This window comes from Cynocephalus volans, chromosome 3, assembly GCF_027409185.1.
Source record: "Cynocephalus volans isolate mCynVol1 chromosome 3, mCynVol1.pri, whole genome shotgun sequence".
Lineage (NCBI taxonomy): Eukaryota > Metazoa > Chordata > Mammalia > Dermoptera > Cynocephalidae > Cynocephalus > Cynocephalus volans.
The window spans coordinates 95,788,247-95,844,783 of record NC_084462.1 but is presented as its reverse complement, the minus strand read 5'-3'; the positions used below and the strand labels follow the sequence as shown (position 1 = coordinate 95,844,783).

Below are 56,537 nucleotides of genomic sequence, written 5' to 3'. Positions count from 1 at the left end.
AAAATTGGAGTTCCTTTGGAGCCTAAGGATAATCAGGGTATGGAATCCAAGCAGGAAAAGAAGTGATTTTAGAAAAGGTTACCTCACAGGGGGTTGGGGTTGTGCTGGTGGCACCACAGATTCAAGATTAGTTATCTACTTTGTTGGTTTGCTTTTTTTATTGTGATAAAAAATATATAACATAAAATATACTATTTTAACCATTTTTAAGTATATAGCTCAGTGGCATTAAACACATTCACATCATGTACAGCAATCACCAGCATTTATCTCCAAAACTTTTTCTTCTTCCCAAACTGAAACACTGTGCCCATTAAACAGTAACTCCCTATTCCTCTATCTCCCCTCCCCCAGCAACTACAATTCTACTTTTTGTCTCTATGAAGTTGGCTACCCTAGGCACCTCATATATATGGAATCACGCAATATTTGTTCTTTTGTGTCTGGTTTGTTTCATTTAGCATAATATCTTTAAAGTTCATCCACGCTGTAGCATGTGGCAGAATTTTCTTCCTTTTTGTGGCTGAATAATATTCCATTGTTTGAAGGTATACATTTTGTTTATCCATTCACCTCTCGATTGACATTTGGGTTGTTTCCATCTTTGGCTATTGTGGATAATACTACTATAAATATGTTTCAAGTCTCTTTTTTTCTTTTTTACCTCACATATTTATTTGTGGTGAGAACACTTAAAATCTACTCTCTTAGCAATTTGCAAGTATATAATACATTGTTATTAACTATAGTCATCATGTTGTACAATAGATTTCTTTAATTTATTCCTTCTAATCAAAATTTTGTATCCTTTGGCCAACATCTCCCCAATTCCCTCCCCCAGCCCCTGGTAACCACCATTTTACTCTCTGTTTCTGTAAGTTTGGCCTTTTAGATTTCACATATAAGTGAGATCACGAGGTATTTGTCTTTCTGTGCCTGGCTTATTTCACTTAGAATAATGTCCTCCACATTCATCCATGCCACCACAAATAGGTTTCCTTCTTTTTAAGGATGAATAGCATTCCATTGTGTATATATACATTTTCTTTGTGCATTCATCTGCTGATGGACACTTAGGTTGATACCATATCTTGGCTATTGTGAATAGCGCTACAATGAACATTTGGGTGTAGGTGTCTCTTTGACATGCTAATTTCATTTCCTTTAGATATATACCAAGTAGTGAGATTGCTGGTTAAATGGTAGTTCTATTTTTAATTTGTTGAGAAACCTCCATACTATTTTCCATAATGGCTGTACTAATTTACATTTCCACCAACGATGTACAAAGGTTCCCTTTCCTCCACATCCTCACTAACACTTGTCTTTTGTCTTTTTGATGGTAGCTATTCTAGAAGGTATGAGGTGATATTTCATCGGTTTTAATTTGCATTTCCTTAATGATTAACGATGTTGAGCATTTTTTCATATACCTGTTGGCCATTTGTATGTCTTCTTTCAAGAATGTGTAATCAAGTCTTTTTTTTTTTTTTTTTTTAAAGATGACTGGTAAGGGGATCTTAACCCTTGACTTGGTATTGTCAGCACCACGCTCTCCCAAGTGAGCTAACCGGCCATCCCTATATGGGATCCGAACCCGTGGCCTTGGTGATATCAGCACCACACTCTCCCGAGTGAGCCACGGGCTGGCCAATGTAATCAAGTCTCCCACTTTTCAATCAGGTTGTTTGTTTCTTCCTGTTGAGTTGTTTGAGTTCGTTATGTATTTGGTATTAATCACATGCGTGGTTTGCAAATATTTTCTCCCATTCCATAGGCTGTCTCTTCACTCTATTATTTCCTTTCCTGTGCGGAAGCTTTTCAGTTTGATGCAATCAGTGTCATTTGTCTACTTCTGCTTTTGTTGCTTGTGCTTTTGGGGTCACATCCAAGAAATTATTGCCCAGACCAATGTCATGGAGCTTCCCACTATGTTTTCATTTAGTAATTTTAGTGTCAGGTCTCTAAGTCTTTAATCCACTTTGAGTTGATTTTTGTAGATGGTGTGATAGAAGGGTCTAATTTAATTCCTCTTTATGTGGATATTCAGCTTTCCCAGTATTCAGTTTTCTTTTGTTAAAGAAACTGTCCTTTCCCATTGCGTGCTCTTGGCATCTTTGTTGAAAATCAATTGACCATAAATGCTTGGACTTATTTCTGGGCTCTCTACCCTGTTTCATTGGTCTACATGTCTGCTTTTATGCCAGTACCATGCTGTTTTGATTAGTATAGATTTGTAGTATATTTTGAAATCAGGTAGAGTGATGCCTCCGCTTTGTTCTGTGTGCTAAACATTGCTTTGGCTATTTGGGGGGTCTTTATGGTCCCACATGAATTTTAGAATTGTTTTCTATTCCTGTGAAAAATGTTGTTGGAATTTTGGTAAGGATTGCGTTGACTCTATACATTGTTTTGCATAGTATGGACATTTTAACAATAATAATTCTTCCAATGCATGAATATGGGATATTTGTGTCTTCCTCTATTTATTTATTTATTTATTTATTTATTATTATTTTTTAAGATGACCGGTAAGGGGATCTTAACCCTTGACTTGGTGTTGTCAGCACCATGCTCACCCAATGAGCAAACCGGCCATCCCTATATGGGATCCGAACCCGGGGCCTTGGTGTTATCAGCACCACACTCTCCCGAGTGAGCCACAGGCCAGCCCTTCCTCTATTTATTTAATCAATTTTTAAGTTTCCAGTAGTATACAGATATTTTACTTCTTTGGTTAAATTTATTCCTATGTACTTTACTTATATTTTGTTTGAGTCTCTGCATTTACTTTCAGGTATATACCCATAAGTGGAATGGCTGGGTCATAAGGTAATTCCATGTTTAATTTTTTCAGAATTGCTGTACCATTTTCCACCGTGGCTGTGCCATTTTACATGCAATGCATGAGTTCCAATTTATCCACATCCTTGCTAACACTTATTTTTTGTTTCTTTCCTTTTTAAGTTTTTTAGTTTTTGTTTTTAGTAGTTGTTTTCATATTTTATTTATTTATTTTTTAATTTTTATTTTTGGCAGCTGCCCGGTATCTGAACCCTTGACCTTGGTGTCACAACACCATGCTCTAACCAACTGAGCTAACCAGCCAGCCCAGTTTTTTTTTTTTTTAATAGCAGCCATCCTAATGGGTGTGAAATAATATCTCACCGTAGTTTTTATTTGCACTTCCCTCATCATTATTTGCTTTTTAATTTTTTTTTTTAAGTATAGGAAACCCTGTGTGTATTTATCAGCAGTGGGGAAAGAGGCTGGAAGGGAAGAATATTGTTCAAATCAGGAAGGAAGTTCTCCTTGAGCTCATAGAAAAAAAGAGAATTTAAAAAAAAAGGAGAAAGAACATGAGAATGTCAGGCAGAAGAAAGGGTGGAGGCATTAGTGGAGAGAAATAAAGACAAAGGGCTAGGGAATGAGTACGTAGGTGAACCTAGCCAAATCTGTGGCATCTTCTCCCTTGGCCTCCCAGGCAGTGGCCGTGGCTCTACCAGAGCTTAACAACAGCTTTATTCATAACAAAACTGAAACCCACCCAAATTGGAAGTAAAAACAACATGGGACAGTCTATTTGTGAACACAGGCAGCTAAATGCCCTGAAATGATAATATGGCAAAGGGAATAAAATGAGGCAGATCAAGAGATGGCCACTGCAAAGAGAAGCCCCTGGCCCAAAATGAAATGAACATTAAGAGCATCATTAGGAAGCCTAGGAACAGAGGATATTGAGGATGCTGAGAATCAGGATATGAATGAGTAAAGCCCTGCAGCTCCCTATGTTGCAGTCAGTGAGGGAAGAAACAGAGGTCTTGTCAAGCACTGGCCAACCTTAGAAGGTAGCAGAACTTTAATGTGGTTTCCAATCATTATTAAATGGGACAACATATGGGCCGGCCCGTGGCTCACTCGGGAGAGTGTGGTGCTGATAACACCAAGGCCCCGGGTTCGGATCCCATATACGGATGGCCGGTTCGCTCACTGGCTGAGCATGGTGCTCACAACACCAAGTCAAGGGTTAAGATCCCCTTACCGGTCATCTTTAAAAAAATAAATAAATAAATAAATAAATGGGACAACATATATAAAATGTTTAGCATGATTCCTGCAATTTTTCTGTATGTGTTCAAAAGAACTAGTGTTATTGCTCAACTCTGGGACAGTGCTCAATGAGTACACAGTCTAGTATAGGGCATGCCATCAAACAAATAATTACAATAGTGTGAAAGAAACTATAGTAGAGAAAGATACTAGGTATTGGAGTGTCTCAAAGAAGGATGTAACAAGCACTTATTGGCCAGGCATTAAGCTTCACACTTTCAAGCATTTTCTCCTTTAATCCTCACAATAATCTTATGAAGTAGGTGCTAATATTACATCTATTTCCCAGGTAAGGAAACAGAATCTTAGAGATGTTAAGTAAATTGCTAGTTACAAGCTTGTCACAGTTGGTGAAGTGGAGCTGGGATTCAAACCACATCTGCTGGCTATCTCCAGGATACATGCTCATTACTCTGTATAATATCTGCCCATCTGAGTTGAGGAGCAGTTCCTAGAAGACATGAGCTGAGCATTGAAAGATAAAGCATTTAACAGGAAGATGAGAGGGCGAAAGGCAATTCAGGTGAAGGAGAACACATGCAAAAATGGAAGAGTTCTGCTTGGCAGAATGGTAATGATTTCTACAGACTAAACTCACACAGAGACAAGCCCAGGGCCAGGCACTTACCATACCATGTCTCTTATGCTTCACCATACTTTTGTAAGACAGATGTTATTTCCCTCTTTTACTCCTGAGGAGAATGAAGCTCAGAGAAGTTAGGTGACTCAACCAAGTTCATAGAGCCAGGGAGGTGATAGAACTGGCCTCTGAATGCAGGTCTAGTAAGCTCTACACACTCCTTTGGACGGCAGAACGTGATGACGGCAGAGGAAGGAGGAAGCAGCATAGCAGTCTCAAAGATTTTTCGCTGTGACCCACGATAAGAAATGTATTTACTATGACCCAGTATGTATATGCGTATGTATACGGTAGAATTTTCTACCGCTCACCAACATCTATGTCTATCTCTCTGGACATATTGGAGGATTATACTTCTCTGTCTCCTTGCATTTAGGCAGTCACATGATTAGCTCTGGCCAATAGATTATGAAAAGTGATATTTATCAATTTCTGGCCAAAGCATTTCACTTCAAGACCATCCAGTGTTCTCTTCCCTTGCAGCAGTGATTGTGAAAGCATATATTGACATTGAGGTGCCACAAAATTGAAGACCCCTGCATTGCTAAGCCAACAAAAAGAAAACAGTTGCCCTAGAGCATCTCTGAGATCCACAGTAGACTTTGCATGAATGAAACATAAGCTTAGCTCTGTTAAGCCAGTAAGATCTTGGTTTTGTTTGTTACTGCCACAAAACTTTTTTTTTGGTGGGTGGCCAGTTCAGGGATCCGAACCCTTGACCTTGGTATTACAACTGCACTCTAACCAACTGAGCTACTGGCCAGCCCACTGCCACAAAAGTTAGCCTATCTTCATTTACGTAATATATAAATGAAACAAACATCACTTCCATTACTATATGCAATATACTCCAATGATTTCAATTCTATTCTATTGCAATTTAAAAATAGTTACTTGTGGGGCTGGCTGGTTAGCTCAATCAGTTGAGCACGTTGCTGATAACACCAGGGTGAAGGGTTTGGATCCCCTTACTGATCGGCCACACATACACAATATATATATATATATAATATTTTTTAAATAGATAAATAAAATAATAAAAATGGTTACTTGTGACCCACTGAATTGACTTCATGACCTGCAAATAGGTCACTACTCACAATTTGAAAAACACTGCTGTAGAGGTGGTCTGAACCAGACCATACCACAAAGCACATTGTATACCAGACCCAAGAGTTTGGACTTTATTCTGTAGACAACGGGTGTTCATGGAAAGGAGAAAAACAAATTGGATATGACTTTTGTTGGTGGTGTTGAGATATGACTTTTTAAACTATTCTGTAAGAACTTCTCATGTGCTGTTCTTTAAAAGAAGGCCTAAAAACGACACCTGTGACAACCATTAAACCATTAACTTAATCACCTCTTCAAGGCCCCACTTTTCAATTACTGTAATAGGATCTCCCACCCTTTTAACACCATGTCACAGTGAGGGAGCAAGCCTCCAACACAAGAAACTTTGACGGGACACAATCCAATTCACTGTGCCAGTCAAGGGTTGCTGACTATCTATGGCTTTCTTTTTAGCAATTCTGTTTAACACATTTAAAGATGGTCCTCACAGAAGGGCATCAAGCTTCAGGGTGGTTAGAAATGGAGGAGCTGACCTAGTCATTTTGGGTCATCTTGGCCATGGGTTTAGTGTCAAGGATATATTGGGGGAGAAAAGTCTACAGGTTATACCTTAGGAAAATTCTTCTGGAATGAAGAGGTAGCTGGGCTTTATTTACGTTGTTTTCTTCACCTTAATCCTGAACACCTTTTCAAGCTAATCAGCAGCAAAGTGGACACTGAGATATGTTTAGTTCCAGGGATTTCTCTATGTATGACATGATATTTTCTTTTATTACTATTTTAAGGCATGTACTTTTTTTTTTTTTTTTTTTTGCATTTATAATAGTCTCGTAAGAGTTTATTATAAATCAGTTTAATAGGCCACAGGAAATAAAAGGACTACAGACAGACTTAAGGGAAACAGGCAGGGAGCTGAGGTGGGCCAAGATGATTACTGTTTTGTTTTGTTTTTTGGCGGCTGGCTGGTATGGGGATCTGAACCCCTGACCTTGGTGTTATAACATCACACTCTAACCAACTGGACTAACTGGCAAGCCTAAGAAGGGCCAGGATGAGTCTAGGGACTGGGTGGGTGCATTTCTGGGGGGCGGGGGGCCCTGTAAGGTAAGCGGCACAAACCGGTGAGGCTCCCTGAACAACAGCATAACAACCAACAGGTCTGCAGCAACACACCCTGGGAAATTGTGCCCACGCCTCTGTGGAGCTACTTCCATAACTCTGTGGCCAAGGTCAAAGAAGGCCTTGCAAACCCAAGGGAGGGGGCCACATCCTTGGAGGGAGCATCAGGCATGCACATTTGTAATATGTATTGTAACTTGATGGAGAAAATAAAATTTATACAGCAAAGTGGGAAAAGAGAACCAGTGAGAAAAACTCAGCAGCCTGCCTGTGCTCAGCATTGCCCAGGAAAGACAGGGGTTTAACTCCCAAATTCATTTCTAGAATAAACAAATTAACAGACTCCAAAAGAGTTTCAAGAACAGTTTCACATTATTGCTTATGCTCCTTACCTTATATTCCAAATCCCACAATCATTTCTGGAGCTGACCTTTTTATCAACTAACTTCAAACCCACCAGGTATAAAACTGAACTTATTTCCTACACACACCAGTTCCCCAAACCTTCTTCTCTCTTCTTGTATTTGTTTTTAGGAAGGGCTCACTTGCCACCATCTTCCTAAGCCAAAATCTGAACATCATCGGTGTCTGGGACCTCCCTTTCCCTTACTTCTCCCACAACTAATCTCCAAATCCTGGTGATTCTACCTTCCAAATTATCCAGAATCCAACTACTTCTCTCCATTCCCACTACTTCTTCCTTAGTTCAGGACACTATCATCTCTTGCCAAGAAGACACCAACAGCCCAAGCTGTCTCCCTTAGTCTCACTCCCTATCCATTCGCCACACTGCGGCCAGAGTAATCATTTTAAAACACAAATCCAATCATGTCGTTATTCAGTTTCAACTCTTTCAATACCAAAGTTCAAACTCCCTAATATAGCTTTTTAGGCTCTCAATGTGGCCACTGCATCCCTCTCCAGCCTCATGGCCTTATCCCCACGCACCACGTTCTGTTCCGGCCATAATGGACATTCAGTTCCTGAACCCAACTTTCTCTATTATCAGTAGGCCTTTGCCCACTTTGTTCTCTGCTTGCAACATCCTTCTCTCCACTCTTCTTTTGGGTAACTCAGATGCGTTCTCCGGGTTCCAGCTTAGCTTGTACAGTCCAAGTAGGCAGGCTCCGTCCCCTAACCGGTGCCCTAGGCGTGGTTCCTGCGATTTATTTCTTCCAGGAGGGCGGCCCGAAGCGTCGCCCTCCACACTTCATCAGTGTCGGACATTTGAAAGGCTGGAAACACGCGAGCCTCCTCAGTGTGGATCCAGATCCTTGCGGCTCCAGCCCCCGACAGGTAGGGAGCCTACTGAGCTTCAGTCCCACAGCAGACACAGCCTAGAAGTCCGAGGCCGGCGCCGGGCCAACCACTGTTGTCACCCTCCCGGAACTCTTGCAGGCCCACGGCCCCGCCTCCCGCGCTGCGTCGGGGACGGGGAGGGGCGGGGCGCCGGTGAGCGGCGTGCGCTGGTCAGGGGCGGGGCCAGGGGCGGAGCGGAGCGCGCATGCGCGGTCGCCTTTGTGTGGGTCGATCGGCAGTGGCGGCGGTGGCAGTGGCGGTCCCACTGGCAGGCGGGCAAGAGGGGAGTCCGGGCGGTGTCCGGCGTGGGAGCCGGGGAGCCACCATGGTAAAGAAGCGGAAAGGCCGAGTCGTGATCGACTCGGACACGGAGGACAGCGGCAGCGACGAGAACCTGGATCAGGTGAGGGCAGGCCGCGGAGGCGCGGGCCAGCGGAGCGGGAGGGCTCAGTCCGGGCCACCGGAGCCGGGAGCCGGCCGGGCCCAGAGTCTCCCGGCCCTAGCGCCCGGCCTGCCGTCTACCCTCACCGCCGCTGCAGCTCCCTTCCTGTCCTCTCCGCAGCGTCCGGAGCCCTCTGAGTCCGTCCGGGGCCTGGAGACGGAGCCCGGAGGACTTGGCGCCTTGAGCGGGGAGGCGGGGCAGGGACCAGGCTGATGGGCCTTGTACCCCCGGGGGTACAGAAGGGGGCCGCGATCTGCCGGGGCTGGATTGGGTCGGCGGGTTGCAGGCTAGGCGATCCGGACCCGGAGAGATAGGAAGTATCGCCCGCCAACCCGGGAGACTGGGAGGTTTGGGAGGAGGTGCAAGGGTGAGCGTAGGGCGCTGTAGGAGGGGGGAGGGCGAGAAGGTGCGGACTCTGGAAGATTTAAGTTTTTCAGAAAAGGGGTGTGGACAGACAGGAGGGACGCTTTGTAAATGTTCCGAGGAGCCTCTGCCGTGCAAGGAAGACTTAGCTGTGAGCTTAAGTCTGTTTGGTGACTAGGGTCGTTTGTGGTTGAAAAGGGTCCCTGTTGGGATGTCAGACCTAAGAAAACGCTCTTGGGAGGAGGAAGGAGGGCAGATATTGAAAGTAGTGGAGAACTATGTAGGGCGGCATAGAGGGACGGTGGCCCAGGCCTTTTGGCCCTTTTTCATGCAGCGTCCCGGAATTCTTTCTTATTTGAAAATTGTGCAGGAAGCATTGAAAGTAACTTTTGGCCTCAGGGTCTTGGGGTTGCTTGGGTATTCTAGAAAATACCGATGGGAGGAAGCTGTCCTTTGTAGTAGTGCTCTAGTTATACCAGTATATACAAAGATCGTTTCTGCTGTATTTAATGAACAAATGATATAAAGAAAGAACATGCAAGAGATAGTAGCTTTATAAGTTGGGTAGAGGGTCGGCTTGTGGCTTACTCGGGAGAGTGTGGTGCTGATAACACCAAGGCCACGGGTTCGGATCCCGTATAGGGATGGCCGGTTTGCTCACTGGGTGAGCTTGGTGCTGACAACACCAAGTCAAGGGTTAAGATCCCCTTACCGGTCATCTTTTAAAAAAAAATAAAATAAAATAAGTTGAGTAGAAAGAGGACTGAACTTGGAATCCGAAAATTTGAGTTCTAGGCTGAGCTTATGCTGCTTTCTACTATGTATCTTTGGTCTTAACTGTAAAATCGAGATACAACATCAGTCTTGGGTATCTAATTGAGCTATTGTAGGGATCATGTGTTTGTTAGAATGACTGTTGGTACAAGCATTTGCAAACTTGGGGGTCCTTTGTATTAGGTCAGAGGTATCAGTACTATAGTATTAGGGCATGAACGGGAGAATTTTTAAGAAGGAAGGATTGGAGAGGTTTTGAAGAGGGCTGTTTTGAAAATGGCGATGCAGAAGGTGGGGAAATAATGGGGCCTGTGAAGTACTGCTAAAGGGATAGAACCCTTGTTTTGGGATAGGAATTGAAAGGGTAAGCTGAAAGTTTTTGAAATTTACAATAATGTCAAAAATATATACTTGACTATAAAAGCTTGGTTGATAGATAATTTTAGACTGGCAATTGGGAGGATTAAAAATTTTTTTTACTGCTTTCTGATCTACAAATGTAGATATTTCAGATAATAACAGCATCTGCTACCATTTACATAGTGCCTAGGGTGAACTAGACCCCTTAATTAAGTGGTTTATTTACACTGTCAAGTTTTCAAATTATGGTGAAGTTGGAATCATTTTCCCCACTGTACATATGAGGAAAATGGAGGTTGAAGAAATAATTCACACAGCTAGGAAGTGGTAGAGTTCAAATTTGAACCCCAAACTGTACAAGTCCAAAGCCTATACTCTTTCTACTATACCAATGTTAGTATTTTAATTTTTCATATTGCAAAATGAAAATATTTCATAGTCATTTTCCGCATTGCTTAGAATTCATGTTTGTAAAGTACACTGAATAGAGGAGATTGGTACATAGATTAAAGAGATTATTTGGGGGGCTTCCTTGATAAGGCACTCTCAAGACACTTGTTCTGATGATGAACAAACTAAGGTGCCAATTATTCTGTCTTTAGTGTTTTTTTTTTACATAATTCTGATGAATGAAATAACTTGAGTGCTTCCTTTTTTTGGTTGCCTGTAGAACCCAGGCAGTCTCCCATCCACGTTCTAACCAGGCCTGATCCTGCTTAGCTTCTGAGATCAGACCGGATTGGGCACGTTCCGGGTGGTATGGGTGGTATGGCTGTAGACCGAGTGTTTTCTTCTGTGGTAGAGCAATTTACCTGATCCATAAAGAGCTTTTGCAGAGTGGGAAGTGGAGGGGATTACAACTTTAAACCCAGTTCTAAATTAAATATCTATTTGTAAAAAGAAATTAAAGTGAAATTCATAAGAAATACCTAATTATTTTAACAGCAGTTTCAACTTCCTCCCCTACAACTACTCATTGGCATTCTTGTTATCAGATGGGAACTAGATCAAAATTCACTTTCCCTGCACATCCTACAGGGACACCAATATCTTCTATCTATTTGTTCCGCATTGTGCCAGGCTCTCAGAGGAATGAAAGAGAAAGATCTCTGCCCTCTGGACGTTTTCACCAGAGACCTTGAAGCAGAAGTTTACAGTCAGTGCAGTTTTGGGGTCTTTACGGATCCTCAGACACAATTAATGCATTCTGGGCTTTCCTGACCAAGATTCCTTGGTCTGTTCCATCTAGCTCTGAGTTTTCATTGGGGGTGTAACATTGGACGTGCTGTCTAGTTTATGGTCTTTGTGGAAAGAGCAAATCATGACAAATCTCTGAGTGTCTAGTGTGGAGTGGAGCATAGTTAGTAAGGAGGCTCTTTGTCTCTTGGTTTTCCAGCTGGGAATCTAAGCCATTATGTCAGAAATATTACCTCCAACTTAGTCCTTATTGAAGGTGAGATAAGTGAGTCTTCTAGTCTGGTTTTTTCTGAAGGTGGGAGGAGGACCCCTGTGTCAGAAGCCACCTGAGTTGCTTATTTAAAAGGTAGTTTGGGGTGTGTGGGGCACAGAGCCTGCCATCCCAAACCTACTGAATCAGACCTTCAGGGGACTCTGCATTTCTAACAGGTGCAGCCCAGGTAATTAAGATTTATGTTAATGATTGAGACCACTGTCTGTATACAAGTTAATCTTTTTAGTAAGACATTGTAAGTTGTTTGGGAAATAGCTTCCTATCTCTGCCATAGGCATCCACTAGTGTATCCACATTAGGAGCACACGTACAACCAAAGGAACTTGACAGGGATGTTTGAGGTGGCAAAGCTGCTGATTCTAAATCTCTGAAGAATTGTTAGGATGCTTTTTATTGATGCCTATTTCTTTTTTCTTCTTTCATCTTGTTGGGAAAAGGTATATAGTAACTAAAGTGGAGTAGTTTAAATTTTGTTTTAATTTACAAAGGGTTTTTTTTTTTTTTTTTTGTCAGCTTACTGGTTTGGGGATCTGAACCCTTGACCTTGGTGTTATATCACTGCCCTCTAACCAACTGAGCTAACTGGCCAGCCTTCTTAACAAAGGTTTTTTAAAACACAGACCTTACTTTGAGAGTTTGAAGGATTTTCTTTTCGCATGTGATCTAATAGTGACCTTGTTTTTATGTTGGCACCACCCTTTCTTCAACATTTTTTTTCCTAAAAGATGACCGGGAAGGGGATCTCAACCCTTGACTTGGTATTGTCAGGACCACGCTCTCCCAAGTGAGCTAACCAGCCATCTCTATATAGGGATCCGAACCCATGGCCTTGGTGTTATCAGCACCATGCTCTTCCAAGTGAGCCACAGGCCTCCTTTCTTCAACATTTTAAAATTGCAAGATACTTGCCATTGGTGCCTCTTGGAAAAAAAATAACAGAATTTGAGGCAAACCTCTGGGCTTTTTTGCCTCATCATATACCTGTGTGATAATGTGTCACTCTTTATGGAATACTTATGCAGTGGATCCTATAATATGAAAAGCATCCAAGATAATAAAGGGAACAGTTCTCTGTTCAGATCAGTACAGCTCAGTATTTCTAAAAATTTTACTCTGCCTTTCTCAAAAAAAAAAAAAAGAAAAGAAAGAAAGAAAGAGAAAGCACTATATGCACACTGGAATGCTTTATTTCATAATTTCCTTTCTTATTTAAAATGATGATTATGTTGTCATGTCCTGTTTTTCTCTGCTCATCCAACTTGAAGTAGCAGTAGTTAAATTTGTCTTTGAGAGAATAAGAACTGTATTTCCTAGAAACTATTTTTAGACATTAACATGTAAAAAGACATTCTTGTTATAAAGTATCCTTCCATAAACCTTCCCCATAAAACTTGGGAAATTAAAAAGTTGTGCTTCTCACTAATATAGTCTTCACATTAGCAGGAACAGATTTTGAAGTCTAGGATAAATTTGTGAGAAGTGTCATTGTTAACTTGTGAAGTTTTTAATTTATGTCATAATGTTGCATCTAAGCTTGATGTAACTCATTTGCTAATTTTACTTGACTTTTCTTTAGAAATAGTACAGGAGGAGTGAGTCCCATGGGAGCTTTGTCAGTGAGCCTTTTCAGAAAAATATAAAACCTGTCTTCAGACACAGGTTCTGTTGGTGTACAGGAGTACTTCAAAAAGTTTGTGGAAAATAGAGTTGAAACATAATATAAATCTTTCTATGAACCTTTTGAAGTACTCTTGTATTTATTGCTCCCTTCCTAGAATTTTAAGTTTCCCCAAGGGTGGAGATTGTTTGTTCATCTTTCAACAAATGGGTTAGATAGTGCTAACCCTATCACGATGGCTAGTGGGTGAACAAAATGGAAGTAGTATCAACCTCCAAGGAGCTATAGAGTGGGGGGGGTGGCATTGATCAAAGGGTGCTTTCCTTACAATTGTGCTGCAGGCTGTGAAGGAAGAGCAAAGATACTGTGAGGGGATGACCAGGGACCTATACTAGCTTGATGAGAATGCCATGTAAACTGTGACCTGGAATATGTGTTAAGGAAAAGGAGATTACGAGACTGAAGCATAAAGGGAAAGGTGTTGAGTGTTCATGGTTAAGGGACCAGCAGGTAGAAAAGAAATGAGGCAGGAAGGACCTTGCATCCTCATGAAACTGAAAGAAGCACAAAGTGATGGAACATAACAAGTTGGAGAAAGGGTGGTACAAATGAAGCTGCAGGGAGAGATTCTGTTTTGACCCTTTGGGGATTAAACCGAGAAGTCAGTTTAATGGATTACAACCAGCATTAAAAATGAATTGAATAGAAAACATCAAGTGTGTCATACATGATAAAGTATTGTTTCATGAAGCTTGTGTTTCATGCATGTACAGATAGTGGGTCATGAGGTGTAATTTATCTTACTGTGGGCTGGGGTTAAAAAGTTTTAAAGCCACTGGCAGGACCATCTGGGCAATGTTAATGACTTTGGATTTTATTTTGAGGGCAGTAAGAGTCACTGAAAGATTGTAAGTTGAAAGAGTTATTCAGATTTGCTTCTTTTAAGAGCTTACCCAGACTGCTATGTGGAGTGTAATATGGAGGGGGAGGGAACACTAGTTAGGTAGCAGAAAGAGGAGTCCAGCTGAGAGATGGTGGAAAGCCTAAGTTCTAGAATGGAAGCTCCAGGAGAGCAAAGGTGTTGTTCACTGTAGTATCGCTGGTACCTACAACAGTGCCTACATGCAGCAGGCACCCTGTCGATATTTGTTGAATGAAGGACTGACTTGGATTGGTAGGGAAGTTATAAAGATGACAGTAGAATCAACTGATCATAATGTTCAGGATTTAAAACTGACAGGACTTGACTGATTGGATGTTGGGATGAGAAGAGGAGGTATAAGAGATGGATGTCAGCACCCTGGAAGAAGATCAGGTTTAGAAGTGAAGATTATGAGTTGAGTCTGGGATATGTGGAGTTTAAAGTGTCTATGAATATCCAGTGGAGACATTAAGTGGGTAGTTGAAAATAATGCCTACCTGACACAGAGTAAGGCACTTAAATCTTTGTTGAATAAGCAAATGCTACTGGTATATCCACAGTGGAAATTTTTTAACCTGGTTACAGTGGGATTTCTTAGAGACATAAGGGACACTGTCAGTTTGGGGGTTCTTGCTCCAGCCCCACTACTGTAATACTGATATCCCTCCTTTAAGGAGTAGAAATGTGTTTTAGTTAGGAAGTGTATTAGGAGAAGGGAGCTAAGTAAAAACAAGTAACAATGGTAAAATCCTTTTTTAAAAAAATATATCTTTTATTCTGAATGAGTTGAAAGCTGATTATTTTGCCAATTCTACAACATTATGGGCATTTATATAACTCAATATTTTTATCTACAATTATAATTACTTTGCTGGAAGTTTGAGGGAAAAGTTGCCACATTTACTGCCAATCATATGAAATTTAAAGGTTTGTTGTATTACCACTTTGGAAATATTACTTCAGAAGGGTTTTTGTGTGTTTGTTGTTGTTGTTTTAGTGTTATTATAAAAACTAATACAGGTCTGTTGAAACAGTTCTAACAATACAGAAATACCTTCCTCTCGCATAAACATATATACACACAATGACTCCCTTCCTTATTCCTGAAAAGTAACCAATGTCCACTGTCTGAATCATGTTCCTCTACCAACAATTTTGGTGTGAAAGTAAGAATAGGAATTAATATCTCAAATTTAAAACTTTGTGTATTCTTCTTCTTCTTCTTTTTTTTTGGCAGCTGGCTGGTAGGAGGATCCGAACTGTGGATTATCCTTCTTTCCTCAGCATCTCTCAAATCCTCCCACTTCTCTCTGTCCCTGTGGCTACTTACCTTGTCCAGGCCACCATCCATTCTGATGAGACTGCTGTGGGTTCCCTCTGACTCCTCTCTGCACTTCCACCCTGGCCTCTCTACTCCGTTCATCTACCAGCTGGAGTGCTCTTTTTTTTTTTTCTTTCTAAAAGTGTCTGGCCAGTACAGGAATTGAACCCTGGACCTTGGTGTTATTAGCACCTCACTCTAACCAACTGAGCTAACTTGCCAACCTCCCAGAGTGCTCTTTTTAAAACCTGCAGTGGGCTGGCCATTTAGCTCAGTTGGTTAGAGTGAGGTGTTGTAACACCAAGGTCAAAGGTTCAGATCCCCATACCGGCCAGCCGCCAAAAAAATAAAAATAAAAACCCTCAGTAGATTGGGTTACTCCCCTGCTTAAAACCATCTGATGGCTTCCCACTGCCTTCAGATAAAATCCATGCTCCTCACCCTGCTTTACAAAACTCAGAATGATCTGGTTTCTTCTTGCCCCTAGCCCACCTCATTTTATTTCCCCCCTTGCCTGCTCAGCTTCAGTCACACTGTTTCTCTTTCAGTTCTTTGACTAAGCCAAGCCTGTTAGCTTCAGGGCCTTTGCTGTTCCATCTGGAGGCCCCTGTCCAGAAAACTGCATCCCCTTTCCTTTCCCAAAGTTTCTAGTCTTGGCTTATGTGGCCTCAAAGAAGCCTCCCCTGAGCATCCCACTGCAGACACGTCCTCCATTCATTTGATTCACTTCCTTTTTAGTGCTTATCATTAGATATAATTCATTGTTTCTTTACTTGTGTATTGTTTGTTTCCCACACTTGATTATAAATTACATGAGGTCAAGGACCATGTATTTTTTCTTCACTGTTTGCTATCCAGGGCTCGGTACATAGTGAGTGCTGGTAGTAGGGTGGCCAACCGTCCTGGTCTGTCTGAAACTGAGAAGTTTCCCAGAATGCAGGACTTTCAGTGCTAAAACTAGGACAGTCCTGGGCAAACCAGGATGTTTGGTCACTTTAGCTGATAATAGTTATTTACATTAGTTATATTTGTGGAATAAGTAAGTGAAAATGGTTAGAGTGTGTTATTGATAAACCCAAGGACGAGGGTTCAATCCCTGCTATTGGCCAGCAGCCAAAAAAAAAAGTAAGTGAAAAAGATGTCAGCATGCTAATTATCTATAAAAAACCTCTTTAGGTTTATTCATATGAGCTTTTATTCTCCTTTTCTTGCTTTATTTTAAGATCTCTGTTTTGACAGTCTAGTTTAATGTTGAATATGGCTTTTAAGCAATATTAATGAAACTGCCCTAAAAGCCAGATGTGACATCTCTACATAGCTGTACCTATAGTGGGTTGGGCATTGGCATTACTTTAAGCAGATCTTTGGTTCAGCTTAAATTTGACATACCATGGTGTTTCCGCACACTTAATTCCCTTAGGGGAATGTTGAGATAAACAGGGAGGGTTTTCACTGGATTGTGGTTGAGAGAGGTCCACTGGACACACAGAAATGTTGTCTCAGCTAGTGTGGCACAGTGAAGTGGGCAGACAGGAGAGAGCCATAGATGGAACCACTGTTTATGGATCAGTTTTGGTTTGGCTTTTTTGAGTACAGGGGTTGGATAGGTCATCCCTAACAGATCTGATGGTCTCTTTAGGCATGTGGTGTTGGGAAAGTATTTTGGTTGCATATTGGTGTACTCAGCTGTACTTATGAGCCCTCAATAGAGTATAAAGGACTGAACTATAAAAAGTAGCCTTACTAGGGCTGGCCCGTGGCTCACTTGGGAGAGTGTGGTGCTAATAACACCAAGGCCACGGGTTCAGACCCCTGTATAAAGATGGCTGGTTAGCTCACTTGGAAGAGCGTGGCGCTGACAACACCACGTCAAGGGTTAAGATCCCCTTACCGGTCATGGGAAAAAAAAAAAAAGAGTAGCTTTACCATGAGTTCCCCCTGTAATTTCCTGTACAATTCTCAGGTTGTGGCAAGTGGACCTTTTTCACTGTTAAGAGGTCTTTGCTGTCTCCATACTATTGTTAATAAGGTATTTAGTGTAGTAGAAGACGAGGGACTGTGCTTATCAGATGCAGTTGTTCATTGATGAAGGAGAGCCATTTGTTAGGTTTTGGTATAGAGTGAAACCTCTTTAACAGGAAAGCAGTACTAATATCTTAACACTTTAGTTACAGTAACTTTCAAGGGATGTCTACTGCACGTAATAGTTAATGTTTCAGGGAAGGATTTGATTGATAGAGTATCCAAGTCTCCATTATAATGAATTAGTATGAAAATAGGAATCCTAGTACATTTGTGAACCTCAAGGGATCAGGGAAGAGATTACTTACCAGCAGTCTTTCTGAAGTTTATAAATTTGCATTAAGGTAATATGGAAATAAAGGTAATAGTAAAGGCCATAAACAAGTTACCATACAATTCAGCAATCCCACTCTTAGTATTTACCCTGAAATAAAAACTTATGTTTACACAAAAACCTGTACATGAACATATAATCATCCCAAAATAGAAACAGCCCAAATGTTTTTCAATTGGCAAATGGATAAACTAACTGTGGTACATCCATGTAATGGAATACAAGTACTACGTAGCAATAAAAAGGGATGAACTACTGATACTTGCTGCAGCATGGATGAATCTCAAATGCATTATGCCAAATGAAAGAAGCCAGACTCAAAAGGCTACATACTGTATGATTTCATCTATATGTCATTCTACAATAAACAGATCTAAGGGGACAGAAAACAGATCTATGGTTGCCAGGGGATGAGAGGGAGAGGTATAAAGAGGATGGGAGAATTTGGGAAGGTGATGGAACTGTCCTATATCTTGATTGTGGTAATGATTAAATTATGAATTTGACAAACTCATAGAATTATACATTAGACAGGATAAAATATACCATATGTAATTTATACCTCAAGTTTTTAAAGGACCATAAACACACAAATAGTGCTATAATTTGCATTTAGTCCATAGGAGTTACCCTTTTGGTATGAAAGAGTAGAGGGTTCTTACGATCTTTAGCTTTTTCAGGAAGTTGGTATGCTAATTCTCTTTAATAAAATGAGAAGAGTAACATTTCATGACTGCATACAAATAAGAGAGAGTGTCAGCTGCTTAATCTGAGAAGGTCATTTTCTCATTCTGGCCAAGCAAGGAGGGTATATTCCTAAAATAGAAAGAGCCTGGAAGAAGAAAACAGATACTTTGTAGCAGTCTATTATTTTAAAATCTGTTTTGGCACTTGACCTATAATTGTATAGCACCATCGTCATCACAGAATAATGCTACTAGTACTTGTTAGCTGTATTTTTTTCTCTTTTGACAGAAGGGAAAAATGTTTTAGACTAGTAAACCGTGACTGAGTTAGAAGCCAGGATTCTGTCAGCCCAGGTTCGAATCCTGGCTCTATCATGTACTAGCTGTGCTACTAGGTAAATTACACAGCTTGGGTAAATTACTTAATCTCTCTCTTGCTCCTTAGTTTATTTTTAAACGGGATGATAAGGATACATATTGTGGGTTGATGTAAATATTAAATATCAGGTGCTTAGAAAAGTATCTGGCATCTAGTAAGTACAGTATATTGTGAACTGATATTGGTATTAGCAGAGACCAGAGGAAGTAACTTTTTGTTGCATTTTTGAGTGACTGGATTGAGTTGGGGAGAACTAAAGGGAGAGGAGATCCATGTGACAGAGCAAATCCTGACTGTAACCATGGCTTACTTACTGGCACTTCCTTCCCCCTCTAATCTCATTTAAATCACCAGGACAAGTCAGAGGTGGTGAATGGGATTGTTAGGTTAGGATTCTGATCTAGTGTCCAGGACACTTACTGCTTGTTATCAGACCTGGATTAAACACCAGAAATATACACTTCTTTTTTTCTAGTTTAAACATTCAAAATATAAAATGACCTCAGAAACTTACAGTTTGTAAACTTATTCAAAACAGCCCGATAAATGACAATTTTACCATGAAATACATTAAAAGGGATGCCCAGAGTATTAGTTAGCTGTACCAGTTAAAACAGTGAGGAGATTACCTTTGTTTTTTTTTTTTTGGTTTTTTTTTTTTTTTTTTTGTCTTTTTCGTGACCGGCACTCAGCCAGTGAGTGCACCGGCCATTCCTATATAGGATCCGAACCCGCGGCGGGAGCGTCGCCGCGCTCCCAGCGCCGCACTCTCCCGAGTGCGCCACGGGCTCGGCCCGAGATTACCTTTGTTAACATGATTCTTATCGGTCCCCAAAAATCAATGCTTCTATAGTTTAGAGAGGAATCAGTGACAATTTGGAGGTAGCCTCCAGTTCAGTTTCCCAGTTACTTTTTCATTTCAGACATACATTTCCCAATAAGAAGGTGGTGGCAGGGCCAGCCCGTGGCTCACTCGGGAGAGTGTGGTGCTGATAACACCAAGGCCACGGGTTCGGATCCTATATAGGGATGGCCGGTTAGCTCACTTGGGAGAGCGTGGTGCTGACGACACCAACTCAATGGTTAAGATCCCCTTACCGGTCATCTTTTAAAAAAAAAAGAAGGTGGCGGCAGATTTTAAAAACATTTCTTTAGCACCTAGGAATACAGGCAGTGAGTCTGTTCATGTGATAGAAGTCCCCATTATGATGTCCTTCAGGTGAAAGCACAAAGATATAAAAGAGATGTAGGGAGGGTAAGCATTTTATTGTTCTTAGATGTGCTTCCTCTGTTGAACAAAACTGATGTGGATTTTTCTGCCCTTTTAGGAGCTCTTGTCCCTAGCAAAGCGGAAGCGCAGTGACTCTGAGGAGAAGGAGCCGCCTGTAAGTCAGCCTGCAGCCTCGTCAGACTCTGAGACGTCCGACAGTGATGATGAGGTGGGTGTAGAGGAGCTAGGCCTGTGTCACTGATGGATATTTGCAGGTCCCGGAGTTGGTAACTCCTGGTGGCTTCATATCCTTAAACTGAGGCCTGTAGTGTAAGATCTATAAGAACTTATTAAGGAAAGAAAATTGTGTAAGGAGAGCTCTTGAATTGTTATGTTCGTTGTACTGCTAGTTACCTAGTGGTTACCTCTGCAGGGTGTTTGTGGCCATTTTTTAGTCTTGGTTTCAGCCTTATTACAGAATAACGGGCACAACTTAACCTTTTAAAATTTTTTTTCCTGAGTCATCTTTTTAATCTCATGTGTCATGTTACAAGAGAAATTCTATGAAGAATGCTGTATTTTAGTGAGAAATGCTTTAATGAAAGAAGACGGTTTCTTGGCGAAGATTGATTTGACCTTCCTCAGAGTGATGGTGTTAACTTTAAAGGAGGAAAATTGAACTGTTAATTGTCTAAACCAAGGTGACTTTCCCAAGAAGGAAGGCCCTAAAAAATCCAGATCCTTAATGGAAGACAGGGATGAGGGGAAAGGTGTTTGAAACACTCCTATGTGTTTGTTGTTTGATTTAAAATACTTTTTTCCAGGGCCTGCCCATGGCTCACTTGGGAGAGTGCGGTATTGATAACACCAAGGCCACAGGTTTGGATCCCTATATAGGGATGGCCGGTTAGCTCACTTGGGAGAACGTGATGCTGACACCACCAAGACAAAGGTTAAGATCCCCTTACCGGTCATCTTTTTAAAAAAATTTTAAAAATACTTTTTCCCTTAGTAATTTCCTGGAGAGAAACCAGATATCACCTTTCTATTTAATCTTTTACCCTGCAGTCTAGAAAATATTTTTCTTAACAATAACGTAAAATTCTTTATTTAATATAATGAAATTTAATTAATAGCTGAACAGTATTTACCAGTTCTCTGCATACTCAAATTGGGAATGATTGACTGTAGTGATATTTTCTTAATCTTAAATAATTTAATAGACCTAAAATTGCTTTCCACAGCAAGAGGTAGTGAATATTTATTTTATTTTATTAAAGATGACCGGTATGGGGATATTAACCCTTGATTTGGTGTTGTCAGCACCACGTTCTCCCAATTGAGCTAACCGGCCATCCCTATATAGGGATCTGAACCCGTGGCCTTGGTGTTATCAGCACTGCACTCTCCCAAGTGAGCCACAGGCCAGCCCCTAAATATTTCTTCTTTTTTTAAACAGCACTTTTTAAAAAAATTTTTTTTTTTTGCACCTGGCTGGTTGGTACAGGGATCAGAACCCATGCATGACCTACATGATGTAAGGCTGTATGCTAACCAACTGAGCTAACTGGCCAGCCAATGTTTATTCTTTTGTTTATTTTTATTGGAGGAACTGTAACTCCTCTCAAATTCATAAAATAACCCAATCTGTTAGAAAATAGTGGGTTCTGTAAAGTAATTTGCTTTTTGCTTTTTCATTTTCTTTTTTTTGGCAGCTGGCTGGTAAGGGGATGTTTCTTGTTTTAATTGCATAGACAATACAGCAATACAAGAAAATCTTGAAATAATTCCCTCTCCCAGTATTCCTACAGCTACTTTTATTTTTTGTGTTTCAGAAGTTATCTGCTGTGATCCTCCTTTCCCCCTCTCTATATCCTATCAAGTTTGAATCTGTGTTGTATATCCGTAATGTGTTTGTGATCTTTGAAGTTCCTTAAGATACAAGCAGTAATCTTTGGAACTCTTTCTTTCTCTACATTCCTCTCATTAGATCAGGGTCCTAAGTATGCAGTAAATATAGGGATTCTCTTTATCCTTTTTAGCTGCTTCTACCAGGAGGGTAGAGTGTGTGTCCTCCATAGCATTAGAGGAGCCCAAAACTTGTGTTAGAATAGATCCCATATCCGTAAAAACCTTTATAATTTAGAGTTCCCTTTATTACTTGCAGCTACTTAATCAAGTCAAAAAGTTCTCACTTTAAGGGCCGGCCCGTGGCTCACTCGGTAGAGTGCGGTGCTGATAACACCAAGGCCCCGGGTTCGGATCCCATATACGGATGGCCGGTTCGCTCACTGGCTGAGCGTGGTGCTCACAAAAAGTTCTCACTTTAGAATACTACCCAACTGTTTATGCACTTATTGGAGAAAAGGCTGATAGGTAAGCTGTGCCTTGCATAATAGGGGATAAAACTTTGAGTGATAAGTGAAAAGGCTGATAGGTAAGCTGTGCCCTGCGTAGTAGGGGATAAAATTTTGAGTGACTTTTCCCCTGCAAGGCTCTTAGCTCCTGCTGCTCCCTTCAGGTGTCAGCCTCCCAGCCCTACAGGCCCAGCCCAGAAATGGCAGTCTCTATATCATGGCTATTCTGGAAGATGCCTGTCTTTGGTTTACATCACCTCTCTTTAGCCCATGCTGCTAGCTTAACACAGAGCACTTCAAAATTTGAGCAAATATTTCATTATTTTGGACAATTAAGAAAATAACTATTGAGGGCTGGCCTGTGGCTCACTTGGGAGAGTGTGGTGTTGATAACACCAAGGCCACGGGTTCAGAACCCTATATAGGGATGGCTGGTTAGCTCACTTGGGAGAGCATGGTGCTGATAACACCAAGTCGAGGGTTAAGATCCCCTTACCGGTCATCTTTTTTTAAAAAAAAGAAAGAAAATGAAAATAACTATTGAAATCTTCTTTTAAATCCTACCAGTCACTAGAGAACTCAGTGGTATTACTGAACTCAGATTTATGGCTACTGTAGACATTTTAGGTTGGATAGGACTTCTTTTTTTTTTTTTTTTTTTTTTAAGATGACCGGTAAGGGGATCTTAACCCTCGACTTGGTGTTGTCAGCACCATGCTCAGCCAGTGAGCTAACCGGCCATCTCTATATGGGATCCGAATCTGGGGCCTTGGTGTTATCAGCACCACACTCTCCCAAGTGAACCATGGGACGGCCCTGCATAGGACTTCTGAGAGATCCTTAGGATATAAAGTTTGAGACAGTGGTTCTTGCTTTTTTTTCTTTCTCATAACAAATTCATACATCTTTCTGTGGGAAAAAAACCACATACTGACATAGTTTGTTATGTCTTCTCATTTCTGCTTTGGTTTTTATATCTTTATTACCTTCAAATTAGCCTTTTAGAAATAAGGTTGTTAAAGTGGCAAATCCCAATAAGAAGGAGACTGCTTATACCGGAAACTACTGTGGAGTTTTTTCAAATATGCCTCCCTTATTGCTCATTGTCATTAGTGAGCTATGAATATAGGTAGAAAGAAATATATTGATCCTTTCAGATTTGCTAGGGCAGAAAATTGGTCAATAAGAACTAAGTTAAAAGGTTAATGGGTAGTTTATTATAAGGAGAGACATGCACTGATTTTAGAGCAAGAAGGTATCTAGCTGATTGATGGGAGGAGGGGAAACAGAGAAGTATGAGGGGTTTTGATCCAGAAAAAAGTGGACAAACTGGACATTAAGCATAAGGTCCAATTAGTGAGGAATAAGATGTTTCATGTATAGTATCTTTAGGGGGAAACACATCTAAGTTTAATGACAGAATATACTTATTATTTTTGGTGAGTGAATTATTCTCGGTGATATCTTGAAGCAGAAGTGAAAATAAGAAACAAGGCTCTTTCCATAACGTTTATATTGACCAAGCCTGGGAAATACTTTTATTTCTCAAAAATGTTGAAAAGAAGGTGATATATTATTATTATTTAAAAATAATTTTGCTTTGGCAGAGGATATTAGAACACACTTCAGCTGCTGCCCCACTTTGTCTAATATAGTTATACTCAATTTTGAACAACAAAAAGTTTGTTTTGGTACATCTCAGTGGTAGAAGGTCATAGTGCTGTGGTGTGGCACTTTGTTGCTGTCACTTTCTGTCCTGAAAACATTTGATAGGAGAAGAAGCCACAGTTGCAAACAAAAATGACAGCGAGGAAAAATAACCAGGTTAGGAGGAAAAGAGCTAGCAACCATTCACTCATGAGTTAGGGTTAAAAAAAATGGCCAAAACAAAGAAGTTCGTTTGCTCGGAGAAACAGGGTCTTACATCAGGTAGTTCCAAGTTCTTTTTAGAAACACGGTGGACCATATAGTGGCCAACTAGATAAGAAGGAAACCTAGATTTTCACTAATTACCAGTAAAAATGACTTTGGAAACCAAAAAAAAAAAAAGCTTTTTGTTGCTCAACATTGAGTATGGGTTGGCTGGTTGCTTAGTTGGTTAGGGCATGGTTTTATAACACCATGGCCAAGGGTTTAGATCCCAGTCGCCAGCCGCCAAAATAAAGAAAACACAAACAAACAAAAATTGAATATAATTACATTAGACAAAGTGAGGCAACAGCTGAATTGTGTTCTAAAATCCTCCGCCTCAGCAAGAATTATTATTTTCTTTTTTTTTTTTTTTTTTTCTTTTTATTGGGCTGCTGGCTGGTAAGAGGATCTGAACCCTTGACCTTGGTGTTATCAACAGTACGCTCTAACCAACTGAGCTAACCAGCCAGCCCAAGAGTTATTATTTTTAAAAGCTTCATGTATAGTCTTGTTTTCAACATTTTTGAAAAATAAAAGCATTTGGCCCAACCCTGTAGTTCAGCACTTGTCACACCTGTTTCTTCTTCCCCAGAATTTTTGTCAGCTTTCCCAGGTTGCTTTTATGTCCTCACCTGCCTCTTCAAAGACTCTGATCTCTTCTTACTTTTCCCCATTTCATTTTTTTTTCACTTTCTTTGTTTCTTTTTTTTTTTCCTTTTTATTTATTTATTTATTTATTTTCTACTTTCTTTCTTTCTGAAGCTTCTTCCTGCTCTTTGTCTTATCCCATCTGATCTTTCAGGCTCTCCTACTTTGATCTAGTTATGCTACTACTCACACTCTCTTGCTGGCTCCAATATTCTTATTAATAGAAAAAGATTAATAAAACACAGTGGAAAAAGATGAAACTTTTACTTAGTAACGCTTTTCCAGGAGTCAGCATAGATATCTAAGAGCATTTTGTTATTGCTTTGCCATACAGACAATACTGTATAATTACTGTATACTTCCAATAAAGACCTTCACTGCTGAGCTCATATTTTTCTGTGTGTTCTGTCATTAAACTTAGGTTTTTCCCCCCTGCAAAGATACTTAGTTTTCATACACACAACACCTCTGGAGCAATGTGTTCCACATATATGAATTATCCCAATTACTGAAACTAAACTCTTGAAAGTTAAAAATATAAAACCACTATACTTGAAAACAATATTGATAGATGTTATTACAGATTGTAGTTTTTCTTGTCAATTCAAAGCTGTGACTATGAATGGCAGTTCTTGTACTGTGAAATAATACCTTCCAAAATATTCAGCTGTGTGACACTGCTTTTTACAGCTCTTCTTTCTACTCCGTTACTATAGGTAAGAAGTGGCCGTTGTGCTCATCTCCTGGTAATCTGCTCTACTTCCAAATTCCTGCATCCGATCCGCTCTGGGGACAGGAAAACAAGGGACCTGTTAGACTTTAGGTTGGAATACCATGCCTTAGTACTTGAACTTAGTGACAGCTATTTGAATTGCTCACAAGCCTTATTTTTACATACTTCTTGGCTCTTGGCTATCTAGACAACCATACAGTAGCATCTCATTAATCTAGACATCATTAAAATATCATCACTAGAATTTGGAATAATAAAGTGATTTTTCATGGACCACTTACTGAAATTTGTTTACAACAAATTCTGACATTTCCTACAAAGTAGTGTAATATGTTATTGAATATATCGCTTGTTTCATTTGTGTTTTTGTCTTTATAACCAAACTATAAGTGATTGAGTGCAGGGATTCTCTGTGTTTTTTAGTTAAATATATGTGATTGCTTGATTGTAAAGTACAATAATGTCTTTTGTACTTTGTCTGATTTTTTTTTTTTTTTGGCAGCTGGCTGGTATGTGGATCTGAACCCGTGACCTTGGTGTTACCAATACCAACTCTAACCAACTGAACTAACTGGCCAGCCCCTCTGACCCTTTTCTATCTTCAGAAAAAAAACACCTAAATCAGGAACCATGCCTTCTCAAACACATCTCTTTTCTGGCCACTGTCAGTATCTAGAATAATGACTACAGAACCCTTTTGGCAATTGCTTTAACTTAGTATTACACTTAGTTCAGGTAGAATACTACAATGCCAAGGAGTCTTAGAGATCATTTGGACTCCCTTATTCCACGATATGAAAACAGAGGCTCACAGTTCTGATTTCCTTTTTTTATCATAAAATAGTAGCTTACATTTATGTAGAATTTCATGGTTTCTACTGTGCTCTAAACTTTCCTTACTCTGTCTCCTTTTAGTCTCATGCTACCCTGCTTGTAGTCTCCTTACTCTGTCGACATCCTTTTAGTTTCACATTACCCTGGTCAAGGCAATATTATTATTCCTACATTACACATAGGAAACAGTCTCAGGTTATAGGCTTGGGCTGTGTTCTAGGTCTTTTGAACCCTAATCCCAGTGTAGTTTGTCACTAGCCCAGCTGTTATTCTTGAACCCTATTTACTTCAAAGTATTTCATTTCACTGTAAATTCATTGTAAGTTCAGTGTAATTGGCTGGAATCATTTCTACCCTGGGTCCTAAGACCTAGGTATATGGGTATTCCTTGCCCATTAGAGATAATCTCCTCTCTGAACTCTAAGTTTCTTTGCTTTTCTGCCTCTAGGATGCTTGAAGTACTCAGCATCTCAAAGCTACTCAAGTCCAAAGCAACCACTCCCCACCCCGTGTTCCTTCCCATCCTTCAGCTGAGTGCCAGGAGGGACAGCTGCTTCCCAGAGTAGGGACCTGCTTGTAACATCCCCCACACACTCCAGGTGGCATGGGGTTATGTATCACCCTTGTATCATTAGATAATTGTCCATGAGAGTATCTGCTACATTATGAGATTCAAACTGCTATCTTTTAATTTATTAGATAAGAAAACATCTTCCTTCCAGTACGTTTTAGGTTTTCTTCACTGCATATTTACATTAATACTTTCCTGGTGTTTGTATGGGGCTTGCATGCATGTATGCTAGGAAAGTAGATGACATTTATATGAGAGTCCTGACTGACATGATCCTTTCCCTTTCTCAGTTGGTTTCTGAACAGCTTTCAATAGGAGATGCTCTGGTCTTCGTAGTTGGAGCTCATTTGCTCATTCTTGTCTGATGTGTGGTGCATTTTAGGGCACTTTTTTTTTTTTTTTTTTTAAAGATGACCGGTAAGGGGATCTTAACCCTTGACTTGGTGTTGTCAGCGCCACGCTCAGCCAGTGAATGAACCGGCCATCCCTGTATATGATCTGAACCCATGGCCTTGGTGTTATCAGCACCACACTCTCTCAAGGGAGCCATGGGCTGGCCCTTAGGGCACTTTTTTTTTTTTTTTTTTTAAAGATGACTGGTAAGGGGATCTTAACCTTTGACTTGGTGTTGTCAGCACCACGCTCACCCAGTGAGCCAGCCGGCCATCCCTATATGTGATCTGAACCCGGGACCTTGGTGTTATCAGCACCACACTCTCCCGAGTGAGCCATGGGCTGGCCCCTTACGACACTTTTAAGGTTACAACTGAGCTTGCCTTTCAGTAGAGCCATAGTTCCCCAAACTAAGAAATGCCAAGTCATTTCCTCTATACCCTCCTGGATGGAGAAAACATGAGAACATTCCTTTAATACGGTTCTTTATTCTTTAAACTCCATTTACTACCACACTCTGGCAATGAAAGAGTTTTCCTTCTGTCTCAGAGTCAGGAGAATAAGGCTTTTGCAGGGATGGGTGAGCAATCTCTCAGCTAATGGCTGGATTAAGATATTTCTATATCAGTTCTCCTTGCCATAAGTCTTGACCATATTCTTCATGGTTTATTAAACTGTATTCTTGGGAGAAGAGGTGCTGGGCAAATATGTAAAATATGTGCTTAGACCAAAAAACATTCAGGAATCTCTGGCTTACAGGATTAAATGTAAAATATTATAAATGTGATCTATTCTCCAGGAAAAATATCTTTGCGAGATTTTTGGGTGTCACTTTGCCTCACTCGGGGTGATGGAGACACAAAGGATTACTCAAAGCCCATTTCTTCTGAGCAGTGAGAAGCCCCGAAGGGGTTAATTTTCCAGGAACCCTCAAGAGAGAGGCATTCCTCCTTGGAAAAATAACACCGGACTGGGGTCTTCTCCCAGTATTTATTTTCCAGGACGGGAGGTTACAGAAAAGGAACATAAATGGAGTTATGGCTAAGTATAGTTTAACAATAGAAGCTGGTAACATCAGTGAAATAACAAAGTGACATTCCATAATGTAATTTGCAAAAGGTTAAGTTGATCCACCAACAAAAGCTTGTTTTTAGCAAATACTGTCTTTTCTTACAGCAATTTCCTTAGTATTTTTACATAACGATCAAGTAACTTTAGGTTAACCTGCTCCAAGGGCATCTGTCCTTGAGCCAGCATTTTTGCTGTGTTACAATTCTTTTTTTTTTTTTTTTTTTTGTCTTTTTCGTGACCGGCACTCAGCCAGTGAGTGCACCACCATGAGTGCACCGGCCAGTCCTATATAGGATCCGAACCTGCGACGGGAGCGTCGCTGCACTCCCAGCACCGCACTCTCCTGAGTGCGCCACAGGCTCGGCCCAGCTGTGTTATAATTCTTTATCTGCAACAGAGACTTTAGCCTGGGGAAAGTTTCCTGTCTTTTGCAAGCTTAACATTTCTATGTGTAATTTTAAAAAGTTAGGTTATGGGCCGAGCCCGTGGCGCACTCGGGAGAGTGTGGCGCTGGGAGCGCGGCGAGGCTCCCGCCGCAGGTTCGGATCCTATATGGGAATGGCCAAAAAAGAATAAGACCAAAAAAAAAGTCACGAAAAAGACCAAAAAAAAAAAAAAAGTTAGGTTATACCTGAAACTACAGGGCTTTGGAAGCTAGGCCCTGTGAAATACATTTGCTTTATAAATGTTAGTATACTCCACATTTGGGACCCATTTGAGTCTTTTTCTCTAAATTATATAGGGACAGTAACGAGAGTGGCCTCCAAATTTTGAGTGATTATTTATTTTGGGGTGGTGGAAATACATGTGGTTTCTTTTTTAACTTTAAAAGTACTTTTCTGGGGCTGGCCTTTGGCTCACTCGGGAGAATGCAGTGCTGATAACACCAAGGCCATGGGTTCAGATCTTTAAAAAAAAAAAAAAAGTACTTTTCTACACCAAGGTCAAGAGTTCAGATCCCTGTACTGACCAGCTGCTAAAAACGAACAAAACTAATTTTCTTTTTTCTCTTGGCTTCTGGCCATTATGGGGATTCAAACCTTTGACGTTGGTGTTACCAGCACCACACTAACCAAGTGAGCTAACTGGCCAGCCCTTAAAAATACTTCTCTATGTTTTTAAAACTTCATATAATGAACATGTGTCCTTCTTAAAATTGGATTTTAAAGGTTTACTGGAAAGAAAATACTTTTTCAGAACCCTGCACTGTATTGGCCAGCCACTAAAAAAGTAATAAATAAATAAATAAATAAATAAATAAAGTAAAATACTTTTGTAGAGAGTAAATATTCAAGAAGTTACAATCCAGCTTCCAAGTACTGAAAGATGTATTCATAAGAAGCTTTATTTTTAAAAGTAAAGTCATCTACGTTAAAGTACACCTACATTATAAATATCCTAAAACCTTTTCATATATTGAGCTGTTGGTTGTTTGCTTTTGGCATGACAGGCTCTACCGAGTCAGCCTCGTGGGAGGTGAGGCCGCTTCATCGTCTCATTTATTTTGAAAATTGTTTAAAGAAAAAGACAAGGTTCCCTTGTCATATTCAGGTTTTTCCAGGAAATTCCCTTTTAAATAAAAGCATTTTATTTCTTCTATTTTTACCTTTGTCTTTTCTGCCTCCCCTGCAAGGTGTAAACATCACAGACTACAAGTGAGTGACATTTGCTAAACTTGGGCTGTGGCAGATTGAAGCAGATATATATACAGGGAAGAATAAGGAAGCCAGGTAGCTTCCTAGCACCTCCTGAGTTGGATTCACCTGTATGACTTCACATTTAGGTCGTTTTTGCTCTTATAAACACCTTTTTCCTCCTAGGGAATCTAGAGTTTGGCTCTGTTGTGCACAAGAAACCCAAATCTGTAGGCAAAAATAGACCTAGCTACTCTGGCACACATGTAACCCTTATAGCTCAGCCTTTATGCTCTCAGCCTCTTCATATTCCCATAGGGTAGAAGTACAAAGGGCCAAGACACTCTATTTGGAAAAGGTGGGTCCTGCCCATTTGTAAAATCAACAAATAAGTAATGGGTATCTATTAGATGTGTCATTGAGGTATCTCTTGTAACAACAGCCAGTGCAGAAGATGTTTCATACATTATTGACTCTAGTAATATCTGTATTGTCAGCACAGAAAGTTGATATATTTTAGCTTAGTTAACTAAGAAATTGAACACTTTGGCCTCTTGTATTCTTTCAAACTGGCCAGGAAATGATCTTCTTTGAATGATTTGGCCAGCTGCCAAAAATAAATAAATAATTAAAAGAGAAATATTAGGATTTCTTTCTAGATAACGATCTAGGTGTTGAAATGGTAAACCATTTGAGAAAATTCTCTTATAAAGAAGTTGCTATTCATACACTTAATATATCATTCTAGAACATGTGGCTGTTTTATTTTCATTTGAGTACAAAAAGAAAAAAGCTGTTAAAATAAGTAATAGTAAATTATAATGAAAATCAGAAAATTAAAATAGCACCCTTTTACAATATTTTATCACAGTCAGCAGTCTGTGGTTCTTAAGAATAACTCATATGGGCAATTTCTAAGATGGAAACCTCTTCAAAACTACCCCTCCATGCTCTTCCCCCAAATAAAGGACCAAAAATAAATTTACTTCTGACCTTAACTATTGTGAGGTAGAAGGTTATCATTCTATTATATAAGGAGCAAAGACTTTGTGCTTTAGTTAAATGTTAGATATAGAAATTTCATGTATAATACCAGATTTAATATTCAGTCTGTGATAATGGAAAGATGAAGAGTATTCTCTATAGTACATAGAATAAAGTTCTCAAGTAAGATATTTTTACCTAAAATTATTCTAAATTGACAAGTTAAAACATCAAAGGAGATATAGATTAATAATAACTAAATAGTCTTTGTGAATTTTTAAAACAATTGTAAGGTTGTTCAGCCTTATAATTAACGTACTTGGTAAAGATGATTTTGGGGGCTGGTTAACTGTGTGTTTGTCTTGCTGTTATTTTGGTGATGTAGATTCCAGATTCTTTGTGTTTAGATGTCTAGGATCTCCTGTTTATGATCCAATTTAAACATTATGTTATAGTGTAATGTATGCAGATTTCAAAAAAAGATATATACACACATACTTAATGATCTACTATACTTTCTGCTTTCTTGGAGTTGGTATTCATGCTGCCATCCATGCCAAAGAGTGGCCTTCATCCTTTCTCCCTGTACTTTCTGCACAATCTTCATTCCTTGCCTTCCTGAGACCCACCCCGGAACTAAACCATCCTCTGTGTACTGAAACCTAAGACATACCAACCCTTAGCAACTACTGCTGTCTCTTCCACAGAAAACATTTGAAGCTGTTTTCTCTGAATTTTAGTTAACTCATTTGACTTGTTATAAAGTTGCTATCTTTGTTATTTTGCAATAAAAGTACATTAATTACATTTTTTGTTTATTATATAAATTTTCTACTGTCTCTAAGAAATTTGAAACTAGAAGTTAAGAAGTTTTAACCCAGACTTCAAAAATCTGTATCTTTCTTCATATAAAGAATATTTGCATTGGGTTCAAAGCAATAGAGATTCCTGTAATCATTTTGATAAATATCAGAGACTTTTAACTTGAATATTCCAGGTTTGCCCAATAAAGTCCCTATTCCTATTTCAGTTTTCTGTTTTGTGTTCTCCTTGTAGTGGACATTTGGGAGCAATAAAAATAAGAAGAAAGGAAAAGCCAGAAAAACAGAGAAGAAAGGAACCATGAAGAAACAGGCCAACAAAACTGCCTCCTCAGGCAGTTCAGACAAAGACAGTTCAGCTGAGAGTTCAGCTCCTGAGGAAGGTAAGCCAAAAGCCCAGACCTGGGGTGGACTCCTAGTCTTGTCAGCTTGGTGATGCAGAAGTGGGGAGGAAAGGTGCCTGTGTTACAGCATGACCTCTGCCTAGAGAGCAGTGGTCCTTAACTTTTTCAATGGTTATGGACCCTTTGAGAATCCGAATGAAGCAATAAAAATGCATGCAATTCTAGAGGGTTGGTGAGACCACAGAAACCCATCCATGGAACCTGTGAGGAGTCTCAACTCACTTTACTCTGAGTGCCACCTTCACCCTTTTTCTTGGTTATGCAAATTCTGACAGAGGAGGGAAATCCTTGAACCAGTTACAAAACTGTAGAAAATGTTCTTTTGTTTGAAGCCAATTCCAGAATTTTTTGTTAACGATAGTTTGAAAAGTGAACTTATTCCAGGATTAAAATGATAAACTTTAAATTTTCTTTAAAAAATAATTTTTACTTACAAACTGGCTTATATAGAATTGACCCAACCTGGTTTTAAGCACATGGCTGTGATTGTTACCTTGAATTGAGTCAAGCACAGTTCTTGTTAAATTGCTGATTTAGGGCTGGCCGGTTAGCTAACTTGGTTAAAGCATGGTGCTGATAACACCAAGGTCAAGGTGTTTGGATCCCCTTACAGGCCAGCCACCAAAAACAAAACTAAATAAATAAATAAATAAAATTGCCGATTTAATTTAATACTTGTTAGTAATATATACTGTCTTTTTTCCATGCCACACTTTGTCCTATCAAGATCCAGTGTTACTAGGAATTCACTAGTCAATTTAATGATTCGTTAAAACATTGGTTTTTGAAATGCCAACAAATAAATGTAGAATAGATTATAGAGTTAGAAAATCAAATCACCATTTTCAATTATTATAGTACTAATTGATTTACTGAAGAATTATCAGTGATTGTTAAAACCACTGGGTGAGAGTTTGTTGGAGAACACTCTCAAAGTATCTCTTTATACATACTAACTACAAAAGGGAAAAGGGGTGCCTTTACAAACGAAACATCTGGGAGGTTCCACCTTCACCAAGTTATTCAGAGTAATATCACTAGTAATGGGACGAACAGATGTCAGGTGTTTCTTGATATAATACACTGAAAAGGACATCATCACTTGTGAGGTAAGTTCTTGCCAAAATTGCTTAACCTGAATTAGTTCTTGACAAAACAACCAAACCAAATTGGGATAATTGTTGCTGTTTAAACTTAAATTAACTAAAAATTAATATTTAAAATTTAGTTCCTCAGTTGTACTAGCCACATTTCAATTTATCAGTAGCCGCATGTGGTTTCTGCTGTTCAGATAGAGAGTATTTTCATCACTACTTCACAAAACTCTATCAGACAATTTTGTGGGCTTATATCTTCAAAAATTCAAATAACATGACAAAGAAAGGCTGATCCAGATTAAAGGATACTACAGAGACATGACAACCAAATGCAATGTGTAATCCTAGATTGGATCCTACTTTGGATGAAAAGTGGCTATAAAGGACAGTATTGGAACAATTGATGAAATTTGAATATGGACCGTATATTAGATAATGGTATTGCATCAATGTTAAATTTCCTTAATTTGATAATTGTAGAGTTGGTTAAGTAAGAGACTGCCCTCTTTGGGAGAAATATTTATGTGTGAAGAGTCATGATCTCTGCAACTTTCAGTTTGATAACATAAATAATAAAAATGTATACATTATTTTATTCTCTTAATAGCTGTGAACTTGAAAATAAAAAATATATACATTATTTTCTATATGTAGACAGAAAGAGAAAGTAAGTTGGCAATGTTAACTGGGTGAATTTGACTAAAGGAAGTATGAAAGTCAAACTATTCTTGCAACTTTTATTCTGTGGACATGCTTTTTTTTCCCCAAAACAAAAAAAAGTTGAATTAAAAATAGGGTAGTTTCTTATTCCAGTCTAAATTTCTCTAACTTGGGTATTGCATTTACCAAAGGCAGACCGAGGGCTCATGCCAAGAGAATTGAGATGGCCATGTAGCACTTTACCTGGGAGAGCCAAGGGGTGATGATTATCAACACTGTGGGGTCACCTGTGGCCTTGGTCTTCTGTAGCATAGTGTAATCTTGTGTTTGGGCCTTTGTTGCAGGTGAAGTGTCAGATTCTGACAGCAACAGCTCCTCTTCCAGTTCAGATTCAGACTCTTCCTCAGAAGATGAAGAGTTCCATGATGGCTATGGAGAGGACCTAATGGGAGATGAGGAAGACAGGGCACGTCTGGAACAGATGACAGAGAAAGAAAGAGAGCAAGAACTGTTCAACCGCATAGAGAAGAGAGAGGTGTTGAAAAGAAGGTAAGGTTGTAGCTACCCTGCCTTTTCTATTTATTTATTGTCTCTTGTACTTCCCCCTTCCTTCACATGTGACCTATACATATGGAGACTGGCATTTGGAAATGGGAAGGGAGGGAGGGAGGGAGGGAAGGAAGGAAGGAAGTAAGGAAGGAAAGGAAGGAAGGAAAGGAAGGAAGGAAAGGAAGGAAGGAAAGGAAGGAAGGACGGAAGGAAGGAAGAGGTTCAGAGCCATACATAGAAAATTATTATTTTTGTAGTGCATTTGTTTAGCCTCAGGGCAGTGCACTATAGTAACTCAGAAATTCACTTAGTAAAGGTCTTTATATGGATCTGATTTAATCTTCATAACAGTCTGTTTATGTATGCACCACACATTAGCATCCCATCCTATAGCCTGCAACACCAGTAGTGAGATGTTATTTTCAATTGTTAGAGTCTTCATAAGGGCAGGCAGCTAGCCTGGTTGTGGAAAGAGCACTGACTTTTTCAATCAGAAGGTCTAGGTTCAATTCAGACTCACTGGCGAGTGATCTGAATTAAATCACAGTAAGTGATACCCTCTTTCTGCCTCAGCTCCCTCCTTGGGGATTGTTGTTAGTCTTGAGTGACATAATACACATAAGAATAGTTTGTAGATATATAAGCTATTATCAACTTTAAAAAATAACTTTATTTCAAATAACCCACTTAAAGTGTACAATTCGATGTATGCTTTATTTATATTTTCACAAAGTTGTACAGCCATCACCACAATTAATTCAGAACATTTTCACCACCTCAGAAAGAAACCCTGTAATTCACTGGCAGCCACTCTTCTATTTCCCCTCAAGCCTTCCAGCCCTAGGCAACTACTAATCTACTTTTTTTGTTTCTGTAGATTTGCCTATTCTGGATATTTTATATAAATGGAATCATATAATGTATAGTCTTTCGTGACTTGGCTTCTTTCACTTACCGTGTTTTTGAGGTGGTTTTTTGGTATTTTGTTTGTTTTTTGTTTTTTGCAGTTGGCTGGTATGGGGATCTGAACCCTTGACCTTGGTGTTTTAACACTGTGCTCTAACCAGCTGAGCTAATATGTTGTTTAGGTTTATCCATGTAGCATATATCTGTACTTCACTGTTTTTTGTGGCTGAATAATCCATTATATTTAGATACCACACTTTATCAATTTATCTATTGATTGACGTTTGGGTTGTTTCCACTTTTTTGATATCATGAATAGTGCTACTGTGAATATTTATATACAAGTATTTGAGCACCTATTTCCAGCTTTTGTCCATTTTTCGGTTAAATTGTTTGGATTTTGTTACTATTGTTGTGTTGCAGAAGTTCTTTGTTCTGGATATTAATCTCTTATCAGATATATAATTTGTTTTCCACAGCACCTGCAATATTTTATTTTACATTCCCACCAGCAATGATGAAGATTCCAGTTTCTCCACATCCTTGCTAACTCTTGTCATTTTCCCTTTTTTTTTGATAATAGCTATCCTGGTGGGTGTGAACTGGTTTCTCACTGATTTTGATTTGCATTTTTCTGCTGACTAATGATGCTGAGTATCTCTTTATGTGCTTGTTAGCCATTTATATATCTTTGGAGAAATATCTATTCAAGTCCTTTGCCTATTTTTTAACTGGATTGTCATTTTGGTTTTGAGTTGTAAGAATTCTTTATATATTCTGGATACTAGACCATTATCAGATACGTGATTTGCAAATATTTTCTCCCATTCCGTAGGTTGTCTTTTCACTCTCTTGATGGTGTTATTTAATGCAAAAGTTTTAAATTTTGATGAAGTACAATGTATTTTTTTCTTTTCTTGCTCATGCTTTTGGTGTCATATCTAAGAATCTATTACCAAATCCGAGGTCATGAAGATTTACCTCTGTGTTTTCTTCTAAGAGCTTTATAGTTTTAGCTTATATTTAGATTGTTAATCCATTTAGAGATGATTTTTGTATGTCATACAAGCTAGGGGTTAACTTCGTTCTTTTGCATGTAGATATCCAGTTGTCCCAGCACCACTTGTTGAGGAGACTGTTCTTTCCCCATTGAATACTCTTGGCATCTTTGTCAAAAATGAGTTGGCCATAGTCATGGGTTTATTTGTATGCTCTCAGTTCCATTCCATTGATCCATATATCTATCCTTATGCCATTACCATACTGTTTTGTTTGTTTCTTTTTTTTTTTTTCTGGTAGCTGGGCAGTAAAGGGATCCGAACCCTTGTCCTTGGTGGTGTTAGCACCACACTCTACCAAGTGAGCTAACCAGCAAGCCCTATGCTGTTTTGATTATTGTGGTTATGTAGTTGGTTTTGAAATTGTGAAGTATGAGTCCTCCAACTTTGTTCTTTTTCAAAATTGTTTGGCTATATGGGGCCCTTTGCATTCCCAAATGAAGTTCAGGGTCAGCTTGTCAATTTCTGGAAAAAAAAAAAAAGCAGCAGCAGCAGTTGTGATTTTGATAGGAATTGTGTTGAATCTGTAGATCAAATTTGGGAGTATTAAGAGCCGGCCCGTGGCTTACTTGGGAGAGTGTGGTGCTGATAACACCAAGGCCACAGGTTCAGATCCCTATATAGGGATGGCCAGTTAGCTCACTTGGGAGAGTGTGGTGCTGACAAGACCAAGTCAAGGGTTAAGATCCCCTTACTGGTCATCTTTAACAACAACAACAACAAAAAATTGGGAGTATTGCCATCTTAATATTGTCTTCCAGTCCCATAAATATGGGTGTCTCTCCACTTACTTAAGTCTTCCTTAATTTCCTTCAGCAATGTTTCGTGGTTTTTGTGTTTCTGGGATAAATCCCACGTGTTCATGGTGTGTAATATTCTTTTCTGTTCCTATGTTGTCCTTGTCTTGTTTTGGTATCAGGGTAATACGGGCCTCCTAGAATAAGTTGAGAAGTGTTTCATCCTCTTCTCTTTTTTGTAAGAGTTTGTGAAGAATTAGTATTCTTTAAATAAAAACATTATTTTGAATGTTTGGTAGAATTTTTCAGTGAAGCCATCTGGGCCTGAGCTTTTGTTTGTGGGAAGTTTTTAAATACTGATTCTGTCTTTTTACTTGTTATAGGTCTATTCAGATTTTCTGTTTCTTCTTGAGTCAATTTTGGTGGTTATGGCTTTCTAGGAATTTTCCCATTCCATATAAATTACCTAATTTGTTGCCATACAGTTGTTCATAGTGTTCCCTTATGATCTATTTCATTTCTGTAAAGTTGATAGTAATGTCCCTTCTTTCATACCTGATTTTATTAATTTGAATGTTCTCTCTTTTTTTCTTGGTAATCTAGCTAAAGGTTTGTCAATTTTGTTGATGTTTTCAAAGAACCAACTTCTGTTTTCATTGATTATCTTTATTGTTTTTGTAGTCTATATTTTATTAATTTCAACTTTGATCTTTATTAATTCTTTAATTCTGCTTGCTTTATGTTTAGTTTGCCCTTCTTTTTCTACTGTCTTATGGTAGAATTAGGTAATTAATTTTAGATCTTTCTTCTTTTTCAATACAGATTGAGCATCCTTAATCCGAAATCCAAAATGCTCCAAAATCTGAAACTTTTTGAGCACTGACTTGATGCCACAAGTGAAAAATTCCACACCTCTGATTGCAAGCATTTTGTTTTTGTTTTTTTTTTTAAAAGATGACGGTAAGGGGATCCTAACCCCTGACTTGGTGTTGTGAGTACCACGCTCAGCCAGTGAGCGAACCGGCCATCCGTATATGGGATCCGAACCCGGGGCCTTGGTGTTCCCAGCACCACACTCTCCTGAGTGAGCCACGGGCCGGCCCGCAAGCATTTTGGATAAAGGATACTCAACCTGTAATAAAAGTGACAAAGTGATGATAAAGATGATGTTAACACTGCAGAAAAAGTACCAATAGACAACGTGGTGAAAATGTGTGATGGAATTAGAGCAGCATGCATTCATAACTGAACAAGAAATCATGCCAGTTTATAGAATCAAAGAGAGACTTCTAAAACAAAAACCATTGTTAATGAGGCATACGACTCTGGAGGAAACGTTTAAAAAAGTCATTCAGCATAATGCTTCTTCATCCCTACAGAACCCATTTCCTGGTACCTCAGCTGCTTCATTTTTTGTTTTGTTTTGTTTGTTTGTTTGTTTTTCAACTGCTTCTGATGTTTCTTCTCACTTAAAAAATACAATACAAGGGTTGGCAGGTTAGCTCAGTTGGTTAGAGTATGGTGCTCATAACACCAAGGTCCAGGTTTTGGTTCCTGTACCAGCCAGCTGCCAAAAATAAATAAATAAAATACAGTGTACGGTAACCTAATCAAAACACAATGAAAGCCTGCCATTGTTTTGCCGCTCTTGTTTAACAGCTGATACAGGTATTCTGGTGCTTAGTTACCCTGAACACATTTTTTCACTGTGTTAATGGTATGTCATAGTTTTTACTGTCAAGTATTTATGTGTGAATAGGTGTTAGAAAATGATTACTTATTGGTAGCATATAAATTCAATAAATTCAGAGTCAGGAATGATGGTGATGCCACACAACCACAGATTGTCCACATGGGTGGCCGAGATAGTGACACCTTTGCTTTCCAATTGTTTGATGTACACAAACTTTGTTTCATGCACAAAATAATTAATATTGTAAAAAATTACCTTCAGTCTGTGTGTATAAGATGTATATGAAATATAAATTAATTTTGTATTTAAACTTGGGTTCCATCCCTAAGATATCTCATTATATACATACAGATATTCCAAAATCTGAAACAATCTAAAATCCAAAACATTTCTGGTCACAAGCATTTCAGATAAGGAATGCTCAACCTGTATAGGCATTTACAGCTATACATTTTCCTTTATCACTGCTTTAGATCCTATAAGTTTTGGTATGTTGTGTATTCATTATCAGTCATCTCTCTAATTTCTCTTGTGATTTCTTTTTTGATTCATTGGTTATTTATGAGCATATTGCTTAATTAATAACTCTTTTATAAAAGAGTAAATTCATAACAGTGCTCCCCTATCTCACATTATAAATGTACATTAATAACCTTAATGAGTGAAAAGAGCATAACAAAAAATACTAAGTACTGTATTATTTAAGAACTAAGTAAAAAATTGGACAAGTAGGGTTATTTTATTTATTTATCTGTTTATTTAAAGATGACCGGTAGGGGGACCTTAACCCCTGACTTGGTTTTGTCAGCATCACTCTCTCCAAAGTGAGCTGACCGGCCATCCCTATGTAGAGATCCGAACTCATGGCCTTGGTGTTATCAGCACCACATTCTCCCAAGTGAGCCATGGGCCGGCCCTAGTAGGGTTATTTTAGAGTGTTATGATAGTTTAATGTTTATTATGCAATATTCCTTTATTCTGCAAAGTTCTTTAAATTCACAAGAAGTGATTTTTGTTTTATAAAAGCCTTGCTATAGGGAGGGAGACTAGATTGCAGTTGTTTAACAGAATGGCATATTTATTCATGTTTGCTGGGTTGGGGAACATTTTTCCTAATGAAGAAAGATAGAAAGTGTTCTTTTTAAAATACAGCCTTTATCCTGAGTATGTTAAATATGTGACATTGGCTCTCTAATGGAGCGCCACTGGAATTTAGTTTTGCTACTAAATTGATCCAGGAATAAACTGTTTTCTTCTACTATGTGAAGATTGAGGGAGACCTGAGTTACCAAAAGTCTAAAGATGAGTACAACCATATCTTGAATATTTTCTCTCCTTTTAAGTCTATTCCAACTTAATGCTTTCAAGTACTTTTGATGTACTTATACTCAGTGTTTTTAATGTACTTATAAGGTACATTGGAGTTTCTTACAGGAAGCCAAACTGTTTATTTACTCCTTTCTCCTAGCTAATAGAAATCAGTCTTTACATATATTTCATTGCTACTTAAAAACCAAAGAAATATCTTTTAATCAGATTTGAAATCAAGAAAAAACTAAAAACAGCCAAAAAGAAAGAAAAGAAAGAAAAAAAGAAAAAGCAAGAAGAGGAGCAAGAAAAGAAAAAACTGACACAGATTCAAGAATCTCAGGTAGGAAATTCAATGGTCCTCATTATCCAAAGATTAAATCTCTGTTTTGAGTGTACGTGGGTATTTGTATCTGTTTATGTAAAATGGTGGGTTTATATTAATCAGTCTAGGTTAATGTGAGACTATTACATACAGTCTGCTTCCTGTAGGTTTCATTAATCTTTGGACATATCTTATCATTTCACCGTTAGCTACACTGTTTAACTCCTTAGGACTTCACTCAAATCTGCATTTAAAAAGCAGCCCACTAGCGTGTGAGTGTCCCTTAATTGAAAGTTGGTACACATCTTGTCCGAGGTAGCCAGATATGTTATGATGTTTACTCAGGTGTATGTCATCCTAGACTTGGTATAAATATAGCTGAGCAAATTAGTCATCTCTGCATTCATTATGAAAAGCTTTATTGACAATATCAACAAATATTAGCTATGATATAGGATGTTCTTCCAGAAAGAGTTTTTTGGATAATTTCTTAAATTTGCTGTTTATCAGGCAGGTAAGATGGGCTGACTCCACACTGCTGTATCCTCTTTGTCCACAAGAGGATGCTCTCTCCTTATGCAAATTTTAAGTTTCTGCAGCCTATATAGATTCACATTGGAGGACTGAATGTATTGTTGGGTATAGAGAATCTCATCAGCTGTTGGTAAAAAGAGCCATCCTACATATCCTTCCCTTCCCAGGTAACATCCCACAACAAGGAACGGCGTTCCAAACGGGATGAGAAACTAGATAAGAAATCTCAAGCCATGGAGGAGCTGAAAGCAGAGCGAGAAAAACGGAAGAACAGAACAGGTAAGTTGGGAAAACGTAATGGCTACTTTGTGTCTTTGATCGTATGATTTGACTTCCTAGTGCTCATTTTTATTTCCCCCCCTTTTTTTTTTTTTAAGCTCTTTATTATGGAAAATTCCAAACATATACAGAGAGGAGTATAATGAACCTCCATGAACCATATCATCTCTATTTCATTATATTTCAACCATATTATTTCAATACGTGTCTCTAAAAGAAAAGGACTCTTTTTGTAAACCTATCTACAGTACTATTCTCACACCTAAAAAATACTAACAATGAATCCATTAATATTATCAAATATCTAGTCAGGGTTCAAATTTCTCTATTTGTTTTATAATTTAAAAAATAATAATTTGATCATTTGAATCAGGATCTTGTAAGTACTGCGCGCTAACCGATTGCGCCACTGGAGCTCCTGAATCAGGATCTTAAATAATAAAAGTCCACACATTGTGATTTGTTAATATGTCCTTTAAGTCACTTAATCTATAGGTTTTTCTCCTCATCTCCTTTTCCTCCTCTTGCAGCCTATTTGCTGAAGAAACTAGGTCATTTGTCTTGTGGTTTCTCACAGATGTTAACTGCATCCCATTGGTGCTGTTGAATGTGTTCCTCTAGTCCCTTGAATTTCCTGTAATTTGATAGTTAGACCTAGAGAATTGATCAGACTTGGGTTTGTTCTGCGGGTTTTTTGTTTTTTGGAAAGGAGTATTTTTAGGTAGTGGTATGTATTTCCATCAGGAGACACATACGATCTGATTGTCTCTTATTTTGTGAAGTTACCAGCTCTGTCAATTAGCTTTTACCACAATAATGTGAGGCAGCAAACTCCCCCCACCCTTCCTGCTCATGCACCTGCAGTTCAGCAGGGGGTTGCCTGGAAGTATGAGTTTATTGTCTCCAGGCTGCAGGTTGGGGCCAGGTCTATTCTACCTATCTCACTTCCTCCTTGGACCAGAATTCACAGGACACATTCTTATCATGGTGATAGCAGAAGTATAAAAGGGGCAAGCAGAAACACACAATGTCTCTTAAGACCTAGACTTGGAATTATCACTATGGGAAGTGTCACTGTGGAAGTGTAACTATGGGACTGGGTGAAACTAGCGAGTCATGTGGCAAGGAGCATGGGTACAGAGAGAGTTGAAGAATTGGAAATAGTCATGTGTTCTATCCTAGTAGCCATTGATGGTCATTATTTACATCATTTAATTCATTAGGAGTTGCAAATGGTGATATTCTAGTCTATCACTCTTTCTTCGTTTATTATCTAGTCTGTTTACATAAAGAGAAACTTCTCACAAGCTATTTAGTTACCCCCCCAGGTATATTTTTAATAGGAAAGGTGGAATAAATACTTGATTCATTTTCTTTTTATTTATCAGTTTTCAAAAGAATGAGAGTTCCTCAGCAACTTCCAGAAATAACCATTGAGATTTCTTTATTTTGAATGTTCTTTATGTATCCTAACAATACTTTATGTGTTTTAATCCATTGCAGTTATTATTGATACTCAAATTGTCTACCAGATTTAGCTGAGTCCTTTTGACACAAGACCCTGGTAGTCTTTAATAATTTCTTTGCTTTCTAGATTTGGAATTAGCCATTTCTCTATGGAGCCCTGGTTTCTTTTTCATGACAAATTGTATTTAGAGACTGTAGTCTAGACACAAGGAGTGCTCATGCTTCTGAGTTGGCTATTTTTTTTTTTTTTTTTTTTTCCTTGACCGGCGCTCAGCCAGGGAGTGCACCAGTCATTCTTATATAGGATCCGAACCCGCAGCGGGAGCGTCGCCGCGCTGCTAGCGCAGCACGCCTACCGAGTGCGCCACGGGCTCAGCCCCTGAGTTGGCTATTATTTCTAAGCCTTTTCAGTGTACACAGCTAAAAAAAAGGTTTTTTTAAGGATAAAATTTATCATGAACCTTATTCTGAGAATTCCATTTCAAACTAGAATGCCAGAGATTTTTGTTTTTTATAATAACTTTATTGAGATATAGCTCATATGCAATACTGTTTACTTATATAAAGTGTACAAGGCAGTGGCTTTTAGTATATTCACAGAGTTATGCAGTAAAACTCAAAATTCAGTGAATTTTAGAATGTTTCATTACCCCAAAAAGAAACTCCAACCTGTCATCCCCCAGCCCTAGGCAACCACCAATCTACTTTCTGTCTTTATAGATTTGCCTGTCCTGGACATTTCACGTAAATGGAATCATAAAATATGTGGTCTTTGGTGCCTAGCTTCTTTTACCTAGCATAATGTTTTCAAGGTTCATCCATATATTATAGTATGATATCAATATTTTTCCCTTTTTATGACTGAATAATATTCCATTGTATGGATATACACATTTTGTTTATCCATTCACCTCTTGATGGATATTTGGGTTGTTTTCACTTTCTGGCTATTATGAATAATATACTACGAACATTTGTGCACAAGTTTTTGAGGGTATTTTTGTTCAATTTTTTTTTTTTTACTTTTTATTTATTTTGGTTTTTTATTTGTGCACAAGTTTTTATATGAACATATGTTTTCATTTCTCTTGGGTGTATACCTAGGAGTGGAATTATTGGGTGATATGATAATGACCTTTTGAGGAACTGCCAGGCTGTTTTCCAAGGCAGCTTCACCATTTTGCATTGCTATCAACAATATATGAAGGTTTCTCCACATCCTCACCAACACTTGTTATTATGTCTTATTGATGATGGGAATCCTAGTGGGTGTGAAGTGGCATCTTATGGTTTCAACTTATATTTTCCTAATGATTAGTGATGTTGAGCATCTTTTCATGTGTTTGTTAGTCATTTGTATATCTTCTTGGAGAAATGTGAGTTCAAGTTCTCTCTCTTTTTTTTTTTTTTGCGGCTGGCTGGTAAGGGGATCTGAACCTGCAACCTTGGTGTAATAAGGCTGCAATCTAACCAACTGAGCTAACTGGCCAGCCATTCAAGTTCTTTGTCCATTTTTCAGTTAAATTGTTTGGGTTTTGTGACTGTTGTTGTGTTGCAGAAGTTCTTTTTTCTGGATATTAATCTCTTATCAGATATTTGCAAATATTTTTTTATTCCATGGGTTACCTTTTCACTTTATCGTTAGTGTCTTTTGATGCATAAAAGTTTTTAGTTAAGAGGGCAGGCCCATGGCTCACTCGGGAGAGTGTGGTGCTGATAACACCAAGGCCACAGGTTCGGATCCCATATAGGGATGGCCGGTTCACTCACTTGAGAAAGCGTGGTGCTGACAACACCAAGTCAAGGGTTAAGATCCCCTTACCGGCCATCTTTAAAAAAGAAAAAAGTTTTTAATTAAGGAAGTATAATTTATCTATTTTTGTTGCGGCCTGTGCTTTTGGTGTTATATCCAAGAAACCATTGCCGAATCCAGTGTCACGTAAGTTTCCCCTGTGATTACATCTTCTAAGAATTTTATAGTTTAGCTATTATATTTAGGTCTTTGATCCATTTTGATTTAGTTTTGTATATAGTGTAAGGTAAGGGTCCAACTTCTTTTTTGCGTATGGAGATCCAGTTTTCCCAGCACCATTTGTTGAGGACTGTCCTTTGCCCATTGAATGTTCTTGGCACCTTTGTCAAAAATTATTTGGCCATATATGCAAGTGTTTATTTCTGGGCTCTCTGTTCTCTCCCATTGGATATGTCTGTCTTTCAAATGACTGTTTTTTCTGGAACCCCAAGCCAGCCAGCCACCAAAAAAAAAAGACTATTTTTTAAAGTTACTTCTTATAGTTCCTTTCTGTGTGGTTATGTCATCAGATCAATACTTCGTTTCATTTGGCTTTTAATATTTAGAGATGACTTTTTATTATTATTGTTTTATGATTATATAAAATACATGATTCCAAAGTCAAATCTACTAAAACAAGGTATATTCAAAGAAATTTAGCTTCTATATCTTTTTATTTCATACCTTGTCCCCTCCCTTAACAGTCAGTCACTTAAAACTTTTTGTTGTTGTTGTTGTTTTTTGGCGGATGGCCAGAAAACATTTTTTTATATCCTTCTCTTTTTTTCTTTAAACATTAGGGCACACAGAGATCAAGGGTTCAGATCCCCTTACCAGCCAGCCATCAAAAACAAACAACAAAACAACAACAACAAAAATAAACATAAGAACACATAGTCACCTCCTGTCTTAGATTAATGGTAGCATGCTATACACACTTTTTTCTACCTTGCATTTTTCACTTAACAGTATATCCTGGAGATCACTCCTTAGTGTTTTATGTAGAGCAGCTATCAGCAAACTGTTTTTGAAAATAGAATTTCACTGAATACAACAACACCCATTTGTTTACATATTGTCTAAGGCTGCTTTCAGCAGTACAACAAGCTGCTTTCAGTAACTACAGCAGTAAATTTGAGCAGTTGGAACAATGACCATAGGAATAACAAACCTTTTTTTTTTTTTTTAATAAAGAAACAGTATTTATTAGTTACAGTTTTAGAGGCTAGGAAGTGCAAAGTCCAGGAAACACATTTGTGGATGGTAACTCTTTACAGCAGTGCAGGGTGTCACATGGTAGATGGCTTGAGAAGAGAAAACACAAACTTAAATTATTTACCATCTGGCTCTTTAAAACATTTTCTGACTCAGGTTGTAGTGTTCTGTCTCATTCCTTTTTTACATCTGCATATCAATCCATTGGGTAGATGTATCAGAGGTAATTCAGCTACTCCCCTGTTTGTGGACATTTGGTTTCTTTTTTTTTTTTTTTTTTCTTTCTTTTCTTTTTTTTTTTAAAGAATGACTGGCAAGGGGATCTTAACCCTTGACGTGGTGTTGTCAGCACCACGCTCTCCCAAGTGAGCTACCAGCCATCCCTATGTAGGGATTCAAACCCGTGGCCTTGGTGTTATCAGCACCACACTCTCTAATGTGAGCCACAGGCCGGCCCCTGACATTTGGTTGTTTTCATTCTTCTGTTATTACATGTAGTACTGCAAATTCAAAACAAGGTTTTCCTCAAAAACTTTCTGAAGACATCGTGAGTTTTTCCCTCTCATTCCTGCCCACCTTCAAGTGTCTTGTGTGCAATAAAAGATAACTGCCAGTAGTGCTGGTGACCCTTTCTGCCTACTTAGTAACAATCTTTCACCCCTTTTTTTGTCTATTGGGGTCTGATGTTTGGTGCCTGAATGATTTTAACTCTGGTTTAACTCATTTCTGTATATAGCCTAAGTTATCACAACCCCATCTAGCAAAGATAGTCGTGTCTATTTGAGTCATGTTCCAGTTCTTTTTCAAGGATGAAAGATGTTTCAGTTTCTTGTTGAGAAAACTTAGGTAAGCATTTCCCCTTTCTTTCTAGCTGAGCTCCTTGCCAAAAAACAGCCATTAAAAACCAGTGAAGTCTACTCTGACGATGAGGAGGAGGAAGAGGATGACAAGTCCAGTGAAAAGTCAGACCGCTCATCCCGAACATCATCATCTGATGAAGAAGAGGAGTAAGCTGTGTTCATTTTGGTCTAGTAGGCAGGATGGATGGGTTCTTTTGTGTAGTTTCCAAAATTGCCCTGTTTGAGCCATGAACTCTGGTTTGGTTCAGTACCCTGAATTGCTGAACTGAATTCCCCAGCACATCAGCCCATTCATTTCTTTGGCTTCTGGCTCCTAGCCTGCACCCCTGGACATTTCACCAGGCTTAGCAGGTAGGAACTGACTTGCCATCACTCTCAGATTGGCCCGGAGCTGTCGTTACTGTTCTTACTGTAATACGTTATCTAGAATGGCAGCCTCGTTCAAGACAGTTCATACTACTGGCTAGGAACAGGATTCTATTACAGCTCTTTCCTGGTGCTTTATTTGTTTCTCTTAAGTTAATCACATGTGCTTTGGTTGAGGTACATTTTGAGAAGTTGGTATTTATATGTCTTGTACCATTTTTATGATGAACAGTTTTCCCAGTGCCCCATTGTTCCTCATAGGAAAGAAGAGATCCCTCCAAAATCACAACCAGTCTCCTTACCTGAAGAATTGAATCGAGTTCGATTATCACGGCATAAGCTAGAACGTTGGTGTCACATGCCCTTCTTCGCTAAAACTGTCACAGGATGTTTTGTACGGATTGGCATTGGAAACCACAACAGCAAACCAGTTTACCGGGTTGGTATTTCTTTCCTTGGACAATTATCCACGTTTTCAGTATAATGATTCTCGACTAGGGGTAGGAGCTACTGAACAAATATGTCATTCTTCTGCCACCATTTGACTGGGAAGTAGACTCCAAATGATATGCCCATACAACAGTGTCTATCTGAGCTGACCTCATTCATGACCTGCTGCCAGGAAGAGTACTTGGAGCCCAAGGGACTGGCAGGCTTTGGATTTAGGATAATTTTCTCTATCCTCTTTCAGCATAAAAGGAAGAAGGGAGACATTTATGAAGTATTTGTTGGGAGTTACATAACTCTCAACAAAAAATTTATTATTTAAAAAATAAATCAATGAAAAATGTGCATATTACAATCCCACGTGACTTCTAGACCAGGGAATTTCATTGAGGTTAAAAAAAAAACAAACGAACGCCAGCCTAATACAAATTATTATGTGGGTTCCAGCACTACTTCTGTGGTCTCGATGGCTGGAATATATATAGCTATTTGATTTTTCTGTTGTTTGTTTTGTTTTTGTTTGTTCTGTTCAGGGTTGTCTGGTTTTAATGTGTATTTATCTCCTTGTGTAAGGACCAGCAGTCATGCCGTGTCCTGGAAAGCTTGGCAACAGAAACTGACCTCTGTGGCCTTCACATTTGGTTAATAAAAATTGACCTCTGAAATCCCAAGTACATCCCCTAGTAAAGTAGAATTAGTTGGGCGGAAAGCTTCTAATGGGCCACACCAGGCTAACTTCCTTTTCTGGCGTGTGCTTATACTGGGCACAAGGCTCCCTGTGCTTGGCCGTCTGAATTCTAAATCTGAGAAAGATGCTCAGAACACGTGGCAGCTGTGGGTTCCTCTTGGCACAGGGTCACTTGTTTGTGATCAGGTAGATAGAGCCAAAAGAAAAGTGTGGAAAGCTCTGAATGAGTCTATTCCTGACTGGTGTCTCTTGTCCTTCTTAGGTTGCTGAGATTACAGGTGTTGTGGAAACAGCCAAAGTTTACCAGCTGGGTGGCACCAGAACAAACAAAGGGCTACAACTACGGTAAGAAGCTCTTCTGTGGCAGCTTCTGTTTCCACTTCAAACAGGCACTTCCCATTTGAGCTGTTATTCTCTCCCAGTGTGATGTTTCTTGTTGCAGTGCGCACTATTTATGCAGTCCCCACAATGCACTTGGAGGGAGACTTTTCTGTCTTTGCCTGTAGGGGAAGTAGGACATTCTCTCCCATAGGAGGAATCAGGGTTATGAAGTGATAGGACATATAGAAGGAAAATGCCAGATTGTGAGAGATCATCCTGCCAGAGCCCAGCAGACATTTCCTTGGTGAGCATGGTCCAAAGGCTTGCTTCTGGTTGTGGCTCACTTAACTAACCTCATCTTTAACAAGTCAGGTCACCTTTCTGGACTTAGTTTCCTCCTTCAGCAAAATGAAAGTATCGTTCACTCAGCAAATATTTACTGAATGTCTACTATGTGCCAGTCGTAGTATGATGCCACTGTTTTAGGCATCAGGATAAAGGAGAGAACAAAACAGACATATACAAATGTCTGCCCTCTTGGAGCCTGAGAATTCTAAAGACCCCATATAGGAAGGAATAGAAGTAGTTTTCCAGGATCACACAGCAAATAGAAGGTAATAGACATGGCTTTCCTATGACCTAATATGGTCTCCATGGTTTCTCCATTCCCCTCTCTCATCCCCACCCCATCATCTCCGCTTGTCTGTTTAAAAAGAGCCAGTTGGGGGTAGGAAATGGCTGTGACAAGCAGAGAGTCTCTAGGAAAATGTCACTGAGTCACTTAATTTTGCCAACACAGTTGTCAGTAGAAAGACAGAGTTCTTCCTCTCAGGAATAGCTGGATTTTCATTCTAATAACTACATAGTATTGCATATTCTTGATGCTAACTGACTATGATGGATTTTATTGTAAATTGACTTTTGAAGCACTGGCCACATCCATTTGGTTTCCAGCACTGGCTTTGTGATTTTCAGTCCTGGCTGCCCATTAAAACAACCTAGGAGGGTTTTTTTGTTTTGTTTTTTAGTTTTGGTGCCTGGTTTTTAACTTCCAGAGATTCTAATTCAGTAGATCCAAATTGATTGGATCTAGTTGATTCCAATGCTTTAGCACTGGAATTTTTATAAATCTTCATAGATGATTCTAAAGGGTAGCCAGGATTGAGAACCACTGTGGTACATTGTCTAGTAGGCCTGCTTTGCTGGAACTGCAGTCAACGTGCACATTCTTGGAGATGCTGTCTGTCTTTTGTGTAGGCATGGCAATGACCAACGAGTGTTCCGCCTAGAGTTTGTCTCAAACCAAGAATTCACTGAAAGTGAATTCATGAAGTGGAAAGAAGCGGTAAGTGGCTAGAGACTACTTAGTGGTTGTTTGTGAACACCAAGAGAGCCTCTTTCCAAAATCCCTTATTAATAATCCTTTATCATGTTTTGGTCCAGATGTTCTCTGCTGGCATGCAGTTGCCTACTCTAGATGAAATCAATAAAAAGGAATTATCTATTAAAGAAGCTCTTAATTATAAATTCAATGATCAGGACATTGAAGAGGTAAGAAACCTGGTACCCTACAGCCTGGAGGCTCATCATGAACCAATGTTTAGGGATGGCCAGTTAGCTCAGTTGGTAGAGTGTGGTGCTGATAACACCAAGGTCCAGGGTTTGATCCCTGTACCAGCCACCAGCCAGCCGTCAAAAAAAAAAAAATGAACCAGTGTTTAGAGAAAATCATGATTTTTTCTTTCCTTATATCTTGACATTTTTAACTATGCATGAAGATGAGGGAATACTAGTATTGCTACCTTATTATTTATAGTTTAAGCTTTTCTCTGTACATTCTCATCTGCAGATGAGAATACATAGACTATAAAGTGTATTCAGGGTTCAGGGATCTGTGTTGGGTCCTTTGAGAGTTTTCTTTCTCCAAAACATTTTGGTAAAATTCTTTGATCTCTGTTCTCTTGGACAGTGGCTAGCCTTACAGTACCAAGCCCTTGGGCTGCTGCTGTTTATTGGTGCATGTTCCTTCAGACTGTCCCAGAAGAATCTCCGTGACCCTGGAAGCAGCATAGTATCCCTTGGAATGAACTCGCTCTCTCCCTGGGGCATGACACTGCTATAGGAAGAGCAGCCCCCTTTTAACTAGCTGCTTGCCTCCAAAATGGGCTCACTGAGCCTGTCTACAAAAATAGTTTAGGAATACCTCACTGCTGGTATCTCCTCTCTGGTACAGATTGTAAAAGAGAAAGAAAGGTTCAGAAAAGCTCCACCCAACTATGCTATGAAGAAGACTCAGCTGCTAAAGGAAAAGGTGTGTACTTGCATTTGAGCCTCTTTGCCCATTCTGTAAAGAGATGTGGAAGTCAAACGTGTTCATCCTCTGCCAAGTTAGTGGTGGCAGGATTGAGAGAAAATTCTGGTCCCAATTATAAGCAACACAGTGTGTTCTTGGCACCCGGGCAGCATTCCTTGGCCATTTTTCTTTCTATAAATTGAAACTGATCTGGGCCGAGCCCGTGGCGCACTCGGGAGAGTGTGGCACTGGGAGCGCGGCGAAGCTCCCGCCGCGGGTTCGGATCCTATATAGGAATGGCCGGTGCACTCACTGGCTGAGTGCCGGTCACGAAAAAGACAAAAAAAAAAAAAAAGAAAAAGAAACTGATCTTATTTGTTCCATTCTCCTTACTTTCTAGTTACTTATTTTCATGTGTAATAAAATAGTGCCCAGGGCAGTATTCAGTACTGGGTCTGAACAGACAAATGATATTGTCCAGCCCAGCTGTGGTTGATAGTTTTTCATTCTTCACATCAGGATGGGGGGCCAGCCCATGGCTCACTCGGGAGAGTGTGGTGCTGATAACACCAAGGCCATGGGTTCGGATCCCATATAGGGATGGCCAGTTGGCTCACTGGGTGAGTGTGGTGCTGACAACACCAAGTCAAGGGTTAAGATCCCCTTACCAGTCATCTTTAAAAAAAAAAAAAATTGGGTGAGCGTGGTGCAGACACATCAGGACGGGGTGAGCCTTGATATGGTGGTTTAGCCATGTGGGGCCTGGGTTCTAATGTTAATGTTACATATCACTGCCACTAGGGGCGCAGAGCCAGGTAGCTATATGGGAAGGTATTACTGCTGCAATATAAATTATATCTTGTATTTGTAAAGTATTTCTTCAGTATTCTTTCATTTCTACTGTCATGTGTCCATCACATGAGATATCTTGCCTATGATGGAAGTAAGGGGATACTTGATATAGAGCCAGTTACAGCTAAGAACTCACATATCTCTCTGTGTACAGGCCATGGCTGAGGACCTGGGGGATCAGGACAAGGCTAAACAAATCCAAGACCAGCTGAATGAGCTGGAGGAGCGGGCAGAGGCCCTGGACCGCCAGCGGACCAAGAACATATCTGCTATCAGGTGTGTTACTGACCCTGTTTTGGTTGGGCCCATATCCTTGGCCCACAGACCTTGGCCAAAATTATCAGGCAGTCCCATAGCCTTGTACACGCTATGCTGCACTGACTCCACAGATCTCTGGGGTCAGGGTTCACTGGCTCCCTGTGTCCTTTCACAGCCCACTGACTCATCCCTCTTACTCACTCCACAGTTACATTAACCAGCGGAACCGGGAGTGGAACATTGTGGAGTCTGAGAAGGCCCTTGTGGTGAGTAAGACAATATTATCTAGATCACTGAAAAACATTTTAATTAATAAAATGATATGAAATCTTTTCTACATCTTGCTCAAGTTCATTTTTTAAATTATTGAAGTAACATGTATATTTAGCATATACATGCTCTCTCCATATGCACACATATAACTATATAATTTATTAATTTACAATGAAAAGCAGCAGTCTTCTGCCCTGTCTTACCCCTCTCCACCCTTAGATTCTACTCCAGGGTATTCATTTGTATTAATTTCTGGTTTTTGGTTGTTTTCTGTGTATCTGCTCTGGAGTTCTTGAAGGGGAAAAAGGTTATAGACAGCTTTTGATTTTTTAGAACCTTACAAAGACTGTTATTTATATGTGAGCTTATGATGAATGAGAGGAAGGGGACTGAAGAAACATTTCTATAGTGCATGCTCTGTTTCAGGCTGAAAGTCACAACATGAAAAACCAACAGATGGATCCCTTTACCAGGCGGCAGTGCAAACCTACCATCGTTTCTAATGTGAGTTCCTAAAGAGGACGTTATTAGTCAGGACCTAGATTCTAGGACATAGAGTGTATTCCATTAGGAAATTAATAAAGGAGTTAAAAATAATGTTTTCTTAGCTGGGATTTGCTTGCCTCAAGCTCCTGGGTCTGGATACTTCCTTTTTTATCTTGCTGTAGGGCATATAGGTAGTGAAAACCTGGCATGGATTTGTAAAAACCTGAGGAGTAACTCCCTGTACCAGGATGAGTTTATAGCACAGCTGACATTAGTGCAAGCATGCCTCAGAGATATTGCAAGTTCAGTTCCAGACCACTACAATTAAGATGTCACAATAAACCAAGTCACACAAATTTTTTGGTTTCCCAGTGCATATAAAAGCTATGTTTACACTATACTGTAGTCTATTAAGTGTGCAATAGCATTAAGTCTAAAAAACAATGTGTATGCTTTAATTTTTAAATATTTATTGCTAAAAAATGCACATGCTATTAGACAAAGGGTGGCAATAAGACTTCTTCGGAAGTAGGATTGCTGCAAACCTTTGATTTGTAAAAAACACAATTATCTGCCAATTGCAATAAAATAAAGTGTAGTAAGCCAAGGTATGACTTTAGTGTGTCACTAAGCTAGGGTTTGGGCTTGGGCTTGGCTTTAAAGCTTTTAATTACCTTATTTTGCTGCCTTGAGGAAAACCTCACTCAGCTGCTGCTGGGTCCACTGTGCTGCTTGTGATGTTAGTAGTGGTAGGTGGGAAAAAATCTGGCAGTAGAATTCTGTGAGTGTTGGACATTCTCTAAAATAACTTATTTTCTCTTTCAGTCCAGAGATCCAGCTGTTCAAGCTGCCATCTTGGCCCAGCTGAATGCGAAATATGGTTCTGGAGTGTTACCAGATGCTCCAAAGGAAATGAGCAAGGCAAGTGCCGTACTACCCTGTGGCTTCTGAACCAGGCTGTCGCCAGCACACCTGCCTGGTTTGGGTTTGATTTTCCTACCTGGAGGAACATAGAGTCCCACTTGCGGTCCTTTTTCCATCCTAATTATTTACAAATGTAGTGAACAGCTGCTGAATTTTGATGAGACAACCTAAATTTTAAATCCAACACCACTAATTAGCATTTGTCTTTGTTTTGGGGCAACTGGCTGGTACAGGGATCAAATCCTGGAACTTGTTGTTATCAGCTCCACTCTGCAGCCAAGTAAGCTAACTGGCCAGCCCCCAACACCATTACTTAAGTAGGGCATTGACTGTGTCTTTAGGCACAGAGGACTTCTAGCCCTGTGCACCACATTTTCTCACATGTAAAATGGGGATAATACTACACGCCCTACCTACCTCACAGGATAATTAGGAGCAGCAGATAACATGTAAGGATCGGATGATTATAAAAGTAAAAGTTCTTTGAAAACGAAAATAGTAAACTAAGAGAAACTGCTCATTTAGAAGCAGTTCTCAGGGCCGGCCCGTGGCTCACTCGGGAGAGTGTGGTGCTGATAACACCTAGGCCACGGGTTCGGATCCTATATAGGGATGGCCAGTTTGCTCACTGGCTGAGCGTGGTGCTGACAACACCAAGCCAAGGGTTAAGATCCCCTTACCAGTCATCTTTTTAAAAAAAAAAAAAAAAAAAAGCAGTTCTCTATTTAAGTCAGGTTTTTTCCTCTGGAGCCTAAACTGTACCAAGAATTCCTGAAATCTTGGGTCAGAACATGGCCTGTTTTCTTAAGCCCACCCTTTCTACCCTCCTACCACAGACATAAGCCTTCCCTCTCTTTGCTTTTAGTTTATAAAAGAGAATGCTCTTTGTTCATAGCCTCTCTAGTCCACCCTTTGAGAGAAGTAATCAGAATAGAGCCTTGGTAGGAAAACCTAATGAACTTGAACAGGAGCTTTTACCATTAGTGGCTACTGCTTCTTGAAATCCACTTGTACTTCTGTTCTTATAATTTGTTTTCCTCTTCTCATTGCAGGGTCAGGGCAAGGATAAAGATTTGAATTCTAAATCAGCCAGTGACCTCTCAGAAGACCTGTTCAAAGTACATGATTTTGATGTGAAGATTGATTTGCAAGTTCCCAGCTCAGGTATATGAGGGCGGGGGATGGCCAAGGACCAGATTGGATCCACGGCCCTGTTGGCCAGCGAGGAGGCCTGATTTTACGGAAGAAATGGGGATGTCTGCTCATCAAAGTTTATAGAGGCCAGGATAAGACAGGCTGCAAGTATATTTTGAGAGGGAAGATAGCTGTAGTCAGTAAGGGTACCTGAAGGAGTGAAGCACAAGACTAAAAGGATTTTGTAGGTACTTCAGATGCCAATTTGCTCCTCTTTCCCACAGAGTCGAAGGCTTTGGCTATCACCTCCAAGGCTCCGCCAGCCAAGGATGGGGCCCCAAGGAGATCTCTGAATTTGGAAGACTACAAAAAACGACGGGGGCTTATTTGAGCATACCCAGCCTGCTGCTTCTGACCCTGCATGCCCCATCACAGTGTCCCAGCTTTCCTGTTTTCCTTTGATTTGCCCTCTTTGGGCCAGAGCAGCAGTAGAACTGGGAAGAGACTCTAAACTGCCAGTCATCTGTAATATAAACCATTTGCTGTATAGATCTCCCTTGTCTGCACCATCTCCCACCAACCCCCCCGAGCCCCACCCAGTGTGGATCTGGGCTCTTTTGGGCTTTACCATGTCTTTAGATTTGTGTTTGCTTTTTTTTTTTTTTTTTTTTTTAAAAACCAGCACAGTTCATTGGCCACTCTGCACGCATTCAGTATTACCAGGGAGCTGGGATTCTTGCTGGAGCCCCTGGTGGCCACAGCAGCAACACTGGGCAGTCTCCTCAGCAGACTGCCTTGGACCCAACCATTGAACATTTGGCACCTGGCCCTTGTGGAGGGAGCGGGGATTGGGCACCTGCAATCCTCCTTCCTCTCTCCTCATCTTTCTCTTCTTCCCATCTCTGCGGAAGAAAGGTTTTCAAAACCGACTTAGTTTCCAAAAAGTGTACATTTGTGGGGTGGGAGGGGGGTCTAATTTGAGAGAGAGAGAGAGTGTGTGTATGCGTATATGTATGTAAATGTGTGGATTTTTTATCATTTTTTTTAAATGCAGTACTCTTTGTATCAGTCTGTCATGGGTCTATAGCTGTTTCAGATTTTTTTTTCAGCTGTACTTGAGCATCTGAAACTGCAAGAAAGAAACTCATTAAATGTGATTCTTCTTACTAAACAGGCCTGACTGCTATAGCTGTGTAACTTTCCCTCCCCCACCTCCTCTTCCCCATCACCTCCCTACCTTGGAGAAAATTCCCTAGTTTAGCCCCCTGCCTTGCAGGCTTTGCCCTGGCAGGTGGGAGGGAAGCCCATCACCAGGTACCAGGGAGGGCAGTGAAGGTGTCTTGCTCATCCTATGGGTACAGCCCACAGCTTCTTGGCTGAACATAGTGTGTCTTTTTCCCACCCGTGTCCCGGTCTCTTCCTAGTGATTCTGTTTTGCTGTTTTGGCAAGAATAACATTTTGTTTTGTTTTTAAGAGAAATTAATCGATATGAATGTGGAGAGTAAACAC

At 39.6% G+C, this 56,537-nt stretch overlaps 1 protein-coding gene across 1 annotated transcript; it reads left to right on the top strand.

Moving 5' to 3' along the window:
- Nucleotides 1–8,447: 8,447 nt before the first annotated feature.
- On the top strand, nt 8,448–56,198 carry RTF1 (RTF1 homolog, Paf1/RNA polymerase II complex component). The gene is made up of 18 exons (XM_063091403.1): nt 8,448–8,645; nt 20,263–20,373; nt 32,337–32,484; nt 34,607–34,811; nt 40,742–40,856; nt 41,540–41,651; nt 46,997–47,132; nt 47,613–47,790; nt 48,749–48,831; nt 50,065–50,152; nt 50,251–50,358; nt 51,041–51,118; nt 52,107–52,228; nt 52,419–52,476; nt 52,910–52,987; nt 53,795–53,890; nt 54,946–55,057; nt 55,312–56,198. Exons 1-18 carry the CDS (start codon nt 8,448–8,450, stop codon nt 55,416–55,418), a joined length of 2,133 nt encoding a protein of 710 aa, XP_062947473.1. The 3' UTR covers nt 55,419–56,198.
- The last annotated feature ends 339 nt before the right edge of the window (nt 56,199–56,537 follow it).

What these genes read in the sequence shown, in the direction of transcription:
- RTF1 (XM_063091403.1), top strand. Translation starts at nt 8,448, where the DNA reads ATGCGCGGTCGCCTTTGTGTGGGTCGATCGGCAGTGGCGGCGGTGGCA. An exon ending in GCGACGAGAACCTGGATCAG is followed by an intron (nt 8,646 to 20,262) that starts GTGAGGGCAGGC and finishes CTGCCCTTTTAG; the next exon opens with GAGCTCTTGTCCCTAGCAAA. An exon ending in CTCAGCTGCTAAAGGAAAAG is followed by an intron (nt 51,119 to 52,106) that starts GTGTGTACTTGC and finishes CTCTGTGTACAG; the next exon opens with GCCATGGCTGAGGACCTGGG.